Raw genomic sequence first — 72,089 nt, 5'->3', positions numbered from 1 at the left:
TGGGAGAGAGAGAGAATGGGCGCGCCAGGGCTTCCAGCCTCTGCAAACGAACTCCAGACGCGTGTGCCCCCTTGTGCATCTGGCTAACGTGGGACCTGGGGAACCGAGCCTCGAACCGGGGTCCTTAGGCTTCACAGGCAAGCGCATAAGTGCTAAGCCATCTCTCCAGCCCTACCATGACTATCTTAAGTGTAAGTTGTAACGCCACTGGATTCAAGATGTAGTATGGGCATCATGAATTGTGATGCACTGATATATAGAAATGCCTGGTAAATAGGTAAAGCTCCCTGAGTAAGTCAAACTCAGAAATGAGAAGGAATGGTATCCTCTGGAAATGTGAAATATGAGTATTCCATACATAATTTGGGTTGAGGAGGCTAAACAGAACTATGAGTGAGATATCAAGGTTATGGTTCCTAATATTCTAATATAGAATAGTGAAGGCCTTTCCTGGTATAATATTCAAATGGTTTATGTACTCCTATAATATGCCTTCCTTTGTCTCCTCTTTCAGCAATGCTGGGGCATAATAGTAGGAGCACACTGGTAAGCTTTAATAAGAGCCAAGATGAATACCCACATAGCACTCCTGCAGCCCCATTTATCTCTACTGAGTAACATGAAAGGAAATCACATTTTTCTTTAAATATTGAATCTTGTCACAAAAGAGTTACAATTGCAGAAAACATATTTGAGCATCATTACTACCTTAAGTCTGAATTACTATGCTAAAAAGAATAAAAAGTGTGAAAAATAAAGCCCTGGAGGAAATGTGAAGACATCACACTTCAGTCAATATCCTGATTTTTGCATATGGGGAAACTTAGATGAAGAGATAAGAAATAACTTTACCTAAGGCTAGATAGAAAGAAAAGACCTAAAACTTTAGTCATTGAAATCTGGATTTGAATCCTTCTACTTATTTGCTGTAACTCTTGGCAAGACCCTCATCCTAAGATATGAGTTTTCTTATTTGTTACCTAAGAATCATGAAAGCACTTACTCAGATGATTTGTGTGCAAATAAACATGAGAAAAATCATTGTAAAACACTCAGCAAAGTCCCGGGCCCATTAGACACTTTTTGAAAGAAAGCATTAGCATTGCATAAATGAGGACAGCCAAGAGTAGGATCCAGGTTTCCTAATTGGCAGGTCGCTGTTCTGTCCATAAGAGCTATAGAAGATGAGCTAGTCAGTCTTTAGAACCTAGCTGTTATAGTTGATCAGATCACAATCCCTCTCATTACCTGGCATTAGCGGTTTATTTTAACTTCCAGGTTGAAGTGTGGTAACTATAAGATTCCATCAAATGTGTCAGTTAAGTATAAATATTTAAGTTTTTTACCAAAAAGAAATAACATTTAATAATCTTCAAGTTTTATGATAAAAAGGATGCTTGAAATGTGGTCTCTATCAAAAAGAAATAGCATTTAAAAATCTTCAAGCTTGGGCTGGAGAAATGGCTTAGTGATTAAGTGCTTGCCTGTTAATTAAGCCTAAGGACCCTGGTTCAAGGCTCGATTCCCCAGGACCCACGTTAGCCAGATGCACAAGGGGGCACACGCATCTGGAGTTCATTTGCAGTGCCTGGAGGCCCTGGTGTGCCCATTCTCTTTCTCATTCTCTCTCTCTCTCTCAAATAAATAAACAAAAAAATTAAAAAAAATCTTCAAGCTTTATGATAAAAAAAAAGGAGGCCTGAAATTTGGTCTCAGACAAAGAATCCTGCAGGTATGTGAAATGCAAGCTCATTCTGAAAAGCTTCTCTTTTGCACCCTACCACTGTGGTTGTACCCTCATGCTCATGGTAACTGATGCTTCACAGGATAAAATATCCACTTTGTGGAAATACCGTGGTATTCTGTGGAAACTGGGACTTGGGATTTCACAAGCAAGATCTACACAAAGACAGTGGCTGACTATGCTGGGAGGCTGATCAAAGTCACCTTGAATGATAAGTGCTGCTTGTGTCCTAACTCCAACACAAAAATACGACAGTAGTAATCTACTTGTAGTAAATAACTTTACTTGTATCTATGTCAAGAATGTGTTGTATATTTGAATAGAATTTTGATAAAAGGCATTGTCCATTTTCTTTTTACAATCCAGACCTTAAGAACTTTTTTTTGTACTCAGTGAATACAGTCAAGTTGGTACCATCGTTAGCCTCCTCCCTTTTCTCCCCCCCCTCCACAGGGACCCTCCTTGTTGGGGAATATGGGTTGTGCATTGTGGGGTTAGCCATCAGTTACGGGTAGGAGGAAATGTCTCTGTGTATCATGACCCAACATATGGCTCTGACATTCTTTCAGCCCCCTCTTCCACAAATTTCCCTGAGCTATTTTGGGTTCATTTTAGGTCGGCTTCAGTGATGAGGTCTTGGGAGCCTCTGTGTCTCTGCATATCTGGTTTGGTAGGAGTTAATTGTTCTTTGTGTCTATCTCCTTCACCCTTGTGCTAGCACCAGGTTCACCAAGAAAACAGCACTCTTGCTTGTTTCCCCAATTTTTTAATTTCAGCCAGAACCCTTTTAAGGTATGATGGGGTGGTTCTCTCCTTAGGATCTGCGGGTATCTGAAAAAGAGAAGCAGATTCTTCAATGGAAAATAAAGTTAGCACAAGACAAATGGGATAACCATTATTTTTTAGAGAGAATTTAATAGCTGTCGGCCTCCTTAGCCCATGATTTGTAGGAACTTGATAATGGAGAGCAGGGTCATTTTTTAACATGGTTCTGACTTTTTTCCCAGCTCGAGCTTTGGGTTCTCTTCCACTGAGCAGATCAGTTAGCCAAATCAAGAGCAGTTGGTTTCCCACCATGGCTGTGTGCCACTATTACACTTGTCTGAGCATCACGTCAAGATATTTGATGCTAAGTAGGTTAGACCATGAGTTGCTTGGACGGATATTAGTCATTTTCTCCCAGTCTTCTGGCACTAGATGTGCTGATTATCTGGGGACTGACTCTCTTCCAGCTTCCAGCCATGCCATTCTATTTTATGTGTCAGCTGCGTATGGACTCTTCAGCAATAGGGTCTTACCACTAATCTTTGGTGAGTCATCAAGTACTCTGACAGAAATCCGTCTTCTTTTAGGAAACCTTGTAGGTCTCTCTGATCAATAGCTCATTGTGGATGATGGGCACCTTCTGGTACTCGGAGTTGTAGTCAGTGCCCAAGAAAGAGGGAAGTAAAAAGATAAGTATTATAAGAGATAGAGGGATGAGAGAGAAGAGGGAGAGAGAGAGAGAAACAGAAACAGAAGATTAAGATCAGTCTTAATCATACTTTCTCCAGAGCCTTGTGACGTGGGTATTCCCTCTAAGGTCCAGGTGAAGGTGCAACCAGTTGGCCTATCTTTTAGGATGTAGAATTTTATAGTACCATTGCCATTTGGGTCCAGTTTTGTGTCCCCCACCCCCTGTTTTACCCTCCTCTCCCTCCCCACTCATTTTTGAGCTTTTTGCCATAAAAGCCTCAAAAGTTCTTTGAAAACTATTTAGTTACATTACATTGATAGGCATTTTCTTTTTTCATTGCTCCTTTACATACCAAAATACCTGACTGAATGAGTAATAACATTAATATTAAGTAAAAAATAATATTTCTGCCACAATAAAAATGGCTTTAGGGCTGGAGATATGGCTCAGCAGTTCAAGCACTTGTCTGCAAAGCCTAAAGACCTAGGTTTTGATTCCCCAGTACACACATAAAGCCAGCTGCATAAGGTGGCACATATGTCTGGAGTTGGTTTGCAGTAGCAAGAAGCCCTGGCATGCTCAGTCTCTTTCTGTCTCTCTCTGTCTCTGTCTCTGTCTCTGTCTCTGTCTCTCTCTCTCTCTCTCTCTCTCTCTCTGTGTGTGTGTGTGTGTGTGTGTGTGTGTGTGTGTGTGTGTTGCAAATAAATAAAATGAATAAATGTCTTAAGGTCTTTACAAAAGATAAAATAAATTAAATGTACTATGAACTATATAGATTTGTTAAGTAAATATTTTTTTTATTTAATTATTTGGGGTTTTATTTATTTATTTATTTGAGAGCAACAGACAGAGAAAGAGGCAGAGAGAGAGAGAGAATGGGCACACAAGGGCTTCCAGCCACTGCAGACAAATTCCAGATGCGTATGCCCCTTTGTGCATCTGGCTAACGTGGGTCCTGGGGAATCGAGCCTCAAACTGGTGTCCTTAGGCTTCACAGACAAGCGCTTAACTAATAAGCCATCTCTCCAGCCCTTTGTTAAGTAAATATAATGGGGGCTGGAGAGATGGCTTAGGGATTAAGGTGGGTTGCCTGCAAACCCTAAGTACCCATGTTCTACTCTCCAGATCCCACATTAGCCAGATGCACAAAAGTGAGGCAAGCATAAAGTTGCATATGCCCACTATGTGGCACAAGCATCTGGAGTTTAATTGTAGTGGCTGAGGCCCTGGCATGCCAATTCTCTCTTTCCTCTCTCCCCGTCTCTCTCTCCTTGTCTCTCTCTGTCCCCCCCCCTCTCTCTCTCTGTCCCTCTCTGTAAAATAAAATAAAATAATAACTAAATAAATAGAGAATTTGTGTCATGAAAGAAAAAAAATCCTACAATATATCCAAAAAAGTTGTGAAAACAGCACTGTACCAGGATCCTATTTTTGTGAAGAGCAATGAGACACAGAGAGAATCTATGTTCATATGTATATGCATATACACACAGAAAAGTAGTAATAGTATTGAATTGTACAATTTTATAAATATCTTTATATAATGTTGAATATTTTTGAGCTGTTCTATTACCACCTATTCTGATATCATTCTTCCCAGTATGTGAAATTATTGTTGTGTGCTCTTTCAGATATTATTCTACATGCACACTCACAACTTGGCCATAAGAGTAGAAGGTCTTGCCAGGCGTAGTGGCACACACCTTTAATTCCAGCACTTAAGAGGCAAAGGTAGGAGGATCACCGTGAGTTTGAGGCCAGCCTGGAACTACAGAATGAACTAGTTCCAGGCCAGCCTAGACTAGAAAAAACTCCACCTTGAAAACAAAGAAGTATATGCAAAAAAGAGTAGAATCTCCTTTAAAACTACATGTTCCAAACCAAAATTGGCTCATATAAAAGTTCTGCTACTTAAAAAAAAAGTTCTGCTACTAAATTATTTCAATCATTAAATCTTAGTTATCAGAAAATGTATGTACAGGTTTGCTTTCCTCTTAGTTGTTGCATAATATTCCATGGTATGAAATCCATGTAAGCAATCATCATTAGTAAATATCTAGGGTATTTCCAGTTTTTTGTCCATTTTAACTAATTGTTAGGTAAAATTTTACATGTGTATCTCTATTCATGTATACAGCTCTGATAGATTCTTTATTATTATTATTATTATTTTTATTTATTTGACAGCGACAGACAGAGAGAGAAAGAGGGAGACAGAGAGAGAGAATGGGTGCGCCAGGGCCTTCAGCCACTGCAAATGAACTCCAGAGGCATGTGCCCCCTTATGCATCTGGCTAACATGGGTCCTGAGGAGTCGAGCCTTGAACCGGGGTCCTCAGGCTTCACAGGCAAGTGCTTAACCATTAAGCAATCTCTCCAGCCCTCTGATAGATTCTTAAATCCTGAATACCTGGGTTAAAAGGTATGTTAAGTTTTGATAGATTCATGCATAGTACTTCAAAAATATTTTTTTTCATTTAAATTAATAGATATTATTCTTTTACTTTTTACCTGTGTAATGCACCAAACTTTTCTCATATTGTTATACTCTGCATTTCCCTGTTTATGATGCATCTGATTCTGTGCTTTTTTGACAATTTTATTTTTGTGTATATGGGGTCACCAAGGTCTCTTGCTGACAGAAATTTTCTGTCTAGTATTACAAGGATCTGGAAGAATCAAACAAACCTAGGTTCACAGGCTTTGCAAGCAAGTGTCTTTTAACACTGAGCCATCTCCCTAGCCCCAATTGACAATTCTGAATTAACTATTTGGTGGTTTCTCAGTTCATATTCTTGTTACTGTTATGGTTTTCATGAGTCCTTTTTTAAAATTCTGCATGTTATTCTTTTGTTATCTATGTTGTAAATATGTTTCCCACTGTGACATACCTTTGCATATGGTGTGGTTTATTATCTCCAATGGTTTAATTTTTATGTAGTAAAACCATTCAACATTTAAATCTTCTGGGCTTTGGATATTGTTTTGGAAATCTCCATTCAATAGTATGAAAGTAATATCCTATGTGCTTCTTCCATTCCTTTGAAGATTTTTTTTTTTCAACATAGGGTCTCACTCTAGCCCAGGCTGATTATGGCTTTGAACTCAAAATGATCCTGCTACCTCTGCCTTCCAAGTGGTGGGATTAAAGGCATGAGCCACCATGTCCAGCCCTTTGGGGGATTTTTGTTTAACCTTTAGCTTTTTTTGTTGTTGTTTTTTGTTTTTTGTTTTTTTGTTTTTTTGAGGTAGGGTCTCACTCTAGCCCAGGCTGACCTGGAATTCACTATGTAGTCTCAGGGTGGCCTCGAACTCATGGCGATCCTCCTACCTCTGCCTCCCAAGTGCTGGGATTAAAGGCGTGCGCCACCACGCCCGGCTAACCTTTAGCTTTTTAATCTATCTAAAACTTATGTGTAAGAATTATGTCAAATGGAAAAATATAAATTTTACATATGCCTTTTTAGTTTCCTTTATACAATTTATTGATTAGTTCAACTTTTCACACTAATATGAAGTAAAATTATCTAATATTTGCTTCTTGTATATCCAAAAATATTCTAATTGACTCTATTTTATGATATTGTAATTTTTCTAATCATTCATAAATACATTATTTTAATTATTATAACTTATGTAACATGTTTGGATACCTGATAACAAAATTTCCCCTGTTATCTGTGTCAGATTTCACACACATACATACACAAAATTCTACGTGATGTTTTTGGAATTTCATCCAAGTCTATCACAAATTTCCATCCATGAACTCTGTATATTACCATTTTTAATGGAGAGTTCTAGTATGGTTTGCATAAAAGTTATGCTTTTGTTAGAGATTGATAGTGCTCACAGAATGTCCCTGTTCAGATCTACATTTCAAATCCTCTTTTAAAGAGAAGTTATATGGTGGTTGGGCAGTTAAGCCACAACTTTCCTTCTCTATTCCTTTTACTCCTCCTGTAACTAATGTTTTATGTATTTTACATCACCTTACCACAAATTTAAACCTTCCAGGAATCCCAAGTCATGCTTCACTCAGGATTAAGTTAAACCCTATTCCAAAGAGCCATCTGATTCACATTAACTATAATTGGAGCAAGAAATAAATCTTTGTTGTGATACATTATGGAGATTTCAGGAATTATGTTTTAACTAATGCATAGTGTGGCATTAGTCTAATTCAAAGGCATTGTCTATATTTTATTTATTATTGGGTTATCTTGATTTTTTACTTAATAATAACTTCCTCATATGTAAGGTCAGGACATGTTAATCTTGCAGTTATCACCTTTACTAAACTAACATTTTAATATTTTTCAATTTATAGATTCTATTTACTGTTCCATAATTACAAAATCCATGACTGGTGACACTTTTTATGTCCTCTTTAATCCTATAATTTTAATTTATTTTTGTTGTCCTACTGAACTGCCTAGAACTTCTAATACTATATTGACTGAAGTGGTGGTATCAGACACACTTTTATTTTTCCTGGCTGTAAAAAAAAAAAAAAAAGATGAAACATTCTACCATTATGCTTATTTTTTATTGAAAATGTTTTGTACATCATTTATTAGGCTAATTAGTTTAATCAAAGGCTTTATCATAAATTGTAGAAAATTTGGAACAAAATATTTATTCACTCATTTTTACTTTTATATCATATGTCAGGTATTGTTGATGTGAAACTGCTTTCTTTTGTTGATATGGTAAATCATATTAATATTGGTAAATATCCAAATATCTTCAAATGTTTCCTAATGACATAGATGTTCCTAACTCTGGGTTAGGAAAGCTTATGTGTTAACCATAACCCAATGCAACTGATACAAAATAACCTTTCAATAAGCACTGGGTTAATGAATAAATGAAGATAAATGATATTTTCTCATCTCCTTAATTTTAATTAAGAAATGATGTGTTTGGGCTGGAAAAATGGCTTAACACTTAAGTCACTTGTCTAGAAAGCCTAAGGACCCAGGTTCAACTCCCCAGTACTCATGTAAGCCAGATGCACAAGGTAGCATATACATCTGGAGCTCATATGCAGTGGTTAGAGGTCCTAGAACACCCATTCTCTCTATCTGCCTCTTTCTCTATCTCTCTTTCTCTCTCTAATAAATATATTTTTTTTAGTTTGGAAGTATTTCTCCCATTCCTATTTTAAAAAAATAAATGACATATTTTATTACTACATCTGTAAATTCCTATTTTCAAAATCTTATAAACCCATCTCTCCAGCCCTAATGCATATTTCTGAAATGAACTTATATTAAAATAGGGCAAATATGTTCGGCCAATCTGAAAAATCATATAAGGATCCTTTCCCCACTAAGAATAGTAGCCAATTATTTAGTTATTAGAAAAATATATTAATATTTCATGTGCTTTTCATGTTTAGATTCCATTAATATGTTGCTGATGGGGAGCAATTTATAGAGAGATGAACCAAAATTTTGAAATCAAATTATTTTTACCTTAGATCCTGTCTCCTTTCAAAAACTTAATGTCTTTGGCAAATTCAGATATGTGAGTTCCAGTTCCCTTAGTTTTAAGAGTCCATAAGACTTGTTCTAATACTCACTTTGCAAGGAGATGCCATGATCATAAAGGTGTTTTTCTCATGTGAAACTTTCTCATGTGAAACTTACTACCCATCACACTTTGGTTGCATTGACCTCTGTGATTTTCCCAAATGCAGAAAACATGCCTGCATAAATTTGGGCAGCAGGAAAAAAAGAATAAAACTTTTGATTTGTATTAAATTTATTATTTTATTAAGTAATGAAATGTAATTCATATGTAGTGACTGTCACACCATACACACTGTGTTAAAAATGAGTTAGGAATAAAGGAACTGCTTTCTTCCTCTCTCTAAAATAAATAATTTTTTTTTAAATCATGGTTTGGGGTTGGAGAGACGGCTCAACAATCCAAAGGTGCTTTCTAACAAAGCCTGATGGCTTTGGATCAATTCCCCAGTACCCACTTAAAGCCACGTGCACAAAGTAGTGCATGCATCTGGATTTTATTTGCAGCAGCAGGTGGCCTGCAATGCCCATACTCATTCTCTCTCTCTCTCTCTCTCTCCCTGTCTCAAATTAATAAATAAATATTTTTTAAAACATTGTTTTGAATTCAGCATAATATTTAATAATTATAATAAGGAATATTTTGTTAGATAAAAAGATAGTGATATAAATAAATAATTAGAATAGATTTAATTTGGTTTAAAGCATGTTTTAACATAACAAATTTTCTTTATTAATCATAGAATTATATAGTTAATAAGATTATTTTAGATAAGGAACCATTTCAGCATTGGTATAGTTGTAATTTCCACATATAATTATAATTTGTAAAAATCTCAAAATAGTATACATTTTTTACATAGAAATTCTCTCCATATTCTATCATCTGTATCTGTCATGTAGTTTTAGGTTAGTAAGATTTCAGAAGATGCCCTTTTAAAGTTGATCTTCATAAACAGTGCTTCCAAACTCCCACTGAACTTTTCACCATAAACCTAAATTAAGCCAATAGGTCAAGCCAAGGAAATACATTACAACCTGACTCATTCTGCTTAAACATGCTTAGAATTATATAAAAAATGCCTGCTGGAAGGGGAATTTTGAGTTCTGGACAGTGATAATCTCAGTGTGAGAACAGGGGGAGGTCAGAGGAAGTAACAAACAATTAAATAAATGAGGTCAATAATCACAACAAGCAAAATAAACTTTTTAGAATGGAAAGTCTGCTTAAAAGAAAAAAAAAAAGCTTAGTTCAACTTTCATTGACCTTAATGACTTACTAAGGGGAAGAGTTAATAGCTAGCACTGCATATGTGGTAAAAAGGCATTGTTTCAGATGCTTTATATTCTTTTGTTTGTTTGTTTGTTTCGAGGTAGGGTCTCACTCTAGCCCAGGCTGACCTAGAATTCACTATGTAGTTTCAGGGTAGCCTCAACTCACAGTGATCCTCCTACTTCTGCCTCCAAGTGCTGGGGTTAAAGGCATGCATCACCACGCCCAACTTAGAGACTTTATATTCTTAATTAAGCCACAGATTTTTAGTGGACAGGTACAGACCTTTTAGTGGAGAGGTTAAAGACCTTGCTGAATGTTATACATGAAGTGGCAAAGCCAAGGTTTGAGCTGAGGCCATCTGGTTCCAAAAGCCAGGCAGTTAAAACATGGGTTTTGGTTTAGATTTTGTAAATGGAATAAAAATTCTAAATACATTCTAGAAACAATCTTTTCCCCCTTTCTTCTTACACCCTTGCATTGTCTTCTTCATTAGCCAGTTTTTTATTAGCTTAGAAAGCTTCAGTAAAGTGTGTTTGATGTAAAGCTCTCAGTTATTTAAAGCACAAAAAATACTGGGCAATTTTGATGAGTTTGATTTCTGTATAAATTTTTACTCACCACCTTCAGAGTAGAAATGCCATGATAACCCATCTGTAGTCTCACCTTAGCAGAGTTTGCTTATTTCACCTCCATCAGAGTAAGTATCATCTTTCAGATTTAGAATCTTCCAGGAAAATAATATAGGCTACTGAAAGAACAGTTTAAAGGCACTAGTTTTCACTAGAACAGAGAGTATATTACACCATCAGATAAATGAGTCGTCTAGTCTAACAATTTCAATAAAATTAAATAGGTCCTACCTTAAGCGGTCCATTTTGCTGTTGAAAACTTGGCCACAATAAGAAAACTGAATCTATGGGGTCCATGTTGTTTGCTAAGGAGACCAGTTTATATCCAGGAAGTGAAAGACAGGTCACATTCTTCTTTACCTAATACAAGATGTATGGTCCTATTCAATTCCTAAAAGCTGCTAGAAAGTGAACAAAATAATAAAATTTGAGTTAAGTGGCACTACTCCAGCTTAACTGGTAGTTAAAAAGGCAGTATATGAAGACCATGTTTTCCAAATGGCTCCAAACTTTAATCCTATGTAACATGACAGTAGAATGCCTTCAATGGTGCCAATGTATCCGTGAAGGTATATAGCCTCAGTAAGCAATTCAAATTATTTATTCTGCCTGTTTTAATTATGCAGCATGGTTGACAATACTCAGTGCAAACAGTCAATTCTAATATCTTATGAAAAGAATACCTGAGTCCAGGTACCTAGATGCTGCCAGAACAATGATAAATGGCTAAATCACCTTCTTCTGTCATGTATAACAGCACTGATTCAACAGTGTGAAATATTGTTTAGCAGAGGAAACAGTGAGTGTTAATGATATGCTGTAAATATGTGCTGGAAAAAATGCTGAGGACAGGTGCAAACAATCTTCTGTGTGGAAAATCAAATATAGCTATAATGATATGTGATGGAACAGCAGATGTTTTCCAGACCAAGTATCATTTCGATCACTAATGTTTTCCTTATTTTTAAAAGCCACTTTCCTTGACCCACAAAAACATTGCTTTGTTTGGGTTTTAATAGAAACAGAGGTAATTAAAGTATAACACAAAATGACATTTGACTGAAATATGTTCTACTTCTGTACAAGATTTGAAGCAAAGTGAAAACTGCTCCCTTGTTTAATTAGGTTCTAATGCTAATTTTATTTTATTCTTATTTTATGAGGCTGTGAGAGTTCCTGTTTATGACCAGGTGGTGTAAAATTTCATCTTATTTTTACATTAAAAAAATTTATCACTGTGAAATGCATATTTTAAGTTTTTGCCAAGATTGCACATCATTTGTACCTGTAATTGAACATAAATTCTTATGGAAAGGAATGCTAGTGAATTTCACATAATGTCTATTAATGGAAACTTGCAAAAGATCTAATCACACAGACACAAATGACTTTATAGAACTTCATATCTAAAAGAAAGGTCAGGAACTAAGGAGAATGGAAACGTTCAAATATGTAAATGAGTAACTACCGAGATATAGAACCAGTGGAGTGAGTACACTGACACAATAACAAGCACATTATCACCAAGAGGGGCTCCTATAGGTAAATGGCTGAGAAGAGCCTTTCCAGGTTATAGTACAAGGAGATATGGGAATAGTCTTGCCTTTTAAAAAAGAAAGTAATACAGAGTGAAAAATTACAATTTTGGGCTGGAGAGATGGCATAGCGGTTAAGCGCTTGCCTGTGAAGCCTAAGAACCCCGGTTCGAGGCTCGGTTCCCCAGGTCCCACGTTAGCCAGATGCACAAGGGGGCGCACGTATCTGGAGTTCGTTTGCAGAGGCTGGAAGCCCTGGCGCTCCCATTCTCTCTCTCTCCCTCTATCTGTCTTTCTGTGTCTGTCCTCTCAAATAAATAAATTAAAAATTTTAAAAAAATTACAATTTTGTTCCTTTTCTTCTACAATAGGGATATTATGAGCAGGATACAATGCAATAATCTAAGGAAATATTAGAATATGAGGAGACATCCCTAAAAAAATATAGCTAGGGAAGAAAAACCTGCTAAAACTTCAGTGAAAATAAGAGATTAGATCACTAATATGGTTGGTTGAATGTAAAATAGTGAACATACACTTATATATTGAATACTTAATCTCCAAATAGTGATGGTGGTCCAGAAGGATATGGAACCTTTAGGAAATGAAACCTCCTGGGGGAAGTATGTCACTGGAGGAAGGCCTTGAGGATTTATAACCTAGCCCCACTTCCTGCTTGATCTCTCCACTTCCTCCATGCTGACGTGGCATGTGATGTCAGATGTCCTCTGCTTCTGCCACGTTTGCCCCAGCATAATAGACTTCCCTTCAAAATTGTAAGCCAGGGTGGGGGGAACTTCCCTTCCTTAAGCTGCTTCTGGTCATGTATTTTGTCCAGCAATAAGAAAATAACTGATACAACTAGCAGTTGCATAGAATGGTGGGACAGCTAAAACGAGTGTGTTCCCTAACTTAGCAGTATGGAGAATGAAATCATGAGCAGTAAGAGTTGGGTTTGGACTAAATTTTGGAGTTTTGACTTCAATCTATCATCATTATTTATTATAGCTCATTTTATGTTAAATTATCGCTGTATAAATTTGTATTAAGATATAAGAAAGTGAGATTCTGTTTATCTTTTCTTTAATATGTAACTATTCCCAGAATTACCACAAGGAGTTTATGCATGTGTATGTATGTGTGTTTTCATGAGTATTTGTGGAATCAAGAGTAGGAGACTATTGGTGTAAATGCAGCAGAAAGAAATGTTGCTCAGTGGCAAAATATATTATTTTTATTTCAGTTTTAAGTGAGGGATAACCCAACTCAATCTAAACAAACAAGAGAGAAATCTAAACTTGGTGTTTGGGCACATTTCTGCAATCCAAGAACTCAGTAGGCTAAGGCAGGAGGATCCTAGTTCAATATCAGCCTGGAAGATTCTTTTCGCATCATAGTAGAAGATGTAGATTTACATTATTTGTACAACTCTCAGTTGCATAAATAGAAGAATTTACTGTTCAAGTTCCTATGAGTCCTGTACATTTCCCTTGTTGACAAGTTTGGGGCACTTACTTATTCCTGAACTAAACATTTTGGGAAATGGGATGAAATAATCTTATTGCAAAAGCCTAGGTCATCTTTGTGATCCTGGTCAAAGGAGTCAACTTGACAACAGTAGTTCAAATGCTAGAAGAAGGAAGTATGTTGAATAGATTAAAGCATGTCTAATAGACTATCAGCAATATTTCCAAACTGATGATGCCTCAATGAAATGTATGACTTTAACAAAAACATCAAAGCAATTGTCTTCTATTTCAACTATCTTGAATACCTATATAAAATACAGCTAGTTTATTTCAAATAGGAGAGTTTGTTTTTACAATCATATTTTTCCAGGTCTGTTTTTGAAATGCATGTATTTTAATTATTTAAGGATACTTTAAAAATATATATAATTTCCTAGGCTCCAAATCTGTTGAATCAGAATGTGGGTTGATATTAAAGAATGTACTTTTTATATGATGTTCTGGATAATCTTAGACATACAAAAATACATGATTCCTGTTCAATTGTTATTTAGACATTCTGAATTTTGGTAGTGAGAGAAGTTACTATGTTTGAAATTGTTAAGTAGTTCTAGTCAAGCCTTCCTTAGTGCTGGTACACAAATAGTATTTGATGTTGTTTAACCATTCTCTGCTAGGTCAGAAGAGTTAGGTAAGAACCCAAAGGATGATTTGGAAAATTAAGTTTGACATGGCAACAGTAAAATCTGTAGTGTTCTCTGTGTTGCAATCTTATTACCATCTTATTACTTAAGTTAGCTCTACAACCATGGAGCAGGCAGTAAAACCAGCATCATTGCCCCAGCCAGCGGGGAGTCGAACAAGGAAGTGAGGTGAAAATTAACTTGAATGAAAAAAGACAAACAGACACAAGAAGGAGACCATGCCAGGTGTTTGTCACGGCCACAAGAGTTTATTCTTACATGTAGGTTTATATTGGGTTGTAGGGGGAAGGGGACATGGCCAGGGCAAGGAGTTGTCAGGAAACCTAGAGGGGATGTAATTAGGTGTTCATCTAATGTTGCCTCACTGACTTAACATCCTGACTGCACCAGGTTTCACATCCTGACCATAAACTGGCCTTTTGCAAAAGATAAGATTCTGTAAGCAGTCTGCTGACCAGTTCCAGAAGTACCTAACAGAAAGCTGGATGGACCAGCTTTCTGAGTAATGAGTCAGCTTATGAGCAGGCCCAGGCAAAATGGAGAGGCTTTTGCTCTATGGCTCCCGACACATCATGACTAGCAGTGGAAGATAGGTGGACGTAGAATAAAGGATGGAAATCCTATATTCAGTGGCACTGTCAATTAAAGAAAATGAACAAGGAAATAAGTATAACCCATTGACTGTGGTCAAAAGCAAAGTAACAAACTAGTTGAAATTTAATGTAAAAATTCTGGATATAAGTGAACTACAGAAGACATATTTGGGGCTGAGCAGAAGGCTGTATAAATACACATGGGATGCATTAATGGGTTTGATGGAAAAAAAAAAGAAACTGGAGGGTACTTGAGAATGGTTCAAGTTTGTCTAAATATATAAAATCATTCACTGCCCATAAAATTATATAAACACAGAAGTGACCCCCCCAGGAAGCTACATTAGAAACAAAAATTTATCTAAAGAAATTATGCCAAGCCAGGTGTGGTGGCACATGCCTGTAATCCCAGCACTCAGGAGGCAGGCATAGGTGGATTGCCGAGAGTTTGAGGCCAGCCTGAGACTACATAGTGAATTCCAGGTCAGCCGGAGAGCGAGTGAGACCCTACCTCAAAAAAAGGGGGGGGGGGGCTGGAGAGATGGCTTAGTAGTTAAGCACTTGCCTGTGAAGCCTAAGGACCCTGGTTCAAGGCTTGATTCCCCAGGATCCACATTAGCCAGATGCACAAGGGGTGCATGCATCTGGAGTTTGTTTGCAGTGGCTGGAGGCCCTGGCATACCCATTCTCTCTGTTTCTCTCTGCCTCTTTCTCTCACTGTCTGTCTCTCTCCAATAAATAAATAAAATAAAATAAAGAAATTATGCCAGACGTGGAGACACACACCTTTAATGCCAGCATTCAGGAGGCAGAGATAAGAGAATCACTGTGAATTTGAGGCCAGCCTGAGACTACAGAGTGAATTCCAGGTCAGCCTGCACTAGAGTAAGATCCTAACACACAAAAAACAAGAAGGTAAGAATGAAATAAACAGAGCCAGGTGAGGCCATACACTATGGGGGACATGTAGCTATAAATTTAAGTTCCAAAAAGTCACTAAGAAATGAAACATACCACTTTTAACAGAAAAATCTTCAGAGACCCACAATATATCATATTAAACACATATTTAAAAAAAGGTTTACAAAAAGAAGGAATGAGTCCCACAAAATCTGTCCAAAAAAGTCTCCAACAGAAACTGCCTTTAAGTAACCCTAGGTATTGGATTTAGCAAACTACAACTTCAAAGTAGATGTTATAGATATGTTCAAAGAGATAAGGGAAACATAATTTAAAGAACTAAGGGACAGGACTGGAGAGATTGCTTAGTGGTTAAGGTGCTTGCCTATGAAGCATAAGGACCCAGGTTCAATTACTCAATACCCACGTAAGACAGATGCACAAGGTGGCACATGTGTCTGGAGTTTGGTGGCAGTGACTAGAGGCCCTGGTATATGCATTCTCTCTCTCTTCCTCTTTCTCTGTCTCTCTCTGAAATAAATAAATAAAATATGAAAAAAAGTACTAAGGGAAAACATGAAGACAATGAACTAACAAGTTGGAAACTTCAATGAAGAAATTGAAATTTTAAAATGATATTCCATATTTTAAAATATAATAACTGAAATGTTTTATACATTTATTCAAGAGCATATGTGAAATAGAAGAAAAGTCAGTGAACTTGTACATAGCTTGAAGAAGACAGAGAATAAAAATCATATAACATTGATTAAATCAGTGGACTATGGGACAACATCAAACATAGATATGCATATTGATAAATGATTGATAGATAAATAGATGAGAGAAAGGTAGGGATATATTTTGTTCAGGAAGTAAATGCAAGAGAGGAAAGGACAGGACAAATATATTGTTTTTTGTTAGGCGCCATATTTTTTAAATTTTTATTAGCATTTTCCATGATTATAAAAAATGTCCCATGTTAATTCCCTCCCTCATCCCCCCACTTTCCCCTTTGAAATTCTATTCTCCATCATATTACCTCCCCATCACAATCATTGTACTTACATATATACAATATCAACCTATTAAGTACCCTCCTTCCTTCCTTTCTCTTCCCTTTATGTCTCCTTTTTAACTCACTGGCCTCTGCTAGTATGTATTTTCATTCTCACGCAGAAGCCCAGTCAACTGTAGCTAGGATCCACATATGAGAGAGAACATGTGGCGCTTGGCTTTCTGGGCCTAGGTTACCTCACTTAGTATAATCCTTTCCAGGTCCATCCATTTTTCTGAAAATTTCATAACTTCATTTTTCTTTACCGCTGAGTAGAACTCCATTGTATAAATGTGCCACATCTTCATTATCCACTCATGAGGTGAGGGACATCTAGGCTGGTTCCATTTCCCAGCTATTATAAGTTGAGCAGCAATAAACATGGTTGAGCATGTACTTGTAAGGAAATGAGATAAGTCCTTAAGATATATGCCTAGGAGTGCTATAGCTGGGTCATATGGTAGATCAATCTTAAGCTGTTTTAGGAAGCTCCACACTGATTTCCACAATGGCTGGACCAGATTGCATTCCCATCAGCAGTGTAGAAGGGTTCCTCTTTTTCCACATCCCCACCAACATTTATGATCATTTGTTTTCATGATGATGGCCAATCTGACAGGAGTGAGATGGAATCTCAGTGTAGTTTTAATCTGCATTTCCCTGATGACTAGTGACATAGAATTTTTTTTAGATGCTTATATGCCCTTCGTATTTCTTCCTTTGAGAATGCTCTATTTAGCTCCATAGCCCATTTTTTAATTGGCTTGTTTGATTCCTTATTATTTAACTTTTTTAGCTCCTTGTATATCCTAGATATTAATCCTCTATAAGATATATAGCTGGCGAAGATTTTTTCCCATTCTGTAGGTTGCCTCTTTGCTTTTTTCACTGTGTCCTTGGCAGTGCAAAATCTTTGTAATTTCATGAGGTCCCAGTGATTAATCTGTGGTTTTATTGCCTGAGATATTGGGGTTGTATTCAGAAAGTCTTTGCCAAGACCAGTATGTTGAAGGGTTTCCCCTACTTTTTCCTCTAGCAGTTTCAGAGCTTTAGGTCTGAGGTTAAGGTCTTTAATCCATCTGGACTTAATTCTTGTGCATGGCGAGAGAGAAGAATCTATTTTCATCCTTCTGCAGATATATATCCAGTTTTCTCAACATTATTTGCTGAAGAGGCTGTCTTTTCTCCAATGAGTATTTTTAGCATTTTTATCAAATATCAGGTGGCTATAGCTACTTGGGCTTACATCTGGGTCATCTATTCTGTTCCACTGATCTACATGTCTGTTTTTGTGCCAGTACCATGCTGGTTTTTTTTTTTTTTTTTTTTTTTTTTTTTGTTACTATGGCTCCATAGTATAGGTTAAAATCAGGTATGGTGATACCACCAGCCTTATTTTTGTTGCTCAGTATTATTTTAGATATTCGAGTTTTTTTGTGATTCCAAATGAATTTTTGGATTGTTTTTTCTATTTCCATGAAGAATGTTTTTGGAATTTTGATAGGGATTGCATTAAATGTGTAGATTGCTTTTAGTAAGATTGCCATTTTCACAATATTGATTCTTCCAATCCAGGAACAGGGGATGTTTCTCCACTTTCTAGTGTCTTCTGCAATATCTCGCTTGAGTGTTTTAAAGTTCTCATTGTAGAGATTCTTTACTTCCTTGGTTAGGTTTATTCCAAGGTACTTTATTTTTTTTTTTTGATGCAATTGTGAATGGGAGTGATTCTCTGATTTCATCCTCTGTGTGTTTGTTGTTAGCATATATGAAGACTACTGATTTCTGTGTATTCATTTTGTATCCTGCTACATGGCTGTAGATTTTGATCAGCCCTAACAGTTTGCTAGTAGAGTTTTTAGGGTCCTTTATGTATAGAATCATGTCATCTGCAAATAATGATAACTTGATTTCTTCCTTTCCAATTTGTATCCCTTTTATGTGTGTCTCTTGCCTTATTGCTATGGCTAAGATTTCCAAAACTATATTAAATAAAAGTGGGGACAGTGGACACCATTGTCTTGTTCCTGATTTTAGTGGACAAGCTTCCAGTTTTTCCCCATTTAGTAATATGTTGGCCGTAGGCTTGTCATAGCTTTTATTATATCGAGATATGTTCCTTCCATTCCCAGTCTCTGTAGGAATTTTATCATGAAGGGATGTTGGATTTTGTCAAATGCTTTCTCTGCGTCTTATATGATGATCATTTGATTTTTGTCCTTCAACCCATTTACATAATGTATTACATTTATAGATTTGCATATATTGAACCATCCCTGCATCTCTGGGATAAAGCCTACTTGGTCAGGGTGAATGATCTTTTTGATATACTCTTGTATTCTGTTTGCCAATATTTTGTTGAGAATTTTTGCATCTATGTTCATGAGGGAGAAGAACAAATATTTTTTTAATTATTATTTTTTTTTATTTGAGAGCGACAGACAGAGTGAGAAAGAGGGAGATAGAGAGAATGGACGCGCCAAGGCCTCTAGTCACTGCAAACCAACTCCAGACGCATGCGCCCCCTTGTGCATCTGGCTAATGTGGGTCCTGGGGAATCGAGCCTTGAACCAGGGTTCTTAGACTTCACAGGCAAGCGCTTAACCGCTAAGCCATCTCTCTAGCCCAGAACAAATATTTTAATAACTAATGTTTAAAGTATTTCTAACTTGGGGAAAACATTCATCAACAAAGAGATAGATAACTGAGTAACTCAAAATAGGGTAAATAAAAAGAGATCCAAATTTAGTAAATGAAACTTTTGAAAAACACCCAACAACTTGAAAGCAGTAAGAGATGGGTAACTTTTATTTATAGGGGAACTATAATATAATTGTATCATTGGTAATAGTATATTTACTAGTGAAGGATTAAATACTTACTTAAGATCAGGAAAAAAAAAATACTCTCATATAGGAATACAAAGAACCCATCTCAAAATAGTAGAGTTGATGATTTATACAACCCAACTTCCAACCTTTCTATAGATCTACAGTAATGAAGACTTTGTAGCAGAGGCCTAGGGCTAGAGATATAGGTCAATTGAACAAAAGGAAGATTAGATGTTGGCCCTTAGATGGGCAACAGATAGTCTTCAGCCAGCAATACTGAATATCCACATGCAAAACACACACATGAATGTATAAATGTATCATGATATCATATCATATTATATGAAAAATTGATATAACATTTTCCTAAATATAATAGCTACAATTATAAAGTACTTTAAAGGGCTGGAGAGATGGCTTGGCAGTTAAGATACTTGCCTGCGGAGCCTAAAGACCCGTGTTTGACTCTCCAGATCCCACATAAGCCAGACACAAAAGGTGAGGCAAGTGGGCAAGGTTACACATGCACACAAGATAACACACACATCTGGAGTTTGATTACAGTGTCTGGAGGCCCTGGCATGCAAATTCTCTTTCTTCCTCTTTTGCTCTCACTCTCTCACATAAATAAAAGACCAATCTGTTGGGCTTCCCTCAAAAAATAAAATAAAATAAATAATAAAATACTGACAAGAAACACAAGGATCCATTTTAAGGTATCTAAATTATACCACAATCTTTACTATACTATCTAGAGGTTAATGCTGTAAAGCTAATACTTGAATTAGCTTGTCAACTTGAATACTTACATGTGGTTTCTTCTTGTGGTATAGGATTAGAGCATGATGTATTTGTTTTTCTAATAGTTAGATCCATGTTATGTTTTTGTGCAAGGTTGACCATAGAGATGCAGTGCTATTTTTTATCAAGAGTACATGATGTCAACATGATTTACCATAATGATGTCAACATCAATCATACACCTGAAATAGCATTTGCCAAATTTTCCTACTGCAAAGTTATTTTTAATCCTTCCTCCTGTTTATATTCCATATTTGGAAGTAAGTTACCTAGTAAAACCTAACACACTTGTCAAGACTTTTGCTTCATCTCATTTGAAAACAAGTATCTCTGTAAATTATTTGAATTTTTATGCAAAAAAAGAGTTTTCTGATACCCAGTGCTCATTTCCTTTTACTCTATAACACCAAGATTATCACAAAGTCAGTCATCTGTATGTATGTGTGTGTATGTACATATGTATTTAAAATTTGGGTGAATATTCAATAGTGCTTTTGTAGTCAAAGTGTTAACCTCTTTGGCAATTGTTCAATTGGCTACTATATCACTTTGTCATAATTTATGTGTGACTGTATGGATGTGTGAGAGAGACAGAGATACAGCTCCTTAAATGTGAAATATTTTGTGTATTCCCTACTTTAATCCAAGAGTCATCCATTTTCTCAAGGAGTTTTGGTTAATCTTATTAGAAACCAATTTCTGGCCACTAGTGCTGCTCATAGCCAATGAACTGTCATTGTTTCCAGGTCATTTTAGCTTGCACAGAATTATGTGTATACTAATGTGTATATGCCTATGCATTTACAATATGCATTCATGCATATATCCATCTGTGATGATTAATCTTGGTTGTCAACTAGACAAGATTTAGAATCACCATTGAAACAAATCTCTGGCCTTGAAGGTAAGGGATTTTCTTGATTGTCTTATTGGAGGTGGAAAGACTCACCCTAAACATAGGCTATTCCATGGGCTACATAAAAAGAATAGCTAGCTGGGCACTAGCATTCATTGCTCTCAGCCTCCTGACAGCAGATGCAATGCGACCAGCTGCCTGAAACAACTATCACCATGACTTCCGCACTTTGATAGCCTATACCTTCAAACTGTGAGCCTTCCTTAAGCTACTTTTGTCAGATGTTTTGTTACAACAATGAGAAAAGTAACTAATAAACCATATAGATCTACAAAACTAAATCTAAGTCCCAATAAGCTCTCCTATTCTAGTATGATTCATTCAACCTTCTTTGTAAACATTGAGCAATCTGGCTCCCATCAATCACCAACTATTTACTTGTTTAGTTCAATTCCTCTCTGTGTTACAGTAGTTTCAGAATTTTTATCTGTTTTCCTTTGCAATATTTATTTCCATTTTTAATTATCAGTTCAACAATTGAACTAAAGCCCTAAATTACAAAGTACAATAACATAAAATCACTTGGTGATGAGCATTTTTAAGGTCTTAACCTCTGATTACATAGTGCTTAGAACAAAGATCAAAGGTCATCTACAAGAAAATATTACACATAATTGTTTTAACTTTTTCATTTTTTTGGATATTCTTCTGAGTATTGTGGTACACAATAGAAAACTTATCTTCTGGGCCATTTTAGGTACACATTTCAGAAGCATTAAATATATACATGATAGCATACAAATTTCTTCTTTATCCATTCTCAGGAGTTTTTCATCGCCACTGACTGAAATGATATGCCCATTGAACAAGTAGCCCTTATTCTTCCAGAATCCTAGACCCTGGTAACCTCTATTCTATTTTTTTTTTCACTATGAATTTTATTCTTTTAGGTAAGTCCTATCCAGAGAATCATACTATATTTGCCCTTCTTTGCCTTATCTCACTTGCATAATGTCTTGAAAGGTTCAATGTTGGCCGGGTGTGGTGGTGCACACCATTAATCCCAGAACTCAGGAGGCAGAGGTAGGAGGATCTCCATGAGTCCAAGGCCACCCTGAGACTACATAATGAATTCCAGATCAGCCTGAGCAAGAGTGAAACCCTACCTCAAAAAAAGTTCAATGTTAATTAATGAACAAGAATGCTACTCTAGTTTAATAAGATTAATAAATTTTAGGGCTGGAGAGATGGCTTAGCGGTTAAGCGCTTGCCTGTGAAGCCTAAGGACCCCGGTTCGAGGCTCGGTTCCCCAGGTCCCACGTTAGCCAGATGCACAAGGGGGCGCACACGTCTGGAGTTCGTTTGAAGAGGCTGGAGGCCCTGGTGCGCCCATTCTCTCTCTCCCTCTATCTGTCTTTCTCTCTGTGTCTGTCGCTCTCAAATAAATAACTAAATAATTTAAAAAAATAAATAAAAATAAATTTTATATTATATATGTGTTCATATTATGCCTACATGATGAATATTTTGTTGTTTTTACCTTTTGCATTTTGTAAGTAATAAACAGGTGTGTACATGTATTGGATTAAATCTATATTTTCAAATATTGGGCATATATACTGGAAATGGAGTTAATGGATCATATGATAATTCTATATTTTACATTTTTAGAAATCATTAAGCTGTTTTTCACAGTGGCTACACAATTTTATATTTTTAACAGCAATGAATAAGAGTTGCAATTTCCTGATATTCTCCTTAACACTTTTTATTTTCCGGATTTCATAATAGTCTAAATTCGTGGTTATAATTTCTCTAATATTTAGTGAATGTGAGCATATTTTCATGTGCTTATTTGCCATACATAATTTCTTTGGAAATGTATGTCTATATGTTTTCAAACTCCTGATAGTGTACTTTGATAATCAACTTAAAAGAAAACAAACTTTGATTAAATCCAATTTACCTGTGTTTTACTTCGGTAAACATGTGTTTAGTTTTGTATACAAGAAGTTGTTGCTAAATACCATCTCATAAAGGTATTTCCCTATGTCATAGGAGTTTTGCAAGTTTAGGCCTTATATTTAGTTCAGTTCACATTTAATAAATTTCTGTGGTATTTCATATTAAACTCAGGACTTTAGGCTTGTTGTATGAGTGATCTACCACTGAGCAACACTCCTAGCCCCTCCAGTTCACATTTTATAATAAATAAAAGAAAATTAGTTATGCATTATATATATATGAAATATAATCTTCAGGAATTATTTAATTATACTACATTTACTTATGTACTTATTCAATTATATATTTGCTAAATTTTCTACTAAGTTATGAAATATTTTGTGTTTTTCTGAATGACAATATTAAGTAACCTCTGTTCAATTATTGAATGCTGTTTTAATGGTCCTATAAATGCTTATTTCCATTAATACCAAATAAATTATTTTTGTAAAATATTGCCTTTTCTGGAATGATCTGCTTTGCCCAGGTACTGATACAAGTGATCTAAATATGTGACACACTGATTGACCCAGCCTTTTATTTTATTAATTAGTTTTGTACTCAGTGAATACAGTGAAGTTGGTACCATTGTTAGGCTCATCCCTGACCTACCCCCTCCCCCTGGCCTCTCCTTGTTGAGGTATATGGGTCATGAATTCTGGAGTTAGCCCACAGTTATGGGTAGGATAAATGTCTCTGCATATCATGTCCCAACATGTAGCTCTGACATTCTTTCCACCCCCTCTTCTGCAAAATTTCCCTGAGCCATGTTGGGTTCATTTTTGGTCTGCTTCAGTGATGAAGTGTTGGAGGCCTCTGTTGACCCAGCTTTTTGCTAGTGACATTGTCACAAGAAAGTATAGCATTATAAATATACTTATAAAAATTGTCACTAAATGATAGGGTATATGTGAAATGTTATTTAGCACTTTAAAAGAAATTTCTTCAGCTCACTCAAATTACCTAAAAATGATGTGTCCTTTCTGCCTCTGAAAATACATTACAATTTTAATAAATAATATAAAAACAGGGCTGGAGAGGTGGCTTAGTAGTTATGGTGCTTGCCTGCAAGACCAATTGACCAATATTTGATTCCCCAGGACCTACGTACGCCAAATGCACAAGGTGGCAAATGCTGCTGGACTTCATTTGCAGCAGCTGAAGGCCCTGGCACACCCTTCTCTCTCACTCTATCTGCCTCTTTCTCTCTCTCTCTCTCTCTTAAATAAAATTAATTAATTAAAAATAATATCATAATATAAGTAGATATCCAAATAATACAGGGAACACTATGGTTAAAATAAAGAGTTTCTACACAGGTTCCTCCCACTGCAAGGAAGTGGTAATGACTTTTTTTTTCTGTTCCAATAAAAAAGTCTTATCTGTATTTATACCTGCTATGAATATTGATATCATGAGTCAAATATTCTGTTGCAGTAAAAAAAAATTCAAGGAAACATTAAACACTATTTGGTAATGTGTAATTGCTAGAAACTTCCTGTTTGTAACCAAATTTCACTAATATTCATTTAATTAGACTACAAAACTTCCTTAGTAGATTTTAATTTTGGGTACACAATATTCACAACTCTATATTCTCAATAGCAGTTCTTTCACATTTTAAAAACCGCATGCTGCCAAATAGAGAGATAAGCAAAATTAATTGTGCTGTGAATATAACAGCACACAACCAGGCTCATACAATAGTAATGTATTTGTTAAGTATAGTGGATCATACAATCAGACAATTCCAGCTCAGAATCTTATATCCACCCCTTATTAGTTAGGCAATTGTCCTACACCTCATTTTCCTCAATTAGCAAATTAGGTAGCTGAGTTCCCTGCAACAGTCTGTGTGCTGGCAGGCAAGGCAGTCTGGAGTGAGTAGGCCAGACCCCTTATTCCCAGCTCCTCCTGCCTCACTGGTCTGGGTTCTCTGCACAGACACTGTGTGGGCTGGGCCCAGCAGTGTGGAGTGGTTAGGCCAGACCCCTCCTTCCTGGCTCCTCCCAGTTCCCCTGTTCAACTTCCCTGAACGGGTTTGTGTGCTGTAGGGCATGGAACAGAGTAAGTAATCCAGAGACCTGTTCCCTTGTTTGTCCCAGTCCCCTGGTCCTGGGATGTCCCACTGTGGCAATCTTGGTGAGGCCTGGTCCCTGTGTGAGCTGTGGAATAGTGCCTTTTGCTCTGATATCCTGACTGGCCACTGGGTACCAACATTCCTGTTCTGAGTCAAAGGGTGCATGGGCCAAAGGACAAAAATTTGCTTCCTCCTCAATAAAAAAGAGTCTTCCTAAAATGGCTAGACAACAATGCCAAAAAGCTAATGAAAATCAGAAAACTGAGATATCTCCACCAAGGATGTCTAGCCCCACAATGGAAGTCTCCTAAGAAATCATAGAGAAATAAACAATAATTTATTCCCAAAATTAAAACACAACAACCAATGAGACCCTGATCAAAAAAATTGCTAAACTGGAAGCAAAGAATCAAGGAACAAACAATCATCTCAGTGAAATTGAACAGAATCATGTCCTAGAGCATTCAGCTTTTGACAGTAGGCTTAACTTAATTGAAGAAAACATTAGAACCCTCCAAAGAGATATGAATAAATTGAACGTGAGTCAAGAAATGGAAGGTCTCAACAACCAGTTGATTAAGCTTAATGAAGACCTGGCCAAATACAAGAATGAACTCCAGGAAGCATCAAGAAAATCAGAATTTTAATTGAAATTGTACCTCAAAAAATATGTAGACATGCCACAAAATAACACAACAGAAAACAAAAATCAAAGAAAAATTATAAAAATTTCCCTAGAACCCCTCAACAACAGAGTTACTCATGTGGGAGGACAGAATCTCTAACCTGAAAGACAAGATAGACAAGAAGTTGATCAGGAGGCCAAAAACTTTGTTGAGATCAAAAAGTCAAGTGAATAGAATATGAGGGAACTGTGGGACACCCTAAAACAACCAAACATCTGGATAATGGATATACCAGAAGGAGAATAAATCTAGGCTAGAGTCATAGACACCATATTCAACAAAATTATTGAAGAAAATTTTCTGAATCTCTCAAAAGAGAGGCATATCCAGATACAAGAAGCCCACAGAACACCAAACAAATGGGACCAAACAAGATACCATCCAATACACATCATAGATAAAACTCTGAGCAACAAAAACAAAGAAAGAGTATTAAAAGTAGAAAGAGAGAAACAATTCACAACATACAAACACAATCTCATTAGAATTGCAACAGATTTCTCAGTGGAAACCTTGAAAGACAGAATGGCATGGAATGGAACACTTCAAAGTCTGAAAAACTGTGGCTTCCAACCCAAGCTACTCTACCCAGCAAAGGTACCCCTCATAATAGATGGTGAATGATAAATTTTACATGAAAAAGGTCAACTCTATGATTATATGAACAGAAAGCCAAACCTACAGAGAATATTTGAGGGAATACTCCACACAGAACAGTCAAACAACCAATGTCAAGAGCCAAAAGAAGAAGATAACAATAAGCAACACCAGGCCCATAATAGTACAAAGCCCAAGAAAGTACCAAACCCCATGAAACACCTCATCATGGAAGGTATTAATTCAAACCTCACAGTAATAATATTAAACATTAATTGTCATAACTTACCCATCAGAAGATGCAGGTTATCAGGATGGTTCAAAAAACTGGACCCTTATATCTGCTGTCTTCAAGAAAACCACCTCACCACTAATGATAGACACCTCCTTGGGGTAAAAGCTTGTAAAAATGATATTCCAAGCAAATAGAAATAAGAAACAAGCAGGTATTGCTATATTGCCAAAAATAATCAAAAAGGACAAAGCAGGCCACTACTTACTCATCAAGGGAATGATCCAACATGAGAACATCACAATTATATATATCAAACACAGGTGCACCACAGTTTATAAAACAAAATCTACTTGACAATAAAACATAAACCAACACCATCCTAGTCAGAGACTTCAGTACTCCACTATAATCAACAGACAGATCATGCAAGCAGAAAATCAACAGGGAAATAATGATAATATTGCTCAGGATCAACTACACCTAAAGGGTATCTCCAAAATTTTGCACCCCAACTGTATAGAATAGACATTCTTCTCAGCAGCCCACAAAAAGGTCTCCAAAATTGACCATATATTAGGCCATAAAGCATACCTTCATATAGTCAGGAAAATTGAAGTAACTTCCTGCATCATGCCAGATCATAATGCTTTAAAGCTAGAAATTAACAAAAAGAGATATGTCAAGAACTCCACCAACTCCTAGATACTAAATAACATACAATGCTAACTATGAATGGGTCATGGAAGAAATTGTAATGTTCCTTGAATTGAATGATAATGAAAATACAACCTACAAAAACTTATGGGACACAATGAATGCAGTCATAAGAGTAAAATTCATAGCCCTAAATGTCTTCATTACAAAGACAGAGAGATCCTAAATTAATAACCTGATTGTCCACCTAAAGGCAGTGGAAAAATAAGAAGAATCCAACCCAAAGAGCTCCAGACAGAAAGGAATAATCAAGATTTGAGCAGAAATTACTGTATGGGAAACTAAGAAAACAAATTAAAAAAATCAATGAAATGAATAGTTGGTTCTTTGGAAAAATAAACAAGAATGACAATCCTCTGGCCAAACTGATCAAACAAAACCAAGAGAAGTCCCAAATTAATATTTAAAATCAGAAATGAAAAAGGAGTGATACAACAGACATCAATGAAATTGGAAGAATCATCAGGGGATACTTCCAAAATCTCTACTCCACAAAATTAAATAATCTGGAAGAAATGGATGAATTCCTAGACACATACCACTTACCAAAACTAAACTCACAGCAGATTAATCTCTTAAACAAACCTATCACATCCATGGAGATTGAAAAAGTAATCAAAAACCTTCTCAAAAAGAAAAATCCAGTACCAGATGGCTTCTCAGCTGGATTCTGTCAAACCTTCCTATAACTGAAACCAATTTTTCTCAAACTATTCCACAGAATAGGAAACCAGGGAATCCTACATGACTCCTTTTATGATGCTAGCTTCACCCTAATACCAAAAGAAGACAGAGATGCAAGAAAAAGAGGAAATTATAGGCCTATATCCCTAATGACCTTAGATGCAAAGATCCTGAACAAAATCCTTGCAAAAAGACTTTTAACAACACATCAAAAGTATTATCCAGGGGCTGGAGAGATGGCTTAGCGGTTAAGAGCTTGCCTGTGAAGCCTAAGGACCCTGGTTCGAGGCTCTATTCCCCAGGACTCACGTTAGCCAGATGCACAAGGGGGCGCACGTGTCTGGAGTTCGTTTGCAGTGGCTGGAGGCCCTGGTGCACCCATTCTCTCTCTCTCTCTCTCTCTCTCTCTCTCTCTCTGTCATTCTTAAATAAATAAAAATATTTTAAAAAAGTATTATCCACTGTGACCAAGTAGGCTTTATCTCAGGGATGCAGGGATGGTTTAACATACAGAAATCAGTCAATGACATACAACACATAAATAAACTGAGCCATAAGAACCACATTATCATCTCAATTGATGCAGAGAAGGCCTTTGACAAATACACCACCACTTCATGTGCGGGGCTCCTTCCTGGTCAGGTAATGCTGAGGGAAGGACCAGGCATGCTGGTTCCTCCCTAGGGATTGAGAAGGATAATGAATGTTGGACGACTCAGAAACCTCTCCTGGCCACTGGAGAAAAACACACTGAGTCGGGAGTCTTTTCCATGCAGAAACAACTTGCTTTATTACTCTGAGCAGTTGCCTATATCATGTTGGGGATGAAGGTGGTGATTTTAGGATGGGGGCAGAGGTAAGGGCCAATACTAAACTTTAACTATTGAAATGGTAATTAAAATTGCTACGCAGCAGCGCTCTTCTTAGGATCTGCATCTATCTGGAAAAGAGAAGCAGATTCTCCAACGGAGAGTAAGTTAGCACCTGGAGAATTGAGATAACACTTACTTTTTTTGATAGACAGGATGATAGGTGTAGGCCCTCTTATACCCCGTGATTGATGGTAGCTTGATATTGTAGAGTGGGCTTGTGTTTGGGTATGGTTCTGACTTGTTTCCCAGCTCCAGCTATGGGTTTAGTACCACTGAGTGGATCAGTTAGCCAAATCAAGAGCAATTGGTTCCTCACCATGGCTGTGTACCACTATTGCACTTGTGTGGGCCTCACATCCGGTTATTTGTTGCTAATTAGGTTAAAGAATGTGTTGCTTGGACAGATCTTGGTCATTTCCCCCAGTCGCCTATGTAGCGCCTTCTGGCACTAGACATGCTGACTGTCTGGGGACTGACTTTCTCCTGGCTTCCAGCCATGTCATTCCATTTTACGCATCAGCTGTGTATGGAGTCTTCAGCAATAGGGTGTTACCACTGGCCTTTGGTGGGTCATCAAGTACTCTGACAGAAGTCTGTCATTGTTTTGGGAAACCTTGTAGGTTTCTCTGATCAAAAGCTCATTGTGGATGGTAGGCCCAAGCTGGAAGTGGGGGTTATAGGTCAGTGTCCACTAAGAAATTGGGGAAAATCATAACTAATATACAAGAGTTAGAGAGGAGAGAGATAGAGGGGAGAAGGGGAGAGGAAGGGAGGGAAGATGTAGGAGATTTAGATCAGTCTTGATCCTACCCTCTCCAGTGTCTTGTGGTTCAGGTGTTTCCTGTAAGGGTCTAGTGAAGGTTCAGCCATTTGGTCTGTCTTTTAGGAAGTAGAATTTTATGGTACCATTGCCGTTTGGGTCCAGATTACTGTTTTCCACCCTTTGATGCCCTCCCCGCCCTCCCATCCATCTTATTGTCTAGTCCATGAGGTGCTTGCTGGGTATGTAAGGTATCTTGGGTAGATTCAGGTTAGGTGTTGTAGATGAGTGAGACTATGTGTAGATTTTTTTTTCTATGATTGAGTAAGTTCGCTGAGAATGATCTGTTCCAGGTTCAACCATTTTTCCTCAATTTTCATTATGTCATTTTTTCTTACTGCTGTATAGAATTCCATTGTGTAGATATACCACATCTTTGTTATCCATTCTTCTAATGATGGACATCTGGGTTGATTCCAGCTTTTAGCTATTACGAATTGAGCTGCTACAAACATGGTTGAGCAAATCTCTCTGGCTTTTGGTTTGAAGGTTTTAGGGTAGATGCCCAGTAATGGTATAACTGGGTGTGTTGGTATTTCTCTAGTCAGCTTTTTCAGGAGTCTCCATATTGCTTTCCAAAGTGGTTGTACCATCCTGCATTCCCACCAAAAGTGAATGAGTGTCCCTGCTTCTCCACATCCTTGCCAGCATTTACTTTCATTTGACCTTTTGATGTTGGCTATCCTTATTGTGGTAAGGTGGAATCTCATAGTTGTTTTAATTTGCATTTCTTTGATGATTAGGGATGATGAACATTTTCTTAAGTGTGTGTTTGCCATTTGTATCTCTTCCTCTGTGAATTGCCTGTTTAACTCTGTGCCCCATTTTGTGAGTGGGGTATTTGTCTTCTTATTGTTTAGACTTTTGAGTTCTTTGTAAATTCTAGAGATAAGGCCTCTATCAGTTGGATAACCTGCAAATATTTTCTCCCATTCTGTGAATATTCTATTGGATTTGCTTATTATATGCTTGTCTGTAAAGAAACTCTTCAGCTTCATATGATCCCAATGGTTGAGTGACTGTTTAAGAACTTGAGCCACTGGGGTTTTGTTCAGGAAGTCGTTTTCCATTCCTATATCATGGAAAGTACTTCCTAAATTTTCTATCAGTAGTTTTCGAGCAAAAGGGGCCCAACTGAACCTAAGGACAACTGACGAAACAAGCAAGGGTGATGTTTTCCTGTGAACCGGATACCAGCACAAAGGGGAAGGAGACCAACGCAGAGAAAAATCAACTCCTACCAAATCAGAGAGCCAGAGCCTCAGAGGCCTCCAACACCTCAGTACTGAAGCATACCAAAAATGAACCCAATATTGCTCAGGGAAATTTTGCGGAAGTGGGGGCAGAAAGAATGTCAGAGTCACATGTTGGGTCATGATTTGCAGAGACATTTATCATACCAATAACTGGGGGCTAACTCCACAATGCACGACCCATTTTCATCAACAAGGAGGATCCAATGGGAGGGGTAGATCACAGATGAGCCTAAACAATGGTACCAAACTGCCTGTATTTACTGAAAAGAAAACTAATAAATTAAATTAAAAAAAAAATGCTACACGGAAGTGGCAGGCCAGAAACCATTAGGCATCTTGCTGAGTCCTAGCTGGCCAGAGTAGGTTGCCAAACTTTAGCTAGGCTCAGAAAGTTCCACTAAGCCTCATGCCTGAGCCTTTCAGAGCCCAACATCTCCCCCTTTTGTTTTTGTAAGAGCATTAGTCACTGTGGCCCCTGTCTTAGGTTGTCCCCCTCTGGGGATTTTACCCGTCATTGGTCACATGGAGGTCAGGGGAGGTGGCAGTGGGTCATCTGAGGAACTTAATTCCTGAGTTGCCAGCCTGTGGTAATGTATTTCAACCTGATGAAGTTTTATTGCCTCTAGCTGCTGGTGAATAAATTGTGTAATTTTGTTAATTACACAAGGCCCAACAGTGAGGAAAAGAAGGAGGGGAAGGAGAAGGAGGTTAGGGGTCCAGGTAGTGGGAGGAGGTAGGGTAAGAAGTCATGTAAGCCCATCCACAGCAGGCTGTCCTGGAGGTCCTGTCACCTCCTCTCCAAGTCTTCCTGGAGCCTCTTAATCTTGTCCTGGACGATTCCTGATTTATTGGCGTAAAAGCAGCATTTTTCCTGTAAAAACAAACATACGCCTCCCTTTTCGGCCATTAGTAGGTTTAGTCCTCTCCTGTTTTGTAAGACTACCTCAGCCAGGGAATATAGCGTCCAGGAATGATATCTACATCCGGGATTAAGGTGGCTGGGACACAAAGGCTGGTCCAATTGCTGGGCAGAAAGTCATAGGCCATCTCGCCTCTGCAAACAACCATTCTAGAAGGCGGGCAGCATTAAGCACTGGGCTCAGTTGTGTTAAAAGTACAGAAGGAAGGATGAATGTATCTTATATCTATACTGGAATTATAAGAGGAAGGCAGGGCCCAAATGCCCAGAGGAAACATTGGGAAAATCTGGATGGGGATGGGGAAGGTGGCTGAGCAGTTTTTAAGGACATATGGACAACTGTATTGTAATTAGCCGGAGAGGCCCAGATCGGAGGCAAAACCAGCAATCCTCTGCAAGGGAGTGAATTATTTAGTTTAGCAGGATGAAGGACCATTTTAGGAACAGTCCTCAGGGGTGGGACACTCCCTAGAAGTGATTGTCAGTGTTCCCTTGTTGGGACAAATATTTTAGGTCTCTCACTGGTACCCAAATGGGTCTTTTTCTTTTTATAAAGTTTTTCCATGGGGAAAAATTTTATGAGCTTCACACAAGTTTCTATCAAAAAAAAAACTCCTTTCTGTTACAGAGATTTTGTATTTTAATTACTTCTCAGTACAAAAGGGTATTAAGGCCAGCCAAATGGCTTCCGACACTGAATATATAATCTTGCTTACATGTAAGTGCTAATGTCTTGCTGTCAAATGGCCAGAGCTATGGATACAAGGCCAGCCAAATGGTTTTAGATAATTTCTCCTTTTTTATTTATTTATTTATTTATTTATTTTTTATGAACTGGGCCCTTCCAGGCCTCGGTGCAGGAAGACTGTGTCTGTCTTAGGTTGTTCTCTATGATATTTAGGCCTTACCCATCATCGGTACATGAATCCCATCATTCATGCCCTGTCTTAGGTTGACCTAACTCGAGAGAATCTTACCCGTCTTTAACTATCAGCCTCTCCAGGGGCATTAAAATAATGACTCAGGAGGCTGAGGTCAGGTCCGTAGCTGTATCCCATGTACTTCTATATGGATATCCATAAAGGATCTTAAAAGGCTTTTAATGAGTATGGGCAGTAGAAACAGAATGAGCAAAAGACAAACACCTGTAGTAGCAAAGCTTCCTATCTAAGAAGTGAGAAAATTCCATCTAGGCAAGGCAGACTTAAAAGCAGATATTAAGTCATTAGCAGCTTTAGCTGTATCAAAAGTAAGATGATTATTTTGTAAAGACAAAATCTCTGAATATAACTGAATCAGATCTAAGGAAATATTGTTGTGCCAAATATCTCTTAAATGTATTTTCCTAACGCTGTTAGTTTTTGTTATATATTTTTTAGAAGTAACACAAATCCATTTAAAATCTACCTGACACTCCAAACAAGTTTTAACTTTTAACCCTAGTATATAGAGTATCTAACAGGTGTCTATGTATGTATCTATGGTAAGGATCAAGCCCAAGATCTTAAAGGGAGGTAAAGTTTGAACTTTCTCAGGAACTATTTTAAAGCTGTGAATATGAAGGATAGTTAGACATTAAAAGTATAAGCCTAAAGCCAAAAGCCACAGCACACTTTAGGAACACCTGTTAGGCACACTTTGTATATCTTTAGATTGAAATCTGAAACCCACCATCACACCTTAAGATAAACAACTGAATATATCGGGTCCATTTATTTAAATTACCACATTTTGCCCCTAGAATCTAATAGATTTATATCACACATTATAAATTGTTAGAAAAAATTAAAATATTTAGGGTAAATAAGGCCCTTTTTAGTTGGTCATGTGGGGGTAAGGATTCCTCCTTTTGTTTTTGTAATTGAGATTTGAGAGTTTGATTATATCTTTTAACAATAGCCTGGCCCCAGGGGTTGCATGGGATGCCTATGGAATGTGAGATTTTCCAGGTCTGGAGAAAATCTACAAAGGCTTGCTTATGAAGTAGGGGGCCATTATCTGTTTTAATTTGATCAGGCAGCCCAAGAGTGGCAAAACATTGAAGCATATAACTAATGGCATGTTTCGATTTTTTTCTGGCATGTGCTGATACCCAGTAGGCACGGGAAAAGGTCAGTAAGCCCAGTCACCATGAGAGGGCGGACCTCTCCCCTGTCCCCACCTGGGTCAGTCCAAGGGGGCCACATGGCAGTCTCCCAGGAGGTGGATTGCCCGCCATTTTCCAGTAAGGGAGGGTCAGGCATATGCTGCAAGGAGGGGGGCTATCTATTTAAATTACCAAATTCTGTCCCTGGCTCCCAATGGATTTATAACTATCATATATTATAAATTGTACTCAGTTTAGTTTTAAAGGTCCCCACAGTCTTGACCAATTTAAGATATTGAGATTTGTAAAATTAAACAAGTTAAACACTTCTAATATATAAAGGCACAGAGTAAACATTTTTAACTGGTATAAGGCATAGCAAGGAGAGACTAAAACAATGTAAACTGAACCATCATAACCTAAAATTTGTCTCAGTGTCTGTAATTTTAACTTGCTTGAGGATTTTTAGCTTAAAATCTTAAGTCTCAGTAGGGAGTGGTGGTGTACGCCTTTAATCCCAGCACTCAGGAGGTGGAGGTAGGAGGATTACTATGAGTTTTAGGCCACCCTGAAGCTTCATAGGGAATTTCAGGTCAGCCTGGGCTAGAGTGAAATCCTACCTCGAAAAACCAAAACAAAGAAAAAACAAATCTTAATTTTTTAAAATCTAATATCTCTAGCTAAGCATATCAGTCTATTATAAATTTAACTTTGATTAAACTCTCTGGGCCTTGGCAGCAGGATGAAGCCAGCCCTTATGCCAGTAGCCCAGTTCTAACAAAGTCCCCTGTAGTCTTTCTTTCCTCTTAGAAAGCTTATAAGCTAAGCCTTGAAGTTTAATGTTGTCTGTACTTAGTATTTTTAAATTTTTATCTGAATAGTCCATAAAATTTGGCTTTCCACTCCAGAATACACCTTTAGTTGTAAGCATCAAGTTTATGTCTATTTCTTTAAAACTAAGGTTCCAAAAGATTAACATCCACATGGTCAGGTTCATCTCACCTGAGACAGCTTTAGGTTTGTTGAGATAAACTTCCAGACCAGGTACAGTTATGGAGGAAGGAATATTTTTTGAAGCTTACAGATACAGGGGAAGTTCCATAATGGCAGAAAAAGCTGGCCTGCCTTCATAGGCCCAAGTAGAGAGAGAGAGAAGCACAAGCCTTTAGAGATACAAAAGCCTCCAGCAAACCAAAGGTGCAGGGAAAGAGAAAGGGAACAAAGAGATGTCAACAAATAAGTACAGGTTATAGAAGCAAAGTTTAGTGTACTAAATATGAAGACTGCCTCCTAACTCATGAGGGTACGCTCACCCGCACACACCGATTACCTCCTCAATGACTGCCTCTCACGGGGTGCACTAGTCTGTCAGGGTCCCAGAGCCACACGTTAGGCGCCAGATGCGGGGCTCCTTCCAGGTCAGGTAATGCCGAGGGAAGGACCAGGCCTGCTGGTTCATCCCTAGGGGTTGAGAAGGATGATGAACATCAGATGACTCAGAAACCTCTCCTGGCCACTGGAGAAAAACCACATAGTTGGGAGTCTTTTCGATGCAGGAACTCACCAAAACAACTTGCTTTTTTACTCTGAGCAGTTGCCTATATCATGTTGGGGACAAAGGCAGGGATTTTAGGATGGGGGAAGAGGTAAGGGCCAATAGTAAACTTTAACTATTGAAGTGGTAATTACAATTGCCACACGGAAGTGGCAGGCCAGAAACCATTAGGCATCTTGCTGAGTCCTAGCTGGCCAGAGACAGGTTACCAAACTTTAGCTAGGCTCAGGAAGTTCCACTAGGCCTCATGCTTGAGCCTTTCAGAGCCCAACATTCATGGTCAAAACACTGGAAAGAATAGGTATGGAGGGTTTATATCTCAACATAATAAAGGCTACTGATAAAGCTCATAAACCCAAACAATACTCAATGGGGAAAAACTAAAAGAGTTCTGATTGAGATCAGGAACAAGACAGGGGTTCCCACTCTCACCACTGCTCTTCAATATAGTACTAGAAGTACTACCCCAAGCAATAAGAGAGGAGAAAGAAATAACAGGGCTTTAAATTGTCAAGAAAGAAGTCAAGTTATCTCTATTTGCAGATGACATGATCTTATATATAAGTGACCTGAAAGTCTCAATCCCAAATCTTCTAAAGGTGATAAATTCCTTCAGTAATGTGGAAGGATGCACAATCAATGTACATAAATCATTAGCTTTTCTATATGCAAAGGAGAAAAACACAAAAAAGAAATTAGTGGGGCTGTCCCATTTTCAATAACAACATAAAATTAAATACTTTGGAATGACACTAACAAAAGATGAAAAAGAGCTATTTAATAAAAACATAAAACTCTCAAGAAAGAAATAGAGGAGCATGTGAAAAGATGGAAAGGCCTTCCATGCTCCTGTATAGGAACAATTAATATTGTGAAAATGGTAATTCTAACAAAAGCAATATATAGATTTAACACAAAGCCAATAAAAATACCACCATCATTCTTCACAGAGATTGAAAAAATATCTCAAAATTCATATGGAATGGCAGAAGGCCTCTGATATCCAAACATATCCTCAGAAAAGAAACACCTCTGGTGGTATCAACATACCTGATCTAAACCTATATTACAAAGCCATAGTGACAAAAACAGCATGGTACTGGAATAAAAACAGAAATATAGACCAATGGAACAGAATTGAAGATTAGGGCAAGAAACTACAGGTGCTTGATCTTTGACAAAGGTGCCAATAATGTAGACAAAGATAGAACCTTCAACACATGGTGTTGGTGGACAAATTGGATGACCATGTGTAGAAAAATGAAATTAGACCCATTCATTTCACCATACACAAAAATCAAGTCCAAATGGATTAAAGACCTCAATATAAGATCCAAAAGTCTTCAAGTACTGGAAGATAAAACAGGAAGCACTCTTCAAGATGTAGGACTTAGAAAAAACTTCCTGAACAAAACCCCAGTAGCCAAAAAAATTGAACAAGCACTCAACCAATGGGATCTCATGAAGCTAAAAAGCTTTTGCACAGGCACACATTCCATAAGTAGAGCCAATAGATTACCCACTGAATGGGAGAAAAATCTTTGCCAGCTATACCACTGACAGAAACCTAATATCTATACTCTACAAATAACTCAAAAAAAACTAAACAATAAAAAAAATCAAACAACCCACTCAAAAAGTAGGGCAGAGAACTAAATAGGAAGTTCTCAGAGGAAGAATTACAAATGGCTAACATACACTTGAGAAAATGTTTAACAACCCTAACCATTAGGGAAATGCAAATTAAAACAACTATGAGATTCCACATTACCTCAGGAAGGATAGAAAATATTAAAAATTCAAATGAGGGCTGGAGAGATTGCTTAGCGGTTAAGTGCTTGCCTGTGAAGCCTAAGGACCCTGGTTCGAGGCTCGGTTCCCCAGGTCCCACATTAGCCAGATGCACAAGGGGGGCACACGCATCTGGAGTTCGTTTGCAGAGGCTGGAAGCCCTGGTGCACCCATTCTCTCTCTCTCCCTCTATCTGTCTTTCTCTCTGTGTCTGTCGCTCTCAAATAAATAAATAAAAATTTAAAAAAATCAAATGAAAACAAGTGTTGGCAAGGTTGTAGGGAAATAGGACCACTAATTCACTGTTGGTGGGAACTTAAGCTGGTACAACCACTGTGGAAATCAGTACGGAGACTACTGAAAAGGATGAATATAGAGTCACCAACAGACCCTGTTATTCCCTTACTGGGCATTTACCCTAAATGCTCCACATCTCAGTTTGGAGATCTCTGCTCAACCATATTTATAGCTTCCCTATTCATAATAGCTAAAACCTGGAATCAACCCAGTTGTCCATCATTGGATGAATAAGATGTGGTACATCCACTTGATGAAATTCTACTCAGCAGTAAGAAAAAACATGACACATTGAATTTTGGGGAAACTGGTGGAACTTGGAACAGATCATTCTAACTCACACAATCACAAAAAGACAACTGTCACATGATCTCATTCATCTGCAGTACCTTACCTGGATCAGCCCAAGTTGCTGACATAACTGAATAGCATCTTGAGAACTAGACAATAAGGAAGGTAAGGCTTAGGGGAAGGGAAAGGGTGAGGGGGGCACAAAACTGAACCCAAATCGAACTGGTACCATAGAATCCTATATAAACTAACAGGTGAAACTCTGAAGAGGACCTTAGGGAAAGCACCTGAATTGAAGGGCCCAGGAGAGGGTGAGATGAAACCTAACTGTGTTTCTCCTATTTCTATTTATTCTCTGGCTTTTTTCTTTTCTCTTTTCTCCTGGTGTTGGCCTGTAATTCTTTGTACCAGGATTTCATTTACATCCACAAAGAGCTGTTTAACAGGGTAACCTACTAGATCTCCCAAAACAAACAAGACAGATTTCTGTCAGAGCACTTGAATACCCACCAGAGGTTAATGGTAAGACCCTACTGCTGAAGACAGCATATGCTGTCAGGACCCACCACGGAGAGATCTGGTTGGATTCTGGAGGAGAACCCATCCCCAGGCAATTAGCCCATCTAGTGCTGGAAGGCACATCATGAGCTACCAGGGGAAAGTGGCTAACATCTGTCCAAGCAACTCAATATCTAAGCAACTCAGAAGCAAACAACCTGATAGGATGCTCACATAAGTTCAATAGTGGCATACAGCCATGATGGGTAACCAAATGCTCTTGGGTTGGCTAACAGATCCCACTCAGTGGAAAGGAAACCATATCTGGAACTCGGAAACAAGTCAGAATCATATCCAGATAATGATCCTACTTTCCATTGCCAAGCTCCCACTAACCTGGGGCTATTAAATTCTCTCTAAATTAATATTTGTTGTTCCATTTAACTGGTGCTTACTTCATTCTCAGTTGGAGAATCTGCTTCTCTTTTACAGATGGGAACTGGACCTGAGGAGATAAATGACTACACCCTGGCCCCACCTGAAACCACAGAGAAATTGGGGAAATGAACAAGAGTGCTGCTTTCATAGTGAATCTGATATCAACACAAGGGTGATGGAGATAGACACATAGGGCACTCAACCCCTATGATAACAGAGATCCAGAGGCTCCTAAGTGCCCATCACTGAAGTAGACTTAACATGCTCCCAGTCTGGCTTGGGGAATTTTGTGCAAGAGGGGGCAGAATGATTGTTAGAGCCACAATTTGGGACATTTTGCACAGAGACATTGCCTGCTCCCCCAAAATGCATGACCCACAATCCCCATAGGTTTGACTTTCATCCACAAAGATGAAGGCCTCCTCAGAAAAATGACAGGGAGGAAGGAAAGAATGGTACCAACATGTGCTGTTTACATACTAAATATGTCCATATCTAATAAAAAGAGAAAGAATATTAGACAGCTAGGCATAGTGGCTCATGAATTTAATCCCAGCATTTGAGAGTCTGAGGTAGGAGAATTGTATGCATTTGAGACCAGCTTGTTCTATAGAATGAGTTCCAGGTCAGCCTGGGAGAGAGTATGACACTGTCTCAAAAAAGAATGAGACATCAAAGCAGAAGATGTAATATGGGAAAAGTGGAGGGTGTTAAGTGCAACAGGGGCAGGGAGGGGGTGACAGAAAAGGGTATCAAGCCAGAGTGTGATCAAATTATAGTATCTTCATGTATTTTTAAGAAGGAAAGGAAAAGGAGACATAGCATTTCTATTTCACATTATTGTTGTGGTGTTTAACTGATTTAATTTAGCCCAATACTTGACAAATTAAAACCAATCAATGTTTTTATTGTAATTTTATAGTAATATGTGGAAATGGTTATGGTTTGTAATTTATGTCTACCATGCCACTCTCTTCTAATGTCCTTCCATTTATGTTATTAGGAGAAAATGAGTTACTCAGTCATTAAAATATATTTAACTTGGGGCTGGAGAGATGGCTCATCATTTAAAGGCAGTTGCTTGTAAAACATGATGCCTGGATTTGATTACCCAGTACCCATATAAAGCTAGAATCACAAAGTGACATTAGAGCCATTGGTCTGGTCTACCCATTTTCTATCTCTCTCTCTCCTTGAAAATGAATAATCAATAAAAACTGTAGATAAAACGGGGCATGGTGGCAGGCCTTTAATCCCAGCAATCGGGAGGCGGAGGTAGGAGGATCGCTGAGAGTTCGAGGGCAACCTGAGAATGCATAGTGAATTCAAGGTCAGCCTGAGTTAGAGTGAGACCCTACCTTAGAAAAAAAAAAACTGTAGATAAACAGATGATAGAGATATAGATAAATATAGATATATAATTCAAAAGCCACTGTAACCTTTGCAGAAGTGAGAAAGAAATTAGTTACAAACAAATCCAGCATGGCTCTCTAAAAAAAAGGAGGTCACAAAGCTTATAGAAGATTGTCAGATAACAATAAAGAAGATTTTGTGTGGATTGGGTTAGAATGGAAAGCACAGACCCTACACAAAGCAGCTTGTTTTTAATAATAGTTGTCACTTGAAGAAATGGGTTCTTTTCCTATTTAGGGATGTTGCTCCATAGCTCCAAGAGTGGTTTCAAATCAAAATTTTATTGTGAAATCACCAGTTTAATTTCTGCCATCTAATTTGCTATGTAAAATGCCAAACATTATATGTACCAGACAAAACAAAGGCAGCTCTTGAGACTCCACTTGGCCACCTCTAGAAGACAGCAAGTCCCTAAATATCCAAAATACAGATTCAATTTATAGAGTTCACAAAAGTATACATCTTTTAACTCAGATGACACTGCAATAAAAAATTCAGTATCTCATTTCAGCTAAACATGTATTACCCTTGTTTTTTTGTTTTCAAAATGAATAATGATTTTACTGTCTTTCCCTTTGGTAAACCAGGTCTCCTGGGGATCCAGCCCTTCCCTCAGGCCACCCCTGACATACATGGTTCAGGTATCCAAATTGCTTTTACTGCTGTTTCATCTCACTTTTCCCAGATTTATTATTATTTGTTCAGTAGAGATGCAAGGTAGTAGCTCACAGGCTCTTAGTGACAGGCATTCCTGAGATTGGTGACATCCATTACCTCACCTCTCCAACTTTTCCAAATGAAAGCAGATTTTTTGGGAGACTTGTTTACTTTTCTTCGTCTATCCTTTCCTCCCCATTGGGCCAATTCCTTAATTTTTTTTTAAATTGCCCTTGAAATTCTGGTCATTCGTAGCTTCATGGCCAAAGCCTGAGTCAATAGTTTATGGTCTATGCAAGCTTTGATGTATTCTCCACTTTTTTTCTTACCCATTCCTCAGTGAGTTTGCTAGAAAGCGAATGCTTTATATCTGAGAACACACCCACCTTCTAGAACTTGCTCTAGAAAGCATCAGAATCTACACTGTTGAAGTCAGGGGCTTTCTTAACACTTGGCCTAAGAGCTCCATATTCAAGAAAAACTGGGCATGATAAGGGAAGATAGTGTCAGATAGAAGCCACCTTGGAGACCTTTGAAATTCCTGACAAATTCACCATACCAGAGCCTGATTTTCTCTAATGTTCAGACACAGTTTCACTGAGGGAGAGTTCAGGGGGTCAGGACCTCAGGACAGGATTCCCACCTGCTTTATTTTCCTGGTAACCCTACTTCTTCCTCCACAGATTTCTGTATGCAAAGCTGATTGGTCTATTGGCTGAGCTCCAGACATTAACAATGCATACTGGTATCACATCCAGGGACTGTCTACTATGATGCCACTGCTCCAAGAGATCTGCAGCTGATGCCGGGCTTCCTTCCTTTCCTTGACCACCTGGGACATACTGGACTGGAAATGGGGAAATTGCTGGGATGAGAGATTGGGACCAATAGAAATGAAGCTCAGTGACTGCTATGAAAGTCTAAAGCAGTCATAACTGTTGCCTCTTCATGTGGTCGTGGGTGGAGAGGAGTTGGGGTAAAGGCAGACAAAGTTGTTCTCTGGATGCACTGAAAATGAAAGAAGGAAGCTTCAAGGCTAAGAGGTAAAGCTCCTTCTGGAAATGTGTGGATTCATTCTTTGGCCTGTGGGAGGCCAAAAAATGTAGATCTTAAGCCCTCCTTTCCCAGTTTTGGAAGAATCTGGGATGGGAAACTGGGATGGGAAACCAAGGTGGGGGCTAGTGGGGGAGGTGAGATGGGGAACTAATCCCAAACAGACTGTTCTGCTCTGAAGAAAGGGTTAGGAATCAGATGGAAAACAAAGATGGAAGGGGTGTGGGTAGCTAGACATATCCCTTAATCTTTCTCCTTTAGTTCAGAGCCGTAGAGCATGCAAAAAATGGCAGTGGGACTGATGACAGAGGTGGGAACCTTAAACCATGGCCTCATCAGCTGACCATTTGGCAGCTCCAGTTCTGAGGAGGGTACCGTCTTTTCCTCCACTCTGCCCTAGGACCTAAAGGTCATCGAGCAAGATGGGCTCTGGAGAAGGGCCTAATTTGTCTCTGGCCCTAGGGCACCTAACTCAGAGAGGTTCCAGCTGCTGTGGAGGCTGGCTCTGGGACAAGCTCAGCCCACAGTGATGCTGAAGCCACAATGGAATCTGTTGAGCCAGTGATTGAGGAAGGCTCCTAGGGCCAGGTTGACGGGCAGGGGAGGCATCTTCTTCTCCAGCACAGCACCAACACACCCGTTACTCTCCACTAAGCCTCGAAACACCATATTGGCCTGGGGCAGAGTCAGGTGGTAACCAAAGGAGAAGGTTGTATCTTGTAGCCTTTTGTTTGCTTCAAACTCTACCCCAACCTGCACCTGTTCATTTGCCCTGTGGTAATAACTCGCATGAGCATTGCCTGATCCCACGTTCAATGTACTACCCAGTGTACAGCTCATTATTTGCCAGCCAGAGTCAAGATGGCTCATCCTTCCCCTGGCCTTTGATGATAAACTAGCTCTTCTCCCAGCACCAGACGATGAATGAGGCTCTGCAGGAAGTGAACGACCATGATCACTGATTCCCAATCAGATCAGGATTTCCCAGGGTCAGAATGGCCGTGTAGTCATCTCCTTGGTATGTATGCGCCTTCAAACTGCCATGTCAGGAACTTGGCTTGCTGTGTTTGGAAGCCAGCCTTACCTCGAAGCCGCTCTGCCAACAGAAGCAAGATCTGGGCGTTGAGACTTCCACTGCTGTCCATATCCCCAACTACAGTGGGGGAAACCTCAGAGGGCTAAGTTGTCAGTCCCTTGCATAAGCCGCATGAAGATGATAGCCCGGTAAGTCCAAGGTGCTCTTGTGCACGGTGTGAGCCACCTGGAAATGGCTGCTCAGAACCTGTTGACCATGAGCTTCACTCCCTCCATCTGTGCTGGGAATACATTCTTGCATAACGGGTGCCTTTAGTCGAAGCTCCCAGGGTTCGGCAGAGGTTCCTCTCGACAGAGGGTCAGGCAGGGGAAAGTCCCCATCGGTGCCAGGCCCAGTGTATTCCCCATTTTAGTCCAGAGGCCAGGGAGGGGTAGGAGTTAGCCTGGGAAAACACACAATTGTTCCCTCTACACCCCCACGGTCCTCATCCCCCACCATTAGGCTCTCTAGTCTCAGAAGCTTCCACATGATTCAATGCTAGACCATCTCAGATCATCCCACTGCTGCCCCTTTCACCTGCGGCACACCTGGGTCATCTTGATGAGGGCAGCCATCTTGAGTCTTACCCTTGGTTTTCTACCTTATGTGAAATATATCTCTTCACTGAGTATAACATGTTTATATTCTGTTTCTCTCTCCAATGTAATTTGGTTGTATTTAATCAGCTATATTTTAAAGAAGAATTTTATGTTCCACTTGTATTTGTTGTTCCCTTGTCAAATGCAGTGATGATTTTATAATGCAAAGATATTCAATTCTAAAACACTTTGGTGATCACAATATAGAACATTTTATTTATTTATTTATTTATTTATTTATTTATTTATTTATTCTAAAGTGACAGAGAGATAAAGAGGCAGATATAGACAGAGAGAACTGGCACGCCAGGGCCTCCAGCCACTGCAAACGAACTCCAGACGCATGCGTCCCCTTGTGCATCTGGCTAACGTAGGTCCTGGGGAATGGAGCCTTGAACCGGGGTCCTTAGTCTTCACAGGCAAGTGCTTAACCGCTAAGCCATCTATCCAGCCCTAGCACATTTTATTTATGAGAGTAGAAGAAGGAGAACTGTGGTTATAGAATAAATACACGAATTACATCTCTGTCTTAAATGGCTTTTGTACTAAAAATCTGAAACATTTATTTCCTGTTAAATTTTCAAAAAAGTCCAAGTTTGGTAGATGATGACTACAATAGTTTTACTATGAATCATTTATATAACTACGAACACTGCTCTGAAAGTCATTTATATTGTTTAGATTAGTAAATAATTTGCATTTCCTAAGAAATAGAAGTTTCCCCTTTTCTTACTAGGAAATGACTTAGAATGTCATGACATAATATTATCCAAACCACAAACACATTTTAACAATTTATTTCTGCTTCTTCTATCACTGCTGGGATGTCATACTTCCTGTTGTATGATTTGTTATGTTGTTTTCATATTATTTTTCTTAATATGGCATGCTTGTCTTACTGATTCTTCATAGAAGCATGGCTTAGCTTTTATATGGAGTTGAAAATTATTTCATTATAAATATGTGTTATTCTTCATCTTAAAATATATAAAAGATTGGTATTATCTGTTTTTACATAATCATGATTATTAACATCTACTCCTATATCATAGAAGCAACCTTTCATACATCAAACTTGTAAGAGCAGAGGGGGGCATAATTCAAAATAAATACTAAGAAGAATTTTGTGACTTGGCATAAGTCTTATACTGCATAATACATCACTAAAATGATAGCAGGTTTTATTTCTTCTTTACATTGTCTTAGCTATGTGAATGTTGATCCTATCTTGATGAGACAAGTTTTATGTCTCTGCCCTTTGTAAGTGGATGCAGTGTTCGAAGACATACAAAAGCATCCTCTACCCAGACTTCTCTTCTTAGGAAAGTTCTTTCCAGTGCCTATGTCTAGATCTTCACTTGAGGGTTCCATTTGCAATAAAGACATTTTGTTTTCTTCATTGATCACTCTTTATCTTCTTAGAGGTTATATATCTTCCTAGAGGTTACATATTTAGGAAAAGTTTTCGACATTATGAAGTTTCTCATTCCTGGAAAATTCTCCTTTCTTTTTGATATTTGTGATGAGGTTTTTAAACAAGGGACAATTTATATTCCTGGTATTGCTGTGGGAATACATGACATACAAACAACAGATACACATCTGCCTTAATGAAGCAAGGATGTGACTGTGGAAATTTACATCTTTCTTTGTTTGCTCCAACTAAATAAGCCAATATAAAGGTTGCTTTCTCATTCCTAACCAACCAACAGCTGCTCCAGCAGTACTTGGCACGGATTGACATCCTTGCTGACATTTTTAGAGGCATAGCCAAAGGGTAAACGAACGTACAATTTAGCATAGACTATCTCCATGACAGGTGTGCCTACAAAAGAAGCTCAGGATCATTTTAAAGGATTTGTATAGGAAACACAATGCAGCTGCTGAGACCTATTCGACCTGCAGAAAGATTCTCCCCTTTCCAAGACACTCAATTTGATCATGAGAGCCATAATCTATATTGAATGAACAACAGCTCCTTTCTGAGAGTAAAATAAAATGAAATAATAAAATAAGCTTGTGTTGCTACAAAATAAAAAAGCTCTTTTACTTCATGAGGTGAATTCCTAAACCAGGAATATGAAGGGAGCAATTCATGTATAGACATTGCTTTAAAACATGAAGCTCTCTTATGAAAGGAATATCATTTTTAAAGTATAAGCAGGAAGGATTTTTCAATGATGAGTCTTTTTCTCAGAGTAATGTTGCATACAAACTGAAGATTGCCTGTACTATTGAATTGCATAATGAAAAATCAATCAGTTTAATGGTTGACAAACTTTGACATTCAAATAAAAATGTTGCTGGTATTTTCATAAAGACCTGTAGGCAAAACGAGATTCTGTGACTTTAATTTATGCAATAGTAAATGTCTGCCAAAACAGTACAAATGACTGTATAATGAGGCAATAATAACCAAAGGAATCAAGGGAAAGGAAGCAGAGGACCAACTTCCTCAGTTTTTCAGATTACAAAAATGTTTCAACAAACCTGTCCAGGGTAAACAAACAAACAAACAAACAAAATCCCCTTCTCTCATGTCAGTTAATTTTATTTTGCGACATAGTTTTTAAAAAATAATTTGTTGGGTTGGAGAGATGGCTTAGCGGTTAAGCACTTCCTCTGAAGCCTAAGGACCACGGTTCAAGGCTCAATTCCCCAGGACCCACATTAGCCAGATGCACAAGGGGGTATATGCATCTGGATTTCATTTGCAGTGGCTGGAGGCCCTGGTGATCCCATTCTCTCTATATATATCTGCCTTTCTCTGTCATTCTCAAATAAATAAAGATAAACAAAAATTAAAATAATTTGTTCTGTTCTTTGTCTCTTCCACCCCCTTTTCTTCATCTCCAATATAATTTAAAACTTCTTCCCTTTTTTAAATTATTCTATACCTTAAATGGGTTCATATGTGATCTGTATGATCCAAGCCCCAAAGTAAGTAACAGAAGAAAATGTAAAAAGTCACAATTAATGATTTCAATATTATTTAGTCTCATAAAGTTGCTTTGAGAGTGACAATGTAAGCAAACAGTATATGGTTTAAGTGTAGACTAATTGAGAGTGTTCATATTTTTATCACAGGAACTTAATAAGATATTTTTACACCAGAGTTCTTAGCATTATTAAAACTATCCAAGTTTAGGTAATTCCTAAATGTCCATCAGAAACACATGTATAAGCACAATGTAGCATGTACATATAAAATGAAATAATACTCATATTTGAAAATAAATAAGATCATGATTGTTGCTATAACATGAATAAAGTTTGTAAACTATCGATAAGAGAGATATAATACAAAAAGAGGTAAATATTCTTTTTCCAGTTACATTAGATATCCAGAAAACTTAGATTCACAGAGACTGAAGATAGCATGGACATTTCCTAGCAACTAAGGGAAGGAAGAATTGGGATTTATTATTTGATTAATATAAAAATAAAAACATTCTGGAAATAGATAATAGCCATGATTTCACTGCATTGTGAATGTACTTAATGGCAGGTAACTGTTTATCTGCTATGGTTCAAATAGTAAAGTTTGTGTTATGTGTATTTTGCCACATTAAAGTTTCACGGCAAAAATTCAAGTGTGTGAGTGTGTGTGTACTTATTCTTATATTGAATACAGATTAGGAGTTTCCAGAGGTATGAGCATGGCACAAACTTCTAACAGGTTATTGACAAGAGGTAACCAGATAAGAAAGGGCATCTGGGCATCTGAATTTCCTGTAGTAAGTTAGGTAAAGAAAGGTGGAGGCAATTCCAAGTGGTGAGGGTTTTTTTTGGGGAGGTGTGATTTCATTGGGGATACATTGAAATACCACAGGCTGTCTCATTTATATTGTATCATTATTGCCAAATAAAGGCAATATAGAAAGGAGGGAAAATATGTCTTTGAACCAACAAGATTTTGGTCATTTCTCTAGTACTTAACATATGTGCAGTGCTTTAAGTATACTTTTTGCTTTTTCCTTTCAAGAAAATACAAATTAGGGTCTGTGAAATTGGGTCAGTGAATAAAGTAGTTTCTACACAAACCTGTCATCTCAAGTCCAGATCCCCAGAACACAAATGAAGTCAGACATGTAATATAAACATTTGTAATCCCAGTATGTGTGCAGTGAAAAAGAAGGTGGAGATAGGAGAGTCCAAAATCTCCTGGGCCAGATACCCTGAAGAATGTTGCAGTGAGCAACAGGAGCCCCTGCCTCAAATGAGTTGGAAGGTAAAGATCAGCACTTGAGGTTGTCTTTTCACCTCTATGAGTGTGCAGAGGCATGCACACACCAGAGTAAACACACACAGTGTGCAAACCAATAAAATGGGTATTTCTAATGCATAATACTTGAATCTAATGATTTTTTTTCATTTATACACACATGGGGCATTGGCCATGTCTACCACACTTCATCCAATCCCCCACCCTTCCCTAATCTTGAAAAATATAGTTTCTGAGCTGCAAAATTAAAATGATAATATCTACTTGAAAGAACTGCGAGGATCAACAATTAGTTAATACTAAATGCTAAATAAAATAATTAACTTTTCTTGAATTGTTGTAATTGTCCTTGTACACACCATCTTTACTATCCTCTTACATGAGGATATCAGTGGTAGATAAGGCCTAGGAATCTTGAAGGGGAAAGCTGAAGGCATAGGAAAGAAACTGCTCAAAGTCAAACTAACCTACTTCCTTATTTTGGTTTGGCCTGGGTCTCATGGTATAATTAAGAGAGAAAGAATGTTTGGGAGAAAGTATAGAAAATATTACAAGAAGAAACATGAAAGATAAAAGATTGTGGCTTCATAAGACTGCAAATTCTTTTGTAAGGATTAAAGTGTCTTTATTTATTAATATTGGTTATAACACATTTGAGTATTCATTATAACATTTTATCTTACTTAATAACCAAAATTTTATGTTGAGAATCAAAATTTTAAGGTAAGAACAAAATACTAGAATGATACATAATTCTAAAATGCAGAGATAATAACTTGCCTTTGATTCAAAGCCTTCTGGCTTTTTGCCTTACATTTAAAACTTTAATAAAAATATGACAGAAATCCATATGTTTATTTAAACTTGAATTACTGTCACTTCACGCAAAATTTTGATAACCTATTTTCAATAAATATAAATTGCACTACTACTAGTACTCTGTTGTATGGAAGCACCATAAGTTATGTATTATTATACATTTAGTTATTTTCAAGTTACACTATCAAAAATGACACCATGGTAAATATCTTCACAAGTAAATCTTTCTTTATATATGGTTTCATCATATATCCAAGGATATATGAATAACATGCTCCATATAAGCTTTCCTGATAGTCCAGGATATATTTGAGAGCATCTAGGTTGTGTGTATCAGTTATCCAAAAATATTGATCCCTAAGTTGCTTTTTTTCTCTTTTTTGAATAGTTTTACTAATTTGAGAGAGAAAAAGAGGCATAGAGAGAATGGGTACACCAAGGCCTCTAGACACCACAAATGAACTCCAGATGCATATGCTACCTTGTGCATCTGGCTTACATGGGTCCTAAATAATTGAACCTGGATCCTTTGGCTTTGTAGGCAAGCACCTTAACCACTATGCAATCTCTCCATCCATACTCTTTTGTTCTTAAAATACTAAGTGTATACCTGCATTCAGAACACCAAAGAGGGAAAGTATGCTATTTGTACAGCTTTTTTACCACACAAACTTTAACATGCAACAAGATAGATCAGGCTAATGAATCTTTTCTATAATCTCTACTATGTGTAAGTGGGGATCTTCTAGGGTCTGGAAACATACTTGGAGTTATATAAATCAGGTAGTCTAGTTGGTATATGGTAGGGTTTTATAAGCAAGAGCAGTATTTCATACATGAAATTCATTTTTTTCCAGTAGTTAGTCATCAATATCTAATTGCCAAAATATTTATTATTTATGCTAGGTACTTTTCTATATGCTGAGGAAAAAAATTTAAAAGTAGACCAACTCTCACAAATAGCCAAAATAATCCTAAAGAGAAAGAACACAACTAGAGATATTACAATGTTAAATTTCAAATTATACTGTAGGGCTAGCATTATAAAACAGCATGGTACTGGCACCAAAACATACATAAAACAATGTAACAGAACAGAAGACCCAAAAGTAAGCCCATACTGCTTTGGCCACATAATTTTTAAGAAATTGGCCAAAATATTTAGTGGCAAGAAATGACAGCTTATTCAACCAATAGTGCTGGAAAATCTGGATGCATACCTTTAGGAAAGAAATTAGATCCATATACATCTCCCTGCACATCCACCAATTCAAAGTGGATCAAAGACCTCAGTCTAACACTTTAATCACAGAAGGTGCTAGCAGAAAAAAAAAAATACTCCCCAGGATAGATAGTTATAGGCAAGTACTTTCTGAAAATGATTTAAATAGCAAAGGAAATAGTACCAATAATCAATAAATGGAACTAAGTGAAATTAAAAGTTTATGCACAGCAAAAAAATCAACAAAGAGGACAGACACCCTACAGAATGGAAGAATATCTTTACCAAGTATACATCAGTCAGGGGGATAATTAACTCAGTTTACAAAGAACTACCAAAAATTAAACATCAAAAAGTAAATCTACCAATCATCCAATCATCCAATGGGCTAATGAAATGTACAGACAGTTCTGAAAAGAAGAAACACAAACTGCCAATAAGTAGTTTAAAAAGTGTTCATTGCTTCTAGCCATCATAGAAATACAAATCAAAACTTTGAGGCACCATCTTATCACAGTCAGAATGGCTAGCAACAAGAATACAGACCAGTCCTGGGTGTCTGTGCATTTATAACTGTGTGAAAAGTTTGGCTACCCAATGATTTTTGTTAAGCAAAATCATCCTAGCAATTATTTGTCTGAATATTGTTTTACTTAAACAATTCAACTGCTGGTTCCATCAAGGGGTGATGGCGCCATTCCTTGCTTCATGTGTAGTTCTGATATACTAAAAATATGGAATCAAGATGGGGTTAGATGTACAAGGGATTATTTTCAGAAGAGTAAAAGAAAAAGAGAAAGATTTCTTACAACAATCTAAATCTGACTTTTGAGACAAAATAAAGAAAAAAATATTGAGTAAGAAGAATCTTGAATTGTAGAGTAGCCCCAAGAATGGTCAAGGCTAAACAATGGGAGTCCTCATGTCAAAGTAGGCTGCTATCGAAGGCATGCTGCATCCCTCAAAAATTATCTTCATCTAGTGCTTTAGTTTTTGACTAGGGGCAGCTCTTAGGAAGCATTGGCCTCATCAATAATGTGCTAGTGAAACCAGAGGGTCCATATATGGAGCCATCAGTTGTATTCTCTGAAGGAAAATATCTAAGTAGCGTGTTTACATGTGTGCTACACCTTAATAATACTTGACACTGCACCAAAGATGCTTTAAACAGTGGGTTGTCATTTTTCATTTTCCTATATCTACCATGGACCTTAAGAAAAATTAATGGCACTTGGCTTTACTATTAGTAAAATGAGAATGGCAATATCTATCCTACCTACTTTAACAAATTTGTGGAGATTAAATAAGATCATAAAAGAGAAACTGTCATCATATTCTATACATGACTATTCCAGTATAGCATCCACTAGCCATTTGTGACAACTGTTCATTAAAAATGTGCCTAATCTTAGATGTAATCTAAGTTTAAAATACACAAAAGATTTTAAACAGTACATGAAATGACAACAAAATATCCCATAAGATTTCCAGTCAAGATGGCATCCACCTAACCACGCCTCACCTCCCAGGGAAGGAAAGGCAAGACCTTTAGTGTTCATTGGGTTTTTTTAGGGGTTTTCAGATTCTAGTAGACCTCCAGTGGGAGGGCTCAGAGGAGCAAGGTAAGGAATCCATTGATTGCCATGCTCTCAGGTAGCCCACAAGACCCCCAATCCCTTCAGGCAGCTGCCAGCTGCAGGTTCCTCCTGCACCCAGGCCACCAGGCTAGTGCCCCCCCACCCTAGGCTTTCAAGCCACCTCAGACCTCCACACTCAAACTCTGCTGCTCCTACTCTCAGGTGTGGGCCCAGACCAGTAGGCTAGCATTCATCTAAGGGACCTCCATGCAAAAACACTGTACCACTTGCAGCTGCCTCCTATGGCCATGTGCAGAACCAGGCCAGAAGGCTAACATTCCCACTGGAGTCCTCATGTGATATCCACATATCCCTGCCCTGCCTTGTCACAGGACACAGTGGTCCCATCCATCCCCTGCTACATGGTCCCAATGGATATGCTGTCCCATTCCCTTACCCCTCAGCATCACAAAAACAACACACATTCCCAACCTACTCCCCTTTAAGCCCAGCCACAATACCATCTGCTTTGTCTGATTTGCCCCTACCCCCTGTCCCCTGAGGCCACCTGACCACGCAGCCCCATGCCCTTAACCATGAAACAACAAGACCCTTCATCAGGTCCCTGGGCCCCCACCAGAGCCTCAAAGGCTCATTCCCTCTGAGCAGGAAGGACCTTTGGCCATCAGAAGCCTAGTGAAAGCAAACATAAAAGGAAATAATCACTGAAGACACTTCAAGGGTAGAACAGAGATCCCTCCTAAATTAAATAATATTCCTACACTGTGATGGGGATACCACAGCACAATAGGAATAACATGAAAAATGAAACAGAAATAAATCCGTCAAGATAGTCCAATCCCACAATGAATGTCACAAGTAAAAATGTAGAAGAGAAAATAGGGTAAGAACACTAAAATGAAGATATGAGCTATGCAACCCTGACCAAGCAAATAGCAGAACTTGCAGAAAATCAACAAAGGGCCAATAATTATATGAATGCTGTCCCTGCTAAATTAGACCTAATAGAAAATAACCAGGAAGGGTTCCAACGACAGTTAAATGATCTGAAGGGGAGCAAAATAAAGAGGACCTCAATAACCAGCTGGCTAAGCTTAATGAAGACATAAAGAAATGCAAGGATGAATTCCAAGAAGTATTAAGAAAATCAGAAAGTTATGTGAAAATAGCACTTGACGGAGGGATGGAAACAATACATAAAAAGCAGTAGAAAATACAAACCAAAATGAACAAGCCCAAACCTCTATACAAGCTCTCAAGAATAGAGTCGGCCATATGGAGGATAGAAACTCAGAACTGGAAAACAAAACAGAAGAAACAGTTCATGAGTCCAAAAGTTTCAATAAGTTCACTAATTTTTGTGAACAGAACATAAGGGAACTGTGGTACATACTTATACATCCCAACATTCAGATCATGGGAATACCAGATGGGGAAGAAATTCAGATCAAAGGCATGGAGAACTTATTCAACAAAACTATCAAAGAAAACTTTCCCACTCTCTCAAAAGAAAGGCCCATCATGTTACAAGAAGCTAACAGAAGACCAAACAGACTGGACCAAAGGAGAAATTCTCCAAGACATATAATCATTAAGACTCTAAACATTGATACCAAAGAAAAGTCCTAAAAGCAGATTGGGAGAAACAACACATTACATATTAAGGTAACCCCATCAGAACTTCAGACTTCTCAATGGAAACCCTGAAAGCCAAAGGGGCCTGGAATGGAACACTGCAAAGTCTAATAACTGGTGTTTTCCAACCCAAACTACTCTACACCGAAAAAAAAAAAATCCCTCATAATAGATGGTTAAAGAAAAGTCTTCCATGATAAAACTCAGCTTTACAACTATATGAACACAAAGACAAACCTGCAGAGAGTACTTCAGGGAATTCTCCACAAAGAAGAGTCAAATAACCAACATCAAGTGCCTACAAGAAGCAGATCACAATAACCAAACTCAGACAGAGCACCAAAAAATGCAAAGTCCAAGAAAACACCAAACCACATAAACTACCACAATATTGCAGGGATTAAATTAAACCTCACAGTTATTACCCTAAATATTAATGGCCTTAAGTCACCCATCAAGAGACATAAGCTAACAGGGTGGATCAGAAAATTAGATTCCTCAATCTGCTGTCTTCAAGAAACCCATCTCACTACTAAAGACAGACACCTCCTCAGGGTGAAAGGGTGGAAAATGATATTCCAAGCAAACAGAAATAAGAAAAAAGCAGAAGTAGCTATACTAATACTGGATAAAATAGACTTCAAACCAAAAGCAATCAAAAAAGACAAATTAGGCCACTTCTTACTTATCAAGGAAAAGATCCAAGAAGAGCATATCACAATCATCAATCTTAATGCACCAAACAGAGATGCACCACAATTCATTAAACAAAACCTACTTGATGACAAAACAGAAATAACCATGAATGCCATCATAGTTGGGGAAGTCAGTCATCCACTATGAGCAATAGATAGGTCATCCAAACATAAAATTAATAGGGAAGAAAGAGAGCTAAATAAAACCATATAATTGGACCTAACAGACATCTACAGAACATTCTACCCAAAATCCACAGACTACACATTTTTCTCAGCAGCCCATGAACCTTCCCTAAAATAGATGATACAATGGGTCATAAAGCTGGCCTATATATATTTAGAAAGATTGACATAATTTCCTGCATTACATCAGATCACAATGCTGTATTGCTAGAAATTAACAATAAAAGAGGCACCAGGAATCCCATCAGTTCCTGGAAACCGAACAATACACTTGAACAATAAATGGGTAGTCAACGACATAAAAAATGCAATTGCAAAATTTCTAGAAGTAAATGACAATGAGAACACAACACACTAAAACTTATGGGACACAATGAAGGCAGTCGTCAGGGGAAAATTCATAGCACTAAGTGCCTTCATAACAAAGACAGAGAGATCCCAATTCAATAACCTAATAAAGGCACTGGAAAAGCAAGAAGAATCCCACCTAATAAGCTCCAGATGGAAAGAAATAATTAAAATCAGAGCAGAAATTAATGAATTGGAAACTATGAAAACAATTAAGAAAATTGATAAAACAAAGAGTTTGTTCTTTGAAAAAATAAACAAGATTGATAAAACTCTGACCAATTTGATCAAGCAAAAAAAAAAAAAAACAAGAGATGCTTCAAATTAACAAAATTATAAATAAAAAAGTAGAGACCACAACACACATAAGTGAAATTGAGAGAATCATCCGGACTTATTTCAAAAACCTTTACTCCACAGAACTGGATATTATGGAGGAAATGCATGAATTCCTGGAAACATACCACCTACCAAAGCTAAACTCAGAGCAGACTAATCTAAGCAAACCTTTCATACCCAAAAAGTAGAGTTTGGGACCAGATGGCTTCTCAGCTGAATTCTATCAAACCTTCATGGAAGAACTGAAACTATTTTTTCTCAAACTGTGCCACACAATCAGAGAACAGGGAAAGCTCCCCAACTCCTTGCATGAAGATAGTATCACCCAAATACCAAAACCAGGCAGAGATGCCACATGAAACAAAAGCTATTTCCCTGATGAACTTAGATCCAAAGATCTCAAACCAAATCCTCACAAATCGAATTCAACAACATGTCAAAAGCATTATCCACCTTGATCAAGTAGGCTTCATCCCAGGAATTCAGGGGTTGTCCATCCTATGAAAATATGTCAATGTAATACATCACATAAATCAATTTAAACACAAAAACCACATGATCACTGGGTGTGGTGGCACACACCTTTAATCCCAGTACTTGGGAGACAGAGGTAGGAGGATCACCATGAGTCCAAGGCCACCCTGAGAATACAGAGTGAATTCCAGGTGAGCCTGGGCTAGAGGGAGACCCTACCCTCGAAAAACCAGAAAAAAATGATCACTTTGATAGATGCAGTAAAGGCCTTTAAAAAAAATGAACATCACTTCATGATCAAAACACTGGAAAGAGTAGGCATGGATTGTTTATATGTCAACATAATAAATGCTATATATAAAGCTCTTAAAGACCAAATAATATTTAAATTTTTTGTTCATTTTTATTTATTTATTTGAGAGAGACAGAGAGAGAGAAAATACAGCGAAAGAGAGAGAAGGGTGCTCCAGGGCTTCCTGCCACTGCAAACGAACTCCAGATGCGTGCGCCCCCTTGTGCATCTGGCTAATGTGGGTCCTGGGGAATCCAGCCTTGAACCAGGGTTCTTAGGCTTCACAGGCAAGCGCTTAACCACTAAGACATCTCTCCAGCCCCCAAATAATATTTAATGGGGAGAAACTTAAGAAATTCCCATTGAGATCATGAACAACACAGGGGTGTCCACTCTCCACTCTGCTCTTCAACATAGCACTGGAAGTTCTAGCTCAAGCAATAAGACAGGAGAAAGAAATAAAAGGAATACAAAATGGAAAGGAAGAAGTTAAGTTAGCCCTCTTCACAGATGACATTATTCTGTACATAAGAGACCCGAGAACCTGCATCTCAAAACTCTTAAATGTGACCTATTCCTTCAGCAAAGTAACAGGATATAAAATCAATGCACAAAAATCAGTAGTCTTTCTATATACAAATGACAAAGATACAGAGAAAAGAATCACGGATATTGACTCATTTTCAATATCAATTAAAAATAATAAAATACCTTGGAATAAGATTAACCAAGGATGTGAAATACCTATATAATGAAAGCATAAAAGCACTCAAGAAAGAAATTGAGGAGGAATTCAGAAAATCAAAAGACCTCCCATGCTCCTGTATAGGCAGAATTAACATTTTGAAAATGGCAATCTTACCAAAGGCAATATACAGACTTAATGCAATATCAATAAAAATCACATTTTTCTTCACAGAGATAGAAAAAAAAATCTCAAAATTCATACAGAATGGAAGAGGCCTTAGATATCAAAGCATATCATCAGCAAAAGAAATGCCTCTGGAGGAATCACCATACCTCATCTAAAGCTATATTACAAAGCCATAGTAATAACACAGCATGGTACTGACATAAAAGTAGGATTATAGACCAATGGAACCGAATCAAGGATCCCGATTTATGTCAAGTAACTACAGCTTCTTGATATTTGACAAAAGCCCTAACAATGTAGGATGGGACAAGACAGCATCTTCAACAAATGGTTCTGGACAAACTGGATAACCATAGGCAGGAAAATGAAACTCAATACACACATCTCACCATATACACAAATCAAGTCCAAATGGATCAAAAACCTCAATATAAGACTGTAAACTCTGCTATTACTGGAAGAAAAAAAATTGAAAGGAACTTTCCATCATATAGGAATAGGGAAAGACTTCCTGAATAAAACTCCAGTAGCCCAGGAACTTAAACAATCACTTAACCATTGGGATCTCATGAAACTGAAAAGTTTTTTCATAGACAAACATACAATAAGCAGAGCTAATAGATTACCTAGAGAATGGGAGAAATTTTTTTTTCTGGCTGTGCAATTGACAGAGCCCTAATTTCTAGAATCTACAAAGAACTCAAAAACCTAAACAATAAAAAGTAAAACAACCCACTCACAAAATGGGGCAAAGAATTGGACAGGTAGTTCTCAGAGGAAGAAATACAAATGGCAAACACATGCTTAAGAAAAAATTTCATCATCCCTAATCATCAGGGAAATGCAAATTAAAACCACCACAAGATTCCACCTTACCACAGTAAGGATAGCAAACATCAAAAACTCAAATGAAAACAAATGCTGGTGATGTGGAGAAATACCAACCTTCATTTGCTGTTGGTGGAAATGTAAGATGGTACAACCACTATGGAAAGCAATATGGAGACTTCTACAAAGGTTGACTATAGAGTTACCAACAGACCGAGTTATTACCTTACTGGGAATTTACCCTAAAAGCTCCATGCCTCAGTTCAGAGAGATTTGCTCATCCATGCTTATAGCTGCTGAATTCATAATAGCTAAGAGCTGGAATCAACCCAGATGTCTATCACTAGACGATGGATAACTAAGATGTGGTATATCCACACAATAGAATTCTACAGAGCACTTAGGAAAAAATGACGCAATGAAATTTGAAGAAAAATAGTCAAAGTTGGAACAGATATTTCTCAGTGAACTCACCCAACTACAGAAATTAATTTTCTCATGGTTTCATTCATTTGTGGCTCCTAACTTAAATATGCCCAAGATGCTGACATACATAATAAGCATCTTAAGGACAGGTCAATAGGGTGGTTGGGGTGGGGAGGAGGGTAAGAGGGCACAAAATTGGACCCAAATGGCAATGACACCATAAAATTCTATATCCAAAAAGACAGACAAAATGTTTGAACCTTCATCAGATCCTTAGATTAAACACATGAGTCACAGGGCCCTGGAGAGGGTATGACAAGGATAACCTTAATCTTCTCCTGTTTCTCTCTCTTTGTGTTCCTCTTCTCTGTCTTATTTCTTTCTCTATTATATTACCTTTTTCTTCCTTCTTTCCCTTTGCATTGGCCTAGAACTCCCAGTACCAGCATGCAGCTAACATCCACAATGAGTTGTTGTTCAGAGAGACTTACAAGGTTTCCCAAATGAAGACGGATTTCTGTCAGAGTACTTGATGACCCACCAAAGGTTAGAGGTAAAACACTACTGCTGAAGACACCATATGCAGTTGGTATGGAACATATAGTGACCTGGCTAGAATCTGGAAGAGAGTCAGTCCCCAGACAGTTAGCTTGTCTAGTGCCAGGAGGTGCTACATGATCGACTGGGGGGGGGGGGTTATAACCAACATCTGTCCAAGCAACTCATGGTCTAACCTAGTCAGTAGCAAACAAAGTGACGTGATGTTCACACAAGTGCAATAGGTGCACATAGCCATGTTGTGTAACCAACTGCTCTGGATCTGACTAACTGTTCCACTCAGTGGAATGAAACTCATAGCTGGATCTTGGAAACAAGTCAGAACTATATCCAGAAAACTATCCCCTCTTCATTATCAAGCTCCCACAAATTGTGGGCTACAAGAAGGCCTACGACTATTCTAAAATAATAGTGGTTTTCCCATTTAGCTAGTGCTGAATTCACTATCCATTGGAGAATTTGCTTCTCTTTTTCAGATGGACATAGATCCTAAGAAGAGAATCAGCCCATTGCACCTCACCAGGGTCCCAGCTAAAACCATATGGTACTTGGGGAAATGAGCAAGTGTGCTGCTTTCTTGGTGAACCTGGTATCAGCACAAGGGTGAAGGAGATAGACAGAGAACACTCAACTCCTACAAAACCAGATATCCCAAGACCTCATTATTGAAGTAGACTTAAAACAAACCCAACATGGCTCAGGGAAATTCATGGAAGAGAGGGTGGAAAAATTGTGAGAGCCACTTGTCAGGACATTATGCCCAGAGACATTGCCTCTTACCCATAATTGATAGCTAACCCCACAATGGACAACCCACATTCCCCAACATGGAGGGACCTGCAGAGGGTGAGCTCTGGGAGGATGCTAATAATGGTACCAACATGGCTGTATACATACTGTGTACATACCTAATAAAATATATCCCATAAATTTTGTTGTATTGGTCAAATGTTGAAATTATCTGATTTTGGAAATATTGGGTTAAATAGAACATACTTCAAAAATAGCATCACTCAATTTTGAAAAAGTTTTAATTAAATATTGCTAACAGCAAATTTAAAATTACATATTTGAAATAATATGACTCATCAATAGCCCCAATTAATATTTATTTGCATTCTTATACCTTTTCACTATATATGGGCAAATACCTAGTTTCTCACACTATTTTTACATAAAGATGAAAGAGTTGCTATGTATATTATGTTTGAGTTTGAATTTATTTTAAACAATTTGTTGATTTTTCCCCCTTTTATTGCCAAATGTGAGGACAATTTCAAATGACTCTTCTATGAGAAAATCGCATTGCAGGAGTACTTACCCACCTCTGGTCCCTATGGAGCCAAGAATGATCAGCATCACACAAAGTCCTCTGGTCATTGTTTCCTCATGTTTCAATGGTTTATGAAAAAATAAAAAGAAAAATAAACAAAAATACATGTATGGTTTTCATTATGCTTTTATTGGACCATGCTAGTTACTATACCTTACCCATAAGAAAGCATGACACCAAGTTATATACAACTGTGGCACACAAAATATGAATAATTTATTTATATTGATTTGTGTATTTATTTATTTTTATCTGAGCAAATGGCCATGGTTTATTTTTCTTAAGATACACACACACACACACACACACACACATATATACATATATATATATATATAAAACCCTAAGAGAAAAGTAAGTATACCCTCCAGAGTGGAGTGAATCTGTGGACAGGGTCTAACAGCAACAGGATTTATTAATGTGTTAAAATTGCAGTGAACCATGTTTTTCTTAAATAACATTATTTATATGTAGTCAGTTGTTTAAACAGATATATCCTTTCTATGAAATAAAATGACAATGACCAGGAAATATAGCTTAGTGTAATTAATTTAGAACCTACTTCATTAACAGCTTTGGTCTTTGCCTGATGGTAGAACATATATATTACAAAAATATTATTTTCAAAATGGAAGAATTCATTTTTAATGTTCTTAAGTTACAAAGCTGAGGCTGGAGAGATGACTAAGTGGAAAAAGACACTTGCTTACAAAGACTAAGAGCCCATGTTTGATTCCCCAGTACCATGGAAAACAAGATTCACAAAGTGACACAGACATCTGGAATTTGTTTAAAGTGGTAAGAGACTCTTGAGTGCCCATTCTTTCCCCCACCCACCCCTTGATTGAAAATAAAGTTATAAAACCTAACCAAATGAAGATATAACCATTGTCATATTAATCAAAAATATTCAGTAGTAATTTACCATACCTACATTTTCAAATTAGTAAATCCAAACTAGATTTCGCAAAATAACAATTTATAAGTGCCACTCTATCAAAAGTGGCTAGCATTTATATAGCCTGATACTGTAAAATTTTAATATATATATTCTTTATATTATATTGAGCCAAAAACTGTTTAATGAATGAAGCAGTCCTTGAACTGTAAAATGTGTTTCATATTTTATTTATTCATGTATTTTAAAACAGACATGGGGGGAGAGAGTATGTTATAGAGAAAGGGAGGGAGAGAGATTGAGTCTGAATGAACCAGGGCCACTGACTACTGCAAACAAACTTGAGATGTATGCACCACTTTCTGCATATGGGTGGGTACTGTGGAATTGAACTCATGCTGGCAGGCTTTACAGACAAGTGTCTTTAACCAGTGAGTAATCTCCCTAATATTCTTTTTTAATGTGTAAATCTTTGGAAGAATACTAAATTGATAAAATGAATTGTGAATTTCCTCCAATTATTTTTCATTATTTTAGTTGCATTGAGTTTATTTTCTTATATGATTATTCAAAGAGTTACAAACTAATAATATTCTTCAAAAAGCTTTCTTGAATAAGAAGACTGTAATAAAATGAAAATTGGAATGTTACAGTGTTTTTGTAATGAAAATTAAATTACCATAGATCAATGAAATGAAATTAACACATCAGCAAGATACTTTCATGACCATAATCATTTACAATGGCCAGCATTCTAAATAATCCTTTCTGTTAGTCCCTAAAGATGACAGAGACTTTGAATAAATTAAGGAGTACTTTTGAACTTGGAAAATTCTAATTTTTCTCTTGTTCTTCTAGAAAATATTTCTTTTCTTTTTTTTTTCTTTTTTTTTTTAATTTGACGTAGGGTCTCACTCTAGGCCAGGCTGTCCTGGAATTCACTATGTAGTCTCAGGGTGGCCTACAACGCAAGGCAATCCTCCTAACTCTGCTTCCTGAGTGCTGGGATTAAAGGCATGCACCACCACATCAGGCTAGAATTTATATTTCTTAAAGGTCTTATTTATGAAATATAACTGACGTTAGAAATAAAATATATTGGACAATGGTATGCAGGTATGAATTTTTAATACCTTTTTATGAGTGTATGAGTGCTTATCATATAAGTGTCATAAAAATTTGCTAATTTATGAGGCATTTTCTAATGTACTACATTGCTCTATCAATGAATAGTTGAAAACAGTGGGTATACTATTTATAAAATCAGCCCTTGTTTAGAAGTGGCAATACTTTATTGAAAGTCAAAACTCATCTATTTCAAAATGTTTATGAACTTTCTTTGCTTTGTGATGGATATTTGAAATTTCTTTATCTTATGTAAAATGATATTTAAACCATGACTTTCCATTCCAAATAGTCCATGTGTTAGTCATTACTGCTGTTTGCCAAATGTGTCTGGCTCTACTGCTAGTACTTAGATAATTCTGAACCTATATTTTGAGTCAATGATAGGATTACACTTCCTGGAAACTGTGTACCTTGGTAGATCAAGGATTAGTTATGGCTAATGAATTTTAAACAAAAGTGAAATATGTCATTCATGAACTGGAGCATTTAATGGTGAGAGAGAGAGAGAGAAAGAAAAAATGCTTAATTACCTTAATTTTCTCTAGCTTGCCTATTGGAAATTTAGGCAGTACTGCACAACTAATGCCACAGAAAAATTTTAAAAGATAGTAAACAAAGTACTATGATCAGTTCTACATAACAAATTGGATTTAGATAAAATTGATAAAAATGCTAGGCAAATACAATTTCATAGAATGAATTATGAGGAAATAGAAGTCTAAACTAAGTATAATGAATTGGATCCAGGAATTAAAAACTTCTTGGGGGCTGGAGATATGGCTTTTGGCTAGAGAGATGGCTTAGCTATTAAGGCACTTACCTGTGAATCCTAACCACCCAGGTTTGATTCCCCAGAAGCCATGTAAGCCAGATGCACAAGGTGGCACATGTGTCTGGAGTTAGTTTGCAGTGGCTGGGGAAGTGTGTGTGTCCATTATCAACCTCTTCCTCTCTCTTTAATACATACATACATACATACATAAATAAATAAATAAATAAATAAATAAATAAATAAATAAAGTATATATATACTTATAAATAAAAAATCTCAACACCAGATTTCTTCACTGGGAAAAATCTACCAAACATATAAGGATAATTAGAACCTATAGTCATACAAGATTTTTTTTCAAAAATTGAAGAATGAATACTTTCTAATTTAATTAACAAGGCAATTCTTACCTTGAAACTAAAGCCAAAGAAAGACAGCATAAGAAAAGTTAATTACAAACAAGTATCCATAGTAAGCACATATTAAACAATACTTCACAAAATACAAACAAACTACATTTGACAGCACATTAAATGAACCACATATTGTAATTAATTATATTTATCCATAGGATGCAAGGATGTTTAACATGCAAGTCAAGAAATGTGATACACTATATTTACAGAATAACGATCACCTAATTATACTAAATATTCAGCAAAAGCATTACATGAAATTTAGCCATCCTTCATAATAAAAAAAACATTCATTAAATTTGATGTTAGAAGAAATATAATTTGACACAATGAAGACCTATGTGGTAATCTCACAATATTATCACAAGCATGGTTAAAAGTTAAGTTTTCCCTATAGGTTGGGAACAAAGCAAATGTACCTATTCCTTCCACTGTTATTCAGCATAGACTTGGAAGTCCTAGTGAGACTAATGTGGTAAGAAACAGAAGTAAAAGTCAACTATATTGGGAGAAGGAAAATTATCCATGTTGGCAAAGGTGTGATCCATATGTAGGCAGCTCTAAAGGTTTTATAAACCTTTTAAGACTAGTAATTAAATTTAGTAAAATTGGAGGATAGAAATCAACAGATAAAATCAGTGCAGTTTGCAGGGCCTTTGGCCACTGCAAATGAACCCCAGACTCATGCACCACTGTGCATCTGGCTTATGTGGTTCCTGGGGAACTGAACTTGGGTCCTTTGGTTTTGCAGGCAAGCTCCTTAACTGCTAAGCCATCTCTCCACTCCAGATTTGAGAACTTAAAAAATATAATTATAATTAGGGCTGGAGAGATGGCTTAGCGGTTAAGCGTTTGCCTGTGAAGCCTAAGGACCCCGGTTCGAGGCTTGGTTCCCCAGATCCCACGTTAGCCAGATGCACAAGGGGGCGCACGCGTCTGGAGTTCGTTTGCAGTGGCTGGAAGCCCTGGCGCGCCCATTCTCTCTCTCTCCCTCTATCTGTCTTTCTCTCTGTGTCTGTTGCTCTCAAAGAAATAAATAAATAAAATTTAAATATATATATATATAATTATAATTAAAGAAATGATAAGAAACATGAATAAAAGGCTCGAGACCTCTTGTTTGTGGATTGGATGTATGATATTATTAAAATGTTCATACCATCCAAAGATATTTTTAAAAATAAATAATTAAAAATATATGGAGTCTGGAGGAATGGCTTAGTGGTTAAGATATTGCCTGCAAAGGCAAAGGATCCAGGTTGGATTCCCCAGGACCCATGTTAGCCAGATGCACGGGGCGGGGGTGGGGTGGGGTGGGGGGAGAAGCATCTGGAGTTCGTTTGCAGTGTTTGGAGGTCCTGGCATGCCCATTCTCTCTCTCTCTCTCTCTCTCTTCCTCTTTCTCTGTAAAATAAATAAATAAATAATATATTTTTTTAAAGTATATGGGTTCTTTGTAGCTAACTGATCCCCTCAGTGGTACAGGACCCATAGCTGGAACTGGGAAACAAGTCAGAACCATATCCAATCATAAGCCTGCTCTCCATTATCAATCAATTGTGGGCTACAAGAGGGCCTACACCTATTAAATTGTCTATAAAAAAGTAAGGGTTGTCTCATTTGCCTGGTGCTAACTTTACTCTCCATTGGAGAATCTGCTTCTGTTTTTCAGATAGACTAGATCCTAAGGAGAGAGCCATCCCATCATACCTCAAAAGGGCCCAGGCTGAAGCTAAGAACAATTGGCAAAACAAGAAATGGTGCTGTTTTCTTGGTGAACTAGGTATAAGCACAAGGGTGAAGGAGATCAACACAGAGAAAAATCAACTCCTACCAAATCATTTCCAGAGACCCAGAGGCCCCCAACACCTCATCACTGAAGCAGACCAAAAATGAACCCAACATAGCTCAGGGAAATTTTGCGGAAGAGGGAGAAGAAATAATGTCAGAGCCACATGTTGGGTCATGTTATTCAGAGACATTTATCCTACCCATAACTGTGGGCTAACTCCAGAATGCATGACCCATATACCTCAACAAGGTAGGACATGGATGAGCCTAACAATGGTACCAAATTGACTGTATTTGCTGAGTTGAAAACTAATTAATAAAAAAAGTATATGGGCTACTATATTAACTGAGACTTTGAGCTTCTTAATAGCAAGAAAAATAGCAGAATTAAAAGTAAATAAAGGACTAGAGGAATGACTCAGCAGTTAAGGTGCCTGCATGTAAAACCTAACAACCCAGGTTCGATTCCCCAGTACCCATGTATAGTGAGCTGCACAAAGTGGCACATGTGTCTGGAGTTCATTTGCAGCAGCTAGAGGCCCTGGTGTGCCTATTTTCTCCCTCTCTATCTCTCTGTCTCTTTCTCTCTCTTTTCTTTCAAAAAAAGAAATAAAAAATAATTTTTAAAGAGCAAATAAAGGGGCTGGAGAGATGGCTTAGCAATTAAGTGCTTGCCTGTGAAGCCTAAGGACCCACTAGCCAGATGCACAAGGGGGTGCAAGTATCTGGAGTTACTTTGAGGTGGCTGGAGGCCCTGGAGGCGCTCCCTCTCTCTCTCTCTCTCCCTCTCTCTCTCTCTCTCTCTCTCTCTCTCTTTCTCTCTCTCTCTCTGTCACTCTCAACTAACTAAATAAAAATGAACCAAAATAAAAAAGTAAATATAGCAATGAGTCACCATATGGTAAAGGCAGCGATGGATTGGATATTGTTCAGTGCACCCAAATGGTTTTTTTAATGAGAGATTGGGAGATTTTCAGAAGGTGGAAACTTGCTCTATGGTACCTAGATGTGGAGCTTTCAGGAAGTGACTAGGATTAGATAAATCATTAGAGCTGAAACCCTATAGTTGAACCTTTGTGACTATAAGAGAGAGGAAAGAAGACAGGTAGGTGGGGAGAACGGGAAGAATTGGTGGTATAGAGAGGACAGAGTTATGTGACTTGTTTTTTGCCAGGTTGTGCCCAACACAGTCTCAAGACACTGCCATCACCAAATATGGCCCCTTGACTTTGCACCTTCAGAAACATAATCCAAAATAATCTCATTTCTTTTTTAAAATCACTTAAAGAAGCATTTATTTAAGGTTTAACATGGAATCAGGAAAATAATATTTTTATAAACACAAATCCATATTGAGTCATAACACAGATAGCAAAGGACAAAGTAAAAACAAAGAAACTAATTGGCAGCTATATACAGTTGGACAAATCTGTGTTCTTATGTACTAGAAAGTCTTTTCCAAAATAATCATTTTATATAAACAGAAGATCAAGCAATCTTCAATATTGTCCTGTAAGATGGTTTCTTTTTTTGTTGTTTGTTTGGTTTTTCGAGGTAGGGTCTCACTCTGGCTCAGGCTGACCTGGAATTCACTATGTAGTCTCAGGGTAGCCTCGAACTCTCAGCGATCCTCCTACCTCTACCTCCCGAGTGCTGAGATTAAAGGCATGCTCCACCACGCCTGGCATGTGAGATGGTTTCTTTGCATCTTCTGCTGTCTCTACTATCATTAAGTATGGCTGGTCATTATTTTGGTGCTTGTCAGCCCCTCGAGATGCTTTGTCATAAGTGCTCTGTTGACTACTGTACTCTTCATATCCCTGTCCATATCCATAGTTACCATAGTTAAGCCCAATATAATCATATCAGCTTTAGCTACTATAGATTTGATCACCACCATAGGCAGTATTATAATTTTCATATCCTTGGTCATAATAGTTATTAAATCTTCGGTTCCAGTTTTGGCCCTGACCTTATCTATGACCTTGACCACCAGTGGCAGCACCTTATCCTCCTTTCTGTTGTTGCTGTTGTTGTTCATATAACTCTTAAGGTTGTGAAACTTTAATTTCACACTTCCCAGAACCAATTTGTTGGTATCTGCTTTCTAACAATTTCATTACTGGCTCTTCATCTGTGTATCCTTTCATTTGTTTTTGTATCCATTGGAAGTTCAATATTTCCAGTCTCTGCAAAGGCTCCAAAATATTCTTTTATTTGTTCTTCAGAAGTATCTGGGCTCAATGCACCCACAAAATTCTTTCCAGGGGGATCTTTACCTTTCAAGACTTTGGCCCTTTGGGGGTCTAACAATTTGTGTTCTTTGAATTCCAAAACCTTATCCACACTAGAAGCATCTTTGAAGAGCACAAATCCAAATCCTCCTGATTGTCCAATGACTGGATCTGCCTTAATTGTGCAGTCTACAAATTCTCCAAACAAAGACAAATATTCAGTCAGATCTTGCTTGCTTGTATCTCAGCCCAAGCCTCCAATAAACATTTTGTTATCATCTGTCTGGTTCTTGCCAAATTCCTCTATGTTGCTATACTCGTTCATGTCCTCCATGATGGCAGAGCTGTAGGCAGAGTATAAGCTACTCCCTGCAGTGGAGTGTTGTATGGAGCTGGATTTAAAATGGTGTCAGAAGAGCTAAAATAACTTTATTTCACTCTGTGCTATTGGTCTGTTGGCAACATAAAATAGATTCCACAGAAAACTGTTACCACAAGCAGTATCGTTGATTATAAAAAATGCCTAAAGTTGTCCTTGGAGTTGGATAAATTGCAGAGGTTGGAATAATTTCAAGGTGCAATATAGAAAATGCCTAGAAAGTTATAATTAAAGTATTATGGGTGATTCTGATAAAGATTCACAAACTGAGGAGACCAGGAAACTAATTTTAAATGTAAATGAGGGATCTATTGGAAGTGCTACTGATAACTACCCTTGTAGATGATGGCAAAGAACCTGAGTGCACTGTATCTATAACTGAATACCCTTCAGAAGGCCGAAGTTTCACAAGTAATGGACAAGTTTATTTATGAGAGGATGTTTCAAATGAACAAATCGTTCATCGGGTGCCATGTGTATTATTGACCACTATCAATCAGACTTACAAAGAGATTTGAGAGCACAGAGAAGCATAAAAGAATGATTTTTGAAAATTTACTGTTAGGCCAGATTATAGACAAAGGAAAAGCATGAAAGGGTTTGGCAGAAAAGTCACTTGAAAAATTAAAAAAAAAAACTCATATAAAAGCAAACAGGTTGCTTTGCAATGGAAGCATTGAAAAACTAACCTTGAAAGGCTTCCTTTACAATCGTTAGCTCAAAAGCCTATAAATTCAAGTGTGTTTCAAGGACAGAGGACACCCTAATTTTGGGGGCCTTCTTTCAGGTAAAATGCTTTATAGTGACTGAAGCCATGGTTCATGCAGGCCCAGACAGTTTGTGCCATAAACAGACTTTCAAGTCCATCTTCTTTCAGAATATGAAATTTATGGAATTATCAAGGCTCCAACTGGGGTTTCAAAGGGCAAATTTGGGAGACCAGGATGAATTTTGTCACAGTGAAAGCTTCCAAATGAAAAGGTAAAATGTCTAAATGAATTGTGAGATTAGCAGTGTTCTAGGCACTCCAGTACAACAGATAAAACATAAATGTAGGCAGTATGCAAATCCACACTGTCAGTAATCATGTACTGTCATCTGCAAATTCATAGGGCTAGGTCTTCCTAAAGCTTTGGGAGGCCACCCCCTGCCACAATTTGCCCAATATAACAGAATTGAAGCTTCAGGATTTTAATATCCACCCTGCTCACTCTGTCTAGCTTTAGGACAGTTGCTCATTTCCACTTGCTTATTCCTTCCTTCTGGAAGAAGGGTAATGGAACTTTATGTATGCCACCATTTTGTCCTGGAAATATGTAGCTTAATTTGTTTTCCTATTTTATATGGTATCACAGCTGCAAGTTTGCTTTTAGTCTCAAGTGAGAATTTGACCTTGGATTTGCTGGGATACTTAATGATGGTAGACTATCAGGTGTGGGAACAATGCATGTTCATTGGGAGATGGGAATGAACCATGGTGACCATTGGCAGAATCCTATGGTTTGGACACACTTAGATTAGTCACAAAGGTTTCATATGTTGATGATGAGGCCCTCAGGGTTGTGTCTTGTAAGATGGCATGAACCGTTAAGAAATGGAGTCCAGGTCAGTATGGTAGCATCCACCTTTAATCCCAGCACTCAGGAGACCAAGGCCAGAGGATTACTGTGGGTTCAAGGCCAGCCTGAGACTGCATAGTGAATTCCAGGACAGCCTGGGCTAGAGCAAGAATCAAATTCATAAAACAAAAACAAAAAACCTGAAAAAGAAAGAAAGAGGAGTCTAATAAAAACTCAGATCTTCATGGTGGGAAACCAAGTGCTCTCGATTTGGCTAACTGATCTGCTCAGTGGAACAGAATTCATAGCTGGAGCTGGGAAACAAAGTCAGAACCATATCCAAAAATAAGCCTGCTCTCCATGAAACTCTCTCTAAAAAATAATGGTTATCACATTCACGTGGTGGCATCTTTACTCTCCATTGGAGAATCTGCTTCTCTTTTGCCGATAGATGCAGATCCTCAGGAGAGAACTACCCTATCACACCTCAGAAGAGCCCCACCTGAAACTAAGTATAATTGGGGAAACAAGCAAGAATGCTGTTTTTTTTTTTGGCGAACCAGGAACCAGCACAATAGTGAAGGAGATAGACACAGAGAATAATTAACCCCTACCAAACCAGATATCCAGAGACACAGAGGCACCCAAGATCTCAACATGGAAGCAGACCTAATATGAACCCAACAGATGAGGGGGCAGAAAGAATGTTAGAGCCACACATTGGGTCATGACGTGCAGAGAAATTTCCTCCTACCCAAAACTAAAGGCTAACCCCACAATGCACGACCCATATACTCCAACAAGGAGGGTCTCTGTGGAGGAGGCCCAACAGGGAGGAGGCTAACAATGGTACCGACTTGACTGTATTCACTGACTACAAAAATTTAAAAAAAGGAATAAAGTTAAAAAAAATATTATTTTGAATATTTTATTTATTTAGTTTTGTGAGGAGAGAGAGAGAGAGAGGAGTATGGATGTGCCAGTAACTTTTTCCCCTGCAAGTGAACTCCAAATATATGTGACATTTTGTGCATCTGACTGGGTACTGGGGTAATCAAATCCAGGCTGACAAGCCTTTGCTGAGCCATCTCCCTCGGCCCAGAGATACTTCTCTAGAAGGGGACACTGATCTGGAAGGAGTTCTTGTGTGAGTGAGTTCATATAAAATCTTCCCTTGCTCCTAAATATTTCTCTGGTTTCCTGTTCAGTGGTGAGGTTTATTCTTCCCATTCATGCCCTTAACATTGCTGTTTGCCATAAGGACACTCATGGGGTGGTTATGAAAATTAAGTGAGAAGTGTGCTTAGCACACTGTTTGGTATGTACCAAATATATAATGTTTTATATATATATATATGTGTGTGTGTGTGTGTGTGTGTGTGTGTGTGTATGATATATATTATATATATGATATTTAGTAGCTATATTATATATGTGTATATTACATATATATATATATATATATATTAATGAAATTAGTAACTACCTGCTTTCAACCATCAACCATTCTCTTTTCCTGTCCTTACCTTCTACTTAGAGATCAAAATCAATGTAAAGGTGAGAAAACTCCATGATAGAAAGCACAAAACTTCACTTTACTCACAAGTCACTTAGTGTGTCTCTATTTGGTTGTTTTCCAGACCACTTTACCCTAGTTTGAGCATAAACTATGGTATGTAAGTAGGCTAACATCATAGTCTGTTCCCTTTTCTCTGGAGTGCAGGTTGGTTTCTCAGCAGCAAAAGGGAAACTGCTTCTTGTGCTTCAGTATTTGTGTCAGCAGCAAAATTGAAAGTATTTTTTCTCACTGATACTGCTGTCAGCAGAAAAAAAAAAAAAATAGAAAGTAGAGGGACATAATTTCTGCACTAACACAAGTATCAGAATGATTTACCTATCTGTTCTGCTTCACTTTTATCTCCGCTCTCAGAGCTTCATTCATCAATATTTTATTTATACACACATATCTCATTTTACACTGTTTCTTTCCCCACTTCCAGATGGCTCTGTTGTGTGCATAGTGTTCATCAAGGAGAATGAGAAAGAGACACAGCTGTGTGGTATTGGCATCTGGGTGGGGCTCACATAACCACAGTTTCTAATGTGAAGCTCCCATGAATGATGACTCAGATTAAAACAAATATTTGTCCCCCAATGAAGAAATACCAAAGCAAATGAGAAACATTAAAAGAAATCCAATATAAGGTACACTATTAAAATTAGAACCTATCAAGCAGATGAGGTCAAGTCCCCTGATCCTGTGGTCGCACATAGTCCAATGTAGTGCAGTGTCTACTTTGAAATAACAAGTGCATTTCCAATGAAGGCAATTTCACAGTCTAATACATTTGCTTACTGAAGCATTCTTCCTGCCATCCAGCCCGAATATGTTTTACAAAAGAAAAAGGCACAGTTACACTGAATAAATGTAGGTACTTTTGTATTTATTGATAATCAATTCAATGTCAAAAACAATATTGTTTTTTTAAAAAAAGCTGTATGTTGTTAAGAGCTCAGAATATAGTACCACAAGCTTGGATTATACTTTCAGTTCTGTCACATACCAGCTGGAGAAATTTTTAATAAATATCTTAACTTCTTTTACATCTCATTTTGCACTTTTGTAACCGGTATACAACAAAAATAAGAGCAAAAATGTCACATATACTGAAGAAATTTACTGTTATAATTAAACAAGAAAGTAAAAGTAACTACCCACTACAGCCTCTGACACAAACTCTAAATGAATGTGAGTTACCTTTATGTCAGAAATCTTAGAAGGCTATGTTTTTGCTTTCTGTATTATTTTGCTTGTATGAGATGGCTCTGTTTACAGAATAGTTGGCTTTCAAACCATCTAGAGACATTTTCCCCCAGATGAATGAGGCCATAAAGGAGCACCATGAGAAAAAATTAATTTGATATATTTTATATTTATATTTTGTATTCTGCATATAATTCAAAGCTCTTAAAATAGGTAGTAATTTGAATATCAAAGTATTTTCAATTTTTAATTTTTTTTTATTTGAGAGTGACAGAGAGAGAAAGAGGCAGA

General features: G+C 37.6%; 2 pseudogenes; both read right to left on the bottom strand.

Moving 5' to 3' along the window:
- Positions 1-42,807: 42,807 nt before the first annotated feature.
- Positions 42,808-43,774, bottom strand: LOC101601880 (annotated as a pseudogene).
- Positions 43,775-45,702: 1,928 nt separating this feature from the next.
- LOC101610006 lies at positions 45,703-67,430 on the bottom strand (annotated as a pseudogene).
- Positions 67,431-72,089: the final 4,659 nt, after the last annotated feature.

This window comes from Jaculus jaculus, chromosome X (assembly GCF_020740685.1).
Source record: "Jaculus jaculus isolate mJacJac1 chromosome X, mJacJac1.mat.Y.cur, whole genome shotgun sequence".
Taxonomy (NCBI): Eukaryota; Metazoa; Chordata; class Mammalia; order Rodentia; family Dipodidae; genus Jaculus; species Jaculus jaculus.
The sequence above is the reverse complement of the archived record's forward strand: the minus strand, read 5'-3'. Positions and strand labels throughout refer to the sequence as shown.